General features: G+C 36.2%; 3 protein-coding genes and 3 long non-coding RNA genes across 9 annotated transcripts; 5 read left to right on the top strand and 1 right to left on the bottom strand.

Moving 5' to 3' along the window:
• The first annotated feature begins 697 nt into the window (after positions 1-697).
• Positions 698-3,323, top strand: SDD1 (Subtilase family protein). The gene has a single exon (XM_086604244.1). The coding sequence runs from the start codon at positions 713-715 to the stop codon at positions 3,017-3,019; it is 2,307 nt and encodes a 768-aa protein (XP_086460370.1). The 5' UTR covers positions 698-712; the 3' UTR covers positions 3,020-3,323.
• Positions 3,324-3,707: 384 nt separating this feature from the next.
• PSB28 (photosystem II reaction center PSB28 protein) lies at positions 3,708-6,175 on the bottom strand. The gene is made up of 2 exons (XM_086558545.1): positions 5,968-6,175; positions 3,708-4,459 (listed from the first exon to the last, which is right to left on the bottom strand). The coding sequence occupies exons 1-2, from the start codon at positions 6,038-6,040 to the stop codon at positions 3,984-3,986; spliced, it is 549 nt and encodes a 182-aa protein (XP_086414671.1). The 5' UTR covers positions 6,041-6,175; the 3' UTR covers positions 3,708-3,983.
• A 3,738-nt stretch (positions 6,176-9,913) lies between these two features.
• LOC147506368 (uncharacterized) lies at positions 9,914-14,377 on the top strand. Its single transcript, XR_015193705.1, has 4 exons — positions 9,914-10,739; positions 10,826-12,576; positions 13,663-13,975; positions 14,085-14,377. It is a non-coding gene; the product is annotated as an uncharacterized LOC147506368 (long non-coding RNA).
• A 2,742-nt stretch (positions 14,378-17,119) lies between these two features.
• On the top strand, positions 17,120-20,643 carry LOC147506367 (uncharacterized). The gene is made up of 3 exons (XR_015193704.1): positions 17,120-17,795; positions 18,502-18,626; positions 20,437-20,643. It is a non-coding gene; the product is annotated as an uncharacterized LOC147506367 (long non-coding RNA).
• A 450-nt stretch (positions 20,644-21,093) lies between these two features.
• On the top strand, positions 21,094-27,044 carry LOC147506366 (uncharacterized). 2 transcript variants are annotated; one of them, XR_015193703.1, is made up of 6 exons: positions 21,094-21,295; positions 21,702-21,780; positions 21,954-22,305; positions 25,328-25,770; positions 26,106-26,168; positions 26,253-27,044. It is a non-coding gene; the product is annotated as an uncharacterized LOC147506366 (long non-coding RNA). The 2 variants fall into 2 exon arrangements; XR_015193702.1 differs by lacking the exons at positions 21,094-21,295; positions 21,702-21,780; positions 21,954-22,305 and having other exon boundaries at positions 22,316-25,770.
• A 5,844-nt stretch (positions 27,045-32,888) lies between these two features.
• LOC147506365 (SPX domain-containing membrane protein At4g22990-like) lies at positions 32,889-35,062 on the top strand. 3 transcript variants are annotated; one of them, XM_086604243.1, is made up of 3 exons: positions 32,889-33,149; positions 33,408-33,512; positions 34,588-35,062. In XM_086604243.1, exons 1-3 carry the CDS (start codon positions 33,075-33,077, stop codon positions 34,648-34,650), a joined length of 243 nt encoding a protein of 80 aa, XP_086460369.1. In that variant the 5' UTR covers positions 32,889-33,074; the 3' UTR covers positions 34,651-35,062. The 3 variants fall into 3 exon arrangements, with proteins under 3 accessions (XP_086460369.1, XP_086460368.1, XP_086460367.1); XM_086604242.1 differs by having other exon boundaries at positions 32,889-33,203; XM_086604241.1 differs by lacking the exon at positions 34,588-35,062 and adding an exon at positions 33,596-34,578.
• The last annotated feature ends 25,886 nt before the right edge of the window (positions 35,063-60,948 follow it).

Raw genomic sequence — 60,948 nt, 5'->3', positions numbered from 1 at the left:
TCCGATATATCGCGAGATATCCGAGATATATCGGTGAGATATCCAATATTTTAGAAACTTTGGACTGGTTACCAAAAAAACCGAGATATCCGATATATCCGATATATCTCGGTTTTTGGGTACACCGATATATTAACCGATATCGAAATTTTGGGCCTTGTTTAGAATAGATTCAAAGTATTCCAGCCAAAAAAAAAGAGAATAAATTCGAAGGTAGATTCAAAGTATGGTACTATGTTTATTAATTCTCTCAGAGTTCATGTAATTTTAGGAGTGTTTTTGGTTTTATTGAACAGAGTACAAGTGTACAACCAAAATGTTGAACATGAAGTACTTTTGTTTATAGATTCCATATGGGGCCTGTTGCTGTTTGAAGAATGAAGAGCTGAATACAGCACAGCACTATAAACTAACTAGAAAAACTGACAAAAGGAAGAACAACGGTTCATACATTTTGAATACCCAAAGTAGAAAGTGTAATAATTCCAACCAATTTGTCTCGTGAAGGCTTGACCACTCTTGAGCTCCAAACGATCTCAGCTCTCATAATAAAGAATCCTCGTGATAAAGAGCTCTTAAACATCACGAGTTTCAACTCTAAATAGAAATGCTTCTCATATCCATTTTCAAATTCTCAACACCTTCAAATACCCCCAGAAGTCAATCAACACAGTATGCTATCCTACTCAACTTTACAATATTTACCTGTTCAATGGAACCCAAACTATACTATTCTCTTACCATTTTTTTCAACTTGGTTTGTCCACTCTTTGCCTCCAACTTGCAAACATACATTGTCCAGTTACACCCTCAAGGTATGACTAAATCCTCCTTCACTAGAAGACTTGACTGGCATCTTTCGTTTCTTGAACAAAACATTGCGTCTGAAGAAGACCCGCTTTCACGGTTTCTTTACTCTTATAGTGCTAGCATGGAAGGTTTCGCAGCGCGGCTCTCAGAAGATGAATTGAAGGCATTGCAAAGCATGCAAGATGTCATTGCAATTAGACCTGATCGGCTCCTCCAGATACATACGACTTATTCTTACAAGTTCTTAGGACTTAGCTCTGCCCCGGAGAGTGCTTGGTCCCAGTCTCGGTATGGTCAAGGAACAATTATTGGAGTACTTGACACTGGAGTCTGGCCTGAGAGCCCAAGCTTTAATGACAAACATATGCCTGCGTTGCCAAAGAGGTGGAAAGGAATTTGCCAGGAGGGAGAGAGATTCGGCTCTTCACTTTGTAATCGCAAGCTCATTGGAGCGCGGTTCTATACTAAAGGCCATCAGGCATCTTGGACCTCATCAACATCAACTTCCACTGTGGAGTATGCGTCTCCACGTGATGCACATGGTCATGGGACTCACACATCATCCACAGCTGCAGGAGCTTCTGTCCCCATGGCAAGTGTTTTGGGAAATGGGCTCGGTGTAGCTCGAGGGATGGCGCCAGGGGCACATGTTGCAATGTACAAAGTGTGCTGGTTCAGTGGCTGTTACAGCTCTGACATCCTAGCAGGAATGGATGATGCCATCAAGGATGGAGTGGATATCCTTTCGCTCTCGTTAGGCGGTTTTCCTATACCACTGTATGATGACAGCATCGCCATGGGAAGTTTTCGAGCTATGGAACAAGGCGTCTTGGTCATTTGTGCAGCAGGTAATAATGGCCCAATCCCAAGCTCGGTTGCTAATGAGGCTCCTTGGATAACTACTGTGGGTGCCAGCACTATTGATCGAAAGTTTCCTGCCATTGTGCGTCTAGGAGATGGTCAAATGTTGTATGGACAGTCCATGTACCCAGGAAATCGACCATCAAAAGGGGGGAAGGAGCTCGAGTTGGCCTACTTAACTAGTGGGAACAAGCTGTGGAGTGAATTGTGCCTCAAAGGCTCTCTTCCAACAGCTAAAGTCAGAGCAAAAATTGTAGTCTGTGATCGAGGTGTCAATGGAAGATCAGAAAAGGGGGAAGTTGTAAAGGAATCTGGGGGAGCTGAGATGATTCTAGCAAACACCGAGGTTACTCTGGAGGAAGATTCCATTGATGTTCATGTCTTACCTGCCACACTCATAGGCTATTCAGAATCTATTCGCTTAAAAAACTACATAAAGTCTACTCACAGACCAAGAGCTAGAATCATCTTCGGAGGAACGGTCACTGGGAAATCTAGAGCTCCAGCAGTTGCTTTGTTTTCTGCAAGAGGACCAAGTTTAACCAATCCCTCAATACTCAAGCCAGATCTTGTTGCTCCTGGGGTGAACATTATTGCTGCCTGGCCTCAAAACTTAGGTCCCAGTGGACTGCCACAAGATACCAGAAGAGTGAACTTCACTGTATTATCAGGAACCTCCATGGCGTGTCCCCATGTCAGTGGTATTGCTGCTCTGGTACAATCTGCTCACCCTACCTGGAGTCCAGCTGCAGTTAAATCTGCGATAATGACAACAACTGATGTCAAGGATCATTTTGGTGCGCCAATCATGGACGGCTCAAAACCCGCGGAAGTCTTTGCAATGGGAGCTGGTCATGTTCAACCTGAAAGGGCAATTAACCCAGGATTGGTCTACAATATTATGCCAGATGAGTATGTCACTCATCTCTGCACCCTGGGATACACAAAGTCACAGATTTTCGCTATTACTCACAGAAGTGTGAATTGCCATGAAATTTTGGCAAAGAACAAGGGTTTCAGCCTTAATTACCCTTCCATTACTGTAACTTTCAAACGCGGTAGGATGAGTAAGATGATTAGAAGGCGGCTAACTAATGTTGGCCTACTTAATTCCACATACTCAGTGGAGGTAAATACTCCTGAGGGGGTTACAGTAAGAGTCAAACCTCAGCGTCTAACATTCAGTCATCTCTACCAAACTATGACTTACAGGGTGTGGTTGACATCAAGCAAAAGGAAAGGTCTACAGAAGGTTACCCATGCTCAAGGACATTTGACATGGATACATGATCACCATAGTCACTACAGGGTCAGGAGCCCTGTATCTGTCACTTGGGCAGAAGAGTAATTTAGCAGTAGTGACAAAATTTTCAGCATTGTTTCCCTAAACTATTTTCTCAAAAGTTCGTTCAACACTCTGATCATCATTTTTAATTTTAGGCTCTTAGAGAAAGCTAAGCAGGTGGAAGAAGCTCGTGTGAAGCATCTTTATCATTCGATAAAGACCCGCGCAATTGTTATTATGATATATCAAGTTCTCCTAGAACTGTACCGAAGTCGCAGTTCCTTTGAACTCAATATACATTTCCCTGTCAAAGATTTCTCATTAAGCAAAGAGAAATGCATGAATTGTATGAATGTAACTCATAAATTAATTAATTACATAAATTGATCCTAAAACATAAATGTCCTCCAAACTTCCGCAGCCAATAAGGTATGCAATCATGATCAACAATGAAAACGAGGAATGGTTATGTGTCAACATGCCAAAGGGTTAGTAATACTGGCACAGTAGCGCCTTCGGACAAGGCTGGCATGTCAAATTTATTATAATTTTAGCAAAACAGATAATAATGTTTGATGTAAAATGAACTCTAAACAAACTGATATTTACGTATGTTAAAAAACAAAAATGTTCAACATAACATGTGAATGTCCTTCAAACAACTTCATTTCCATAACCTGCAAATATGGATTCTTGTTTTTGATTGGCGAACCAGAGTCAACTCCAGTGCTAGTCAGATATCAGGCACATGTACTGTTTAAAAACTTTGTTTCACAAAAAATAGTGAGAGTACAACTTCAAAGTGAGAAGTGATGAATCATGAATCATGATCTATCCGCTCCATAATTTACAGATCTCTATCCCAAGTGAATTTAACATCCAAAAAGTGGGAAATTAGGAAGTCCATAAAAAAAGGAGATGCAAATATGCAATGGCCAATGAGCATCAACCAAGCTTCTATGTAACAAAAATAACCTACATTGTAACACATCCAAGTGGAACAAAGAAAAGGAAGATTTACAGTGCCTCATTTTTTAATGAATTGCAAGCCATTGGCATCCGAGTATCGTTCCATGAACCTCATGAATCTGTCCCAGTCTCGTGGAGTCCGCATTATGTACTTGGCTTCTATTTTCGAGGGCTTTCCATTAATGAATTTAGCATTGACGTCAACCGACTGAAGAACCCCTTCCTCATCAATCATGTAAAATCCCGTGATTTCACCAAGTTCACCAGTTGAGTCAAAAACAGAGGGTTCCTCAAAGGTGAATATCGCCACACCATTTGTACCATCTCTAGATTTGGTTAGCCTCACGTCTGGTATTGTCTGTTCATCAGTTCCTTGGATGAACTGGATCACTGGTTTGGCCATCATCTTTATCGCTCCAGACATTTTGGAACTCCCTCTTAACAATACCCGTCGTGGATTTGGTAACTGCAATAATTGGCCATTGAATGAAGACTGTGCACTTTGACAAATAAGCCAAGAAGAAGATATAAGGCCTGCAAAACAACAATAACAAGAATACATATGCAAATAAAGTTAGCATGTAGAGAACTAGGAAATTTTCTTTGCAACTAAAGTTAGCATATGCTACTACATATGCTGGAGATTTCATGAGATGTTGCATATAGCTACAGAGCTACTGCAGAATGTATCTTATTTCATGTGATGGAATAAAACATCCTAATTGACCCAAAACATAACTTCAGAAATAGTTACCCTACAAAACCATGTCCAAAGAAAAAAGAGAAAAAGGTTAGTACTTCAATCATAAATGAGCGAACAAAATGTACAATCTGTCGGCACCATCAGGCAAAAATCTGTTTCCCCATTTGGCAAAATCCATATACTTTATCAAGGCATGTTGCCATCACATCTTAATGATTGCTGACCAATTAATCTTGTTTAGGTGGACATTCATCACGGAACATACCACTGTACATTGTAGAATGCTCATCAGTTATTCTCAGTGAAAAAGTTTAGCTCTGGCTTTCTTTCGTGAGAGATAGATTAGATACTGCTTCTATTGTGATTGGAAGGTAAAAGTCCTCCACCCCATCATTCTTACCATACTGCTCTTTGAAACTCTTGTGCATACTTAACCAATTATATACTTAAAGGTTTGCTTATCTACCACTCTACGTATGTGACTAATCTGGATATATTACACTTTTTATCTCATACAAGGGCGCTGAAATCCAGTTTGGAAATATTACGCCTCAAAGGATACTGTTTACTTGTGCTACAAAAATGGAGAAAAGGGATTTCAACTCCGCAATAAGAACGGTAAACATGTATGTCAATCAGATGGCAGGCATCTGCTAATACCAAAGCTTTTGCAGGAGTGTATGTTGGCTCAAAGTCATTAAACAAACAATCAACACTGAAGTGGGTTAGTTCGTATTAAAATGCTACTGCAACGGGAGAAGAACATTTCTTTTAGATTTGAAACAGCGGATTAAACCAGGAAAATGGAATGTTTGAATTGGTCTATATGACGATGCCATCCACTTTAACAAAGACTAGGTATGTAGTATGTACTTATCAACTGACATGATGAGTTAATTTATCAAATTCGATCCTTCACTTCTTCTTCTTCGTTGATTTTATACCAAATTCCCCTCTGCCAGATGGTGTCTCAGGCAGTTCAGGTTGGTCGCACAACATGTCAATCTTGATTCTTGACATGGTCTGGCAATATCACGCCATTCATTTTGAATCAAAATCCAGTGCTCCTATCTAGCCATTCCTTAGAGTTGTCAAAGATGAATCTTTGAACACATAATTTGGGAGCTCTAGTTCTCAAAGTAAATGAAAGTTGAACAAAACTAAAACTGGGACACCCCTACCATCAAACAGGTAGAACTATCTCTACCCAGCTGAGTACGTACTCATTCAACACAAACTTAAACGTGTGCTTTCATAAACATATAGAAAACAAATGAGTAATGCATATACAATGTAGTGACGCTATGAGAGTATAAGTATAGTAAGTTTAGAAAGAGACCTGTATGAGAGCGTTGCTGACGTGGTCGATGAGAAACTGGAGAAGAGAATCCAAGAGACTGCATTGTCGCCATAAGAAAGAGATAGAAAAATGGGGAAGAACAAAAACGTCTGATGTGGAAGGAGTCTGGTAAGATAGATAGTATATAGGAAGAGGATAGTTGAGTGGTGTGTACTAAAGACAACCATTCACTTCTTTCTGCTGCACACACTACGACAGTAGTGTACTAGTGTGGAATTGTGGATAGAAGTCTGATCTTCATACCACAAGTCGTACAAGTTAAACCTTGTGGTAACTACATGAGGATGCGTTATTTCTAATCTCGGGGTGTTATTTCTAATCTCGGGTGAGTGTGTGTTTGTTGTACCCAAGGCCCTCGAGATATATCGGATATATCGGATATCTTCGTTTTGGTGACCCGTCCAAAGTTTCTAAAAATCGGATAAGATATATTTTGGATATTTTGGATATCTCGCCAATATATCTTGGGATATATTGGAAATTTCAATAAATAATTGGTCAAAAAGTCAACCGATATATATCGATTATAATAAATATCGATTATATCGGGCGATAAAATTTTCATATCGGAAATTCGATATATCCCGAAAAAAGGGGTTCAATATTAGGTGGATATATTTAAAAAACGGATATCTCGGCGATATTTTGGGCCATGGTTGTACCTCCTGAAATTAGAAAAACTCCACCACCACATAATTAATTGCCTAGAAAAATTTTCAAACTATAAAACCAAGACACCCCCATTAAAAAGTAAACTTCTCACCAAGAATCTAGTAATTGGAAACTATACAAAAAGAAATACACATTAACTTAGAAACTAAATATACAGAGATATTCTAATAGCTTCTCACGTGAAATCTCTTTGTTATATTTAAAAACACTTTTACAACACAAAAAGTTCTGTAACATGCGTCTTTTGAATTGTGAAATAGTTGCGTTCATACCACATTCGAGAGCAACAATTTTTCTTGGAAAATAGTTATCTCGAAACAAGAAGTTATCAATATTTTGAGAAAATAGTAGTCAGGAGCTCTATGCTCAACAATCTTTATCTCCTTGATCATTTCCTCCATCATCTTCTTTGCTCATTAATCCTTTCTTTTCTTACTTAGCCATCCATTTCTCTGTCGTTTCTTTCCTTGCCAGTTGCCACATTATTGTAGTCATCCTTCTCACCTTCAAAATCACTAACAACTACCCAAAAAAAGTCTCAGTTACATACAACAAATTACATAAGATGTCTAGGAAATTAGAAATACAAGAATGAAAGTCTCAATTACATTAATTTTTCTATTTTCAAACCATTCCATCTAAGGGAAGGAGTGCCTAGCGGGACCCACAAAGATGCTGCAAATGTGGGTTGAGCAACAACAAAATACCCTGAAATGGCGATATCGGCTGTAAACACGAATGCAAGTACAACAAACGAAATCCAATCATGATGAGAAATCACAAAACCCATATACAGACCAATGTTATTGGAAAGTGCCAATCCGAAGTGGATATATATATATCCCTTAAAAAATAAATAACCTAACGCAAAAACAACTGAAATATGTGCAGAGATGATATATATCACCAATGTACTTCCCAAGTCCAGTTTGGCTTTACTCCGGTTCTCCACAAGAGTTTTCAAGGCGACCGTAAAGGCAAAATCAACACACGCCTTGACGAGAGAATGCACTATAGTCGTCCACAGAGGATTATTCCCGAATCTATTAAGGAGCGTTTTGGGAACAAATCAATAAAGTTTTGCCTCAACATAAAACACAGCAATTAGTGTAACTAGGATAATGCAGACAACAAGGAGAATAGTGAATCCATTAACATTTTGGTTCCAAAAGCCGTCCGTGTTGATAAAATAAATGATCATTAAACTTACGAATCCAACCAAATTAAATACATGAAAACCCTACCAAGTCATCATCCAATTACGACGAAAAGCTATAGCTTCAGTAGTAATCCATTTGCGAAAATATTCCACGTTCTTTACCGTCCACGTACGTAGCGCGAGATAATGTCCTTGAAAAGCAACCGACCAGTCGTGAAAAACGTTATCTAACACATTTGCTCTTGCCTTCCTCTACACACACCTTTTCATAATGTGTTTTCATAGCGTCACCAGGGACGGAGCCAGGATTCTAAGCCAAGGAGTGCGAGATTCAACAAATTGTTAAAGAGACAATTCAATAAATTGTTAACTTCCTATAATGTTATAAGTCTATATAACATTATATAGACATATAATGTTATATGTAACATTATAATATTATATATAATGTATAATATTATATAGACTTATAAAAGATTAACATTGAAAATAAAAAATTACCCTGTTTTGGTTTTTTTTAAGTGGAAATTTTATTGATAATGATAATGAGTTTTACAAATAATTAGGACAAGCGTGCAACAAGCTGCGCCGCAAGTCCTCTTTCTAAATTTGTGTTTTTTGTTTTTTGTTTTTTGTGTTTTGTTTTTTTGGGTTGAGGTCTGACCGTTTGTTTAAGAATTGAGAGTGAAATAACATTATAACATTATGTATAATGTATAATGTCATATAGACTTGCAAAAGATTAATATTGAAAATAAAAAATTACTTTGTTTTGTTTTGTTTTGTTTTTTTTACGTGAAAATTTTATTGATATTGATAATGATAATGAGTTTTACAAATAATTAGGACAAGCGTGCAACAAGCTGCGCCGCAAGTCCTTTATGAATTTGTGTTTTTTTGTTTTTTGTTTTTTGTTTTTGTTTTTTTGTTTTGTTTTTGGGGTTGAGATTTAACCATTTGTTTAAGAATTGAGAGTGAAAGAAAGAAAGGAGAGCATACGAGTTTGTTATGGGATATTAGAATTACAAAATTTGTCGGTTAGACTTTGGGCCTTTGTGCATACGAGGATGATTTGAAGAATATTTTAGGTCTTGCCATGCAGTTTCACGGTGTGCCAATTGTGCTTCTTGCTGATGTCTATTGCAAGGCTCAAAATATCGAATTCGGTGAATATTTCGGTGTACTCAAAAACCGATATATATTAGATATATCGAAAATATCGGATATATCTATTTTTTTTGTGACCAGTCCAAACTATCTAAAATATCGGAAATATAAGAAATATCGGTAAAAAAAAGGATACATTCTACTATCTAGGACATGGTTGAATTTGATATTGTACCTGGAAAGGGAAACAATAGAAGGAGGAAGGTAATCAATGTGAAGCTGATTTTCTAAACTTCAAGAGAGATTGTAAAATTTTTTGTTCTAGTTGAGTTTGAAAGCTATACATGTGAAGTTGGGCTTTCTAAACTTCAGGAGAGATTTTGTAGAGATCTTTTTTCTAGATATGTTTGTTGTTCTAATTTCGAGGGATTGTAAGTGTAACTAAAAAATCGTAATATCTTATATTTTCAATGAAATGTCCGGTATTGATGCGAAATTTCCGCTATTGATAATTTGGGTTTCAAATATAAGTATATTTTCTTCTCCAAAACGTTAGGGCTTACAAAAATTTGAGGCATGTTTGGTTAGGTTGATATTCCAGATATTCTAGTTCTATTGCTCTATAAATATTGACATGTTGTGTTCGATCTAGTTCCTTGGCAAATGTGTTTTTCATCGTTTTGTTGGGTAATAAGTCTTTTTTCTATATACTCCCTATCATCCAATTTATGTCTTTTGAAAAGTATTCAGACGTCCAAGTTCCAACATACTTCATATACTGCATTATGTTTGGAAGCCGTGTGGGAGTTTGGAAAATTAGTACTCTATTTGTATCGCCTAAATGCGGGTTATAGTAAATGTATGTAAGTTTGGTCAGTTTAGCAGGGAAACATCAATGTAATAAGTAGAGACTGTTTTCCCTGGATTCTGAGAATGTAGGTGTTTATATTTTCATGGTTAAATTTTTTGGCATATCTAGTATAATATGAGAGAAAGTTTGTAAGTCTTTAATGGAGTCCTCTCCATAGTTGTAGAAATAAAAACTTATTATTCTTCTTCTCAACCTGATTTTATTCTTCTTTTTTAGTTCATGCATCAAAGGATCATGAGCTAAAACCCTCTATTATTGAGGGTTAATGATGCTAATGTGAGGAGAAACTCCATTAATGGAGTCTTTCATTGCTTAGTTTTTCACAAGTTTGTTTTCAACATTAACTCCAAAATAGTTGATGTTGATAACAAGCTAGGACTTGTTAGGGTCTTCTAGAGATGGAATACCATATCAAGTCCTCATGATAGTAGGTTGTCTTAGAGATAAGATAAATCCACTAGGGATCAAACTTTAGTCTTATTCTTGAGTTTGTCTATGAACCTAAAAATGATTATAGTTTTTGTAATGAATTGATTAAAAATGGTAGTTATCCTTGCATGAACGGAGTTAACTCTTCACATTTTTTTTTCTCTATCTCTATTTCTCTTTATGTAAGTAGGTAAAAATCAAGTTTACGTAAATTGTAAGTTAGAATAAAAGTAATCCTTTGCTCATTAAGGTTTCTTGTGGTTATTTGAGTAAAGTTGTGAATAAGTGTTTCAATGTTAGGCATGAGACAAACCCTTACTCGAAGCTAATTTAAACACGAATCTAGAGTAAAGTACTTGATATAAGTATGAGTTGGAGTAACATCTAATTTATGTTTATTAGTTACAGTGCCTATAGCTGCTCCTAGTTTTGGTTTTGGTTTTGCTGGTGGATTTGATCGACCAATGGTTCCTGGATTCGGTGCTTCACAGAAAACTCATCCTCCTTCTACAGGTAATTAACTCAATTTCAATTAATATTCGTTTATTTATTGTTTATTGAAGTCAATTTATTCATTTATTTTCAATTTGAATGTGTAGTTATAGTGCCTATGGCTGCTCATCCATTTGGTTTTGCTGGTGCATTTGATCGGCCTATGATTCGTGGATTCCCTAGTTTTGCTCGGCCTTCACAGCTTGCTTGGCCTCATGCTCAACGGCCTCCTCCTCCTACTATACCACCACCGATGATGATTGGGAGAGTTATGTGGTACAATAACTATATATACTGATTCCAACCACGGCTTTATTGCACCTGAGGATGGCTCGAAAGGTATTTTTGTAGGGGGAGGGCTAAATCTAAAGTCGGGAGATGCCGTTGAGTTTCATGTTATACCAGGGAATCCAAGTCGTAGAGTAATAAATGTTAGGAGATTATAGTTCTTCTAACTAGTTAGGAGATTATACTTCACATTTCTATAGCTTTTATTGTTGTTGCTGTTGTTGTTCTAGTTCTAGTTGAGAGATTGTAAAGCGAAAATTTCATAGGATATTGTGTGAAATTTATAAAGTTTCATAGGAAATTTGTTGTTCCGCGAAATATCAAATTTTGAAATATATGTTAGGGTTACAAACCCATTCATTTTTCTGGTCCTTTCATCTGGCTTTTGATTGAAAGCACACTTCACTCATGTTTCCAAGTTTAAATCTAAAGGAATTCTTTGTGGCATCTAGTTAACATTTCTCACATGACTGTAGATTTTCTTTGTTTTCGGCTTCCAAATATGGTGGAGAACAACTCAATATTTACCATAATTCCTAATATTTCTGTGTTTATATTGGGAGCTGGTCTTTTCACTATGGGATCTACCAGCGGGCACTCCCCGTGGTTTGTAGCAGTTCCCTATTTGTTGGGGTCTAATGACTCTCAGATAAGATCCCATGTATTTTTCTGCACATCTCGAAGAACTCTGTGGCCCATATAACTTCTGCACTGGTTTGACATTGATCAAAAGTTGTGTACTTCAGGACATGGATTGTTGTGGTAATCTTTGCTTGCAAAGTTTGTTTTGAACGTTCTGATTGTAATGGTGTCCAAAAGATGAATATATTTCCCAAGGTAACATAAAAGAACTAATATATATATATATAAGTTCAGTTTTTGAGCGTCCCTCGTGGTCTTCGTGCAAAGGTGTACTGGTACAGGGGCACACCTTTAGTATTGCTAGGATGAAAGTGAAGCTAAGGATCTTGAATTAATTACTATAGGTATTATTACTAGATATGATGACTTTTTATTGTATTTGTTTGTATGATCTCCTCTAAACGATGCATGTATCAACAATGGTAGATGCTTTGGTGATGATTTATACACGATAGCATTCAGGCAGGTTCCTTAGCCGGCATGGTTAGGATGTACGCCACGTTATAAAAATTCTTTTTTTGTGATCTAACAATGCAATAATGCTGTAAGCCTGTAATTGATATGGTCACGGGTCACCTGTTAAAATTGTATCTGTATTTGAAACATAAGGTTTTGACTTTTCTTCGTTTTGTTGGGTAAAGTCTTTTTTCTTTCTACTCCCTGATTCAAAAACTTTGGCTTTTGAACTGTATGCATACTTACTTCACACACGGCATTGCTTTGGAAGCTGTGTGGGAGTTCGTGAAAGTAACTTACTTTCTCATAATTTTGCTCTGAGAATTGGATGTTGAGGACCATTGGACTCATTGAATTGCATGTTTTGCGGTGCTCCAAAGATGTGGTAAGGTGTCCCCATGGAAGATGCCCAGAAGTTGGAGGCTGCTATGAAACAGCATTTATCAGATTTATTTAGGTGCTTGACACGCTTGTGAGTACTACTCTCTGTGTGTCATCGTAATTAACAAGAAACATACATTTTAGGGAGTTTGCTATGGGCATGGATGTGTTCAACTGCTGTTGCTTAACCCTTTTGTGAATTTACTGGTGTTCTATGTGTTAATAGTATATCAGAATTTCATGCTAATGGAGCAAGAGTTAATTTTCCTTAATGATGCTCGTTTGGACCATAAGACAGTAAATCAATAGGGCGCCACTCATTTTTTTTCACCAATAAAGCATAATCTTTGTTTCTTATAATTGAATGAATTGATCCATATTCTCTTGGACTTTTATTTCTGGATTTGTTCAATTTTAATAGTAAAAGTTGAGATATTATTATCAGTGTTATAACATCGGCCTAGGCGGCAACCTAGATGAAGGTCTGTAGGCGATGCTTGGCTGACTTGCCTAACTAGTCAACAAATTGGTTGGGCCGACTAGGCAGTCTAGGACTCTAGGTGGATCAGGGGAAAAAAAAAGACATACCAACTAAAAGTGTAGTGCTAATGTCAATTAGTTGAAGTGGGAGATTTCTTTCTGTCAGACTGGCAGAACTGAGGTTAGAGATTATAAAGGAAACAGTATACACAGTAACTTTGCTAATTGAAACTTAGTCTAAGCAGGGAGTGCTGGCTAAATAACTAGAAAGCGAAAATTGATTCAGTTGATTTACAAGTCGAACGTTTGGAGTGATTCTTTTGTACTTCAAATTACTTTTAAGTACTAGGTATACACGAGCAGTATTTTGATTTAGTGAGAAGGGCTACAAAGGGAGTCGTCGGTATTTTGACCAATTTTACGGGGGTGAAATTTTGCTTATACCGTGTTTGATGTGAGAAGTTAAACCTCTTTGTTGAATGATAGGATAGCTATGCATGGTAGGATGACTCTGCAGATTAGGGATTCAATTAAGTCATTAAGATGCAAGCGTTGCCTCCTCTATGGCTCTATATATATGAGTAGGTTGGTGGGGTGTGTGCTTGTAATTTGCATGTATATTTAAAACTGTCGTTTTTGCTTACTACCCAGTCCCACTGATTAACAATGTGATGAACTCGTTTCGTCGTTGGCACAGGTAACACAGCTCACATTCCACTTTAACTTTGAAAGTATACCTATCCATCGTTCTGCTCAGAGTCCCAAGGAATTTGTTATCACGTTCCCTCATAGGCTGTAATTGTGGCTCCTCTTGATTGGTTGCGTTATGGGCAGCGTACTGTGGATCTTTATCGTGTGCAGTTTCGTAAACCGTTTCCAGCGATAAAATCTTATTTGGAGCAGCAAGGAAGTAGTGAGGGCAACTTCAAGTACCTGGAAAGAAAACTGTGGATAATTTACGTTGGAAAGAGTTCTGAAGGAACGAAGTTGTCCTAGCAAACACACTCAAGGTAATGTTATATTTTAGGTTTGATATAAATCTGTTCAAAATATATTGTTGTAGTGGAAAATAAGCATGTATTGCGGATATTTCAGTTTGTGTGTTCCAACATTGTGTAGTGACGCGTTGAGATGGAGTACACAAGGAGAGGAAATACTTATGCTCTTCATTGTCAGTGAAGATGGACAAGAGCTTCCATACAGCCAAGGGAAGGGAATGCTTTGTACGTCTGTGATCTTTATCTTTTTTTTTCTGGGTTCTGTATGATCTTTATCTCTCTGCAGTAAATTGTCAGTGTTGTCCATAAAAATTCGCATGCTGCAAAGCAGCTGTGTGCATCATGTTCTCTTAGTGAGAGAACTTTCTATTAGAGAAATCTTAACAATGTAATAGAGAAATCTTAACAATGTAATACTTTCCTCTTCCGTGACTTGAATATTCTTGTTGAGGCTTTGGAAGGGAAATTAAGTGCAATACAAAGCTGGGTGAAGCTAGATCTTGGACTTGCTTTGTGTACCAGTGTACCTTCTTTTCCAAAGACGAATCACAATCCCCAGGACAAGATTATAAACAATTTTGTTTTTTGAAGAAACAAAGATGGAGGATAGGTTACTTGATGCAATAACTTCTCGCAGGATACCCAGTAGTTCCACGTTATGTCAAGAACTCAGGGCACCTTCAGTCCATGTAGAAGAATTTACAAGACCAAACATGGTTAGTTTCTGCACTTAGCTTCAGCAAAGCACATCTTACGAAACAAAATCTATGTGTGATCTATTGGTTGAATTAGTGAGAAACTGTAAACAAATGTTTAGTGTCAGGAACACCAATAATGTTCATACTTCTTAGTTCGGAGCTCTCCTTGTAAAGAAACTGGGGACTCTTCAGAGCTCAGGAATCAGTCTGACAGTCAATGAAAAATCAGGTTCTGAATGCGCATGAACCACTGATAGAGTGATAAGTGGAGGAATACCAGTTTAATAAATGAGGTGGGAATGGTGGCTCACTCCTATTTGGCAAATCTAAGAGTTGACCCTGGGAATGTAAATAAGCTCATGGACCACAGCTCCATGTTACCAAGCAGGTCCAAGGTGCAATCCCTCCCCTATAATTCCTATTACAATTTAGAATCTTCAGGGCCGGATACTATGAAAGATATATTTTAATCTTCTCTGAAGGAGATCCTGGTGTTTTTTTTTTTTTTTTTTTGAATGATGGGGTTAGGCGGACCCCGACCTGCATTCCTTAATCAAAATCTTACATAGATTGTTCCTCTTGTATCCTCCTCAATGATTTTAGTCAATTGTTCATCTAGAGGGGGTATAAAATACAAAAGAGTCTCGAGAGAGTCTTTTACACACTTAGCTAATAAATCTGCAGCCTTGTTGGTCTCCCTATAGCAATTTTTTTTTTTTTTTTTTTTTTTTTTTTTTTTTTTTTTTTTTTTTTTTTTTTTTTTTTTTGAAAAAGTAAGCTGGGGTTAAGGTATACCCCCACCTGATCTTATTGCAAAAGGTTAAACCTTACAAGCTAAGCCTCCCTAAGAGTTAGATCATTGAAAGGAGGAGCACAAAGACACTATATTGACAGACTTCAAACCTAACATACATAAGATAACATATTAGTCATCCTACAATCGAACTTAAGAAAGTAGAGATGATAATCCTACTTTCTAGTCATGATTTCTTTAACAATCTTAGAATGATCCTTTCTAAGATGAGTCTGTGCTTTCTCATAGTTGCAAAAGAAACCTTCGCAAACACAACACACATAAGTAAGTCCCAAAGTATCATCCCAAAACTCTTTGGTGTAGTCTTCAAGCTTTCTCATCTTCTTGTTTTTCATTAGCGAGAAGAGAATCCAAGAGACTGCATTGTCGCCATAGGAAAGAGATAGAAAAATGAGGAAGAACAAAAACGTCTGATGTGGAAGGAGTCTGGTAAGATAGATAGTTGAGTGGTGTGTACTAAAGACAGCCATTCACTTCTTTCTGCTGCACACACTACGACAGTAGTGTACTAGTGTGGATAGAAGTGTACTAGTGTGGATAGAAGTTCGATCCTCATACCACAAGTCGTACAAGTTAAACCTTGTGGTAACTAAGTTATTTCTAATATCGGGTGCGTGTGTTCACTGTGTTGGTTGCAACCTGAAATTTAAAAAACTAAAAAATATTTCAATAAACTAATATTTTTTTTTTACTTTTTTTTTTGTTCTTACAAAATTATTATTTATCATTTATTTTGAGTCCAAACAAATAGCCAAAAGCCTAAAGCCCAATCGGTCAGTTTGTATAATTCTAATCATGTATAACAAACCTGTAAGCTCTCCTCAGTTCTTTCACTCTCAATTCTTAAACAAACCTTAAACCTCACCCAAAATAAAAAACAAAAAACAAATTCAGAAAGAACTTATGGTGCAGCTTGTTGCACGTTTGTCCTAATTATTTGTAAAACTTGTTATTATTATCAATAAAATTTCTACTTTAAAAAAAAAAAAAAAAAGATAATTTTTTACTTTCAATGTTAATCTTTTATAGTTTTTCTCTATGATAGTAGGGTTATATAAACTTATAACATTATAGTAAGTTAACAATTTGTTGAATTGTTGTAAAATTGTGGACTAGATTATGTAGATATATATAGACATAGTAGTAACAATTAATGGCTTAAGTGCTCAAGTAGTTAACTTCATCACTCTATATTAAATTCTTAGTAGTCAACGCACTATAGTTTTGTAAATTGAAATAAATACATAATTTTGTTGATATTTATTGTTTAGATCTTCTGTATTTTTATTTTATTTTTTTGTGGGTGGTGTACACATAATCTCGCACCCCATTACTTAGAATTCTAACTCCGTCCTCAGTGGCAAACGAATGTTGTATAAAGATGTGGTTTGTTTTGTTTAGATAGGAGTAGGGGTGTCTTTTTTTGCCGAATTTCCGATTTTTCCGAAATCCGACCCGAAATTGGTCTGGCTCTGGGTGTAGTTTTCATGGGCCAATTTTCCGATTTCCGAAAATTCCGAAAAAAAATTGGATCGGATTTGGATATAATTCTAAAATCCGATCCGATCCGAAAATTTCGAAATTTCCGATATTATTGCCATATACTTCTCTCACTATCCACTTGATTAGATCTCGACCGTTTATTCATTTTCTAGTTTTTTACTTCCAAAAACAAAACAAAAACATAACTTAGCCGCTACTTCCCCACTTGAATTAGACCACTCTACTGTCATTACACCGTTTGCCATAACAACAATGATATGAAAAAAAAATGTCATTGAGTCATACAATGACTTCCAGACCAAGTCAAAAGCCAAATTCCAATAGATAGAATATTATGTAAAGCTATTTAGAGTCTAAGACCATAATCCATTATTTATGCAGACACTTCACGCTTCAATTTCCACACACGAAAAAAGATTGAAACATTATAAATACCCATACCTCAACAGAATGCAATGCTTGCTATTGGTGGCTGCAGGTTTTTTTTATCGTTTTTTCTTGGATCACTTGTTTGAATGAAAATGGGTTTTCTCAGTAAACAAGTGCGTATTGTTGTTGGTACATTGGTGTTGTGGACATGGTTTTCTCTCCCTACAATGAACATTGGCGTATGATATTTCAAAAATAATTGAAAGTAAAGAGATCTTTGAAAATTTACTAAGTATTCTGAAATTTCCGACAGTTCCGAAATTGAAAATATATTTTGAATCCGAAATTGGCTAGCATATTAGGTTCCGAAAAAAATTTGGAAAAAGAGAGAGAATGTTTAGTTTGTAAGAGTTGGAGTGTTTTTGGTAAATGAGCTAAGACTCTACAGGTTCACTTCCTTCACTTTCTAACTTCCCACTGTTGCAATTATATATAGCTCCACCCTAGGATTTTCTATAGCTCCCCCCGAAGGGCGATGGCACTTCCTGCTCTGTTGAGTTTAGTTGTTTTTTGAGTTTGCTGTGATGTTGAGTTTTGGTATATGTGGCAAACGAATGTTGTATAATGTTTTGTTTACTTTTACTCATGGCCCAAAATATCGCCGAGATATCCGATATCTCGCCGATATATTTCGGTAAATTGGTACACCAATATCGATATTTCCGACATATATCCACCGAATATTGAATCCCTTTTTTTCCGAGATATATCGGAATTTCCGATATGAAAGTTTATATCGCCCGATATAATCGATATTTCGAGATAATCGAATTTGACTTTTTGACCAATTGTTAATAACTTAATATTGAAATTTCCGAAATATCCGATATATCCGAGATATATCGCGAGATATCCGAGATATATCGGTGAGATATCCAATATTTTAGAAACTTTGGACTGGTTACCAAAAAAACCGAGATATCCGATATATCCGATATATCTTGGTTTTTGGGTACACCGATATATTAACCGATATCGAAATTTTGGGCCTTGCTTTTACTTAGGAGAGTTTTTGGTAAAAATTTGTGTAGTCGCTGTAACAATTTGTTGGTGGTTCAATGATTATCTCTTCTTTCATTGTGAATGGATTAAAGCTCTACAGGTGCTGCTGTAAAATTTGAAGCTCATTCCTTTCTCAACTGTAGACAATGGATTAAATTGTTTGAAGGCAGCTTTAGTAATGACGTCATTGAATTGGCACCAGCAAAAGTACCAGAATGTGAGTTTTCTATTTCGTGTTGGATATGTGACACTTGGTATGTGTGGTGTAGGTTTTTCTTGATTACAACTATTTTCTATGTTTTGTTAAGAAAAATAGGTGTCAGCTATGTGCCACGTTTTCTGTTGAAACTGATTTTTTGTGTGTGCCGGGTAGTAAACTAGTTTTAAACTAATCTTGGCCATAAGTATTTACGTTGCCAGAATGAGTGCTGATCTTAGTTAATTTGTCTTATAATTGGAGCTCAGTTATTATTAGGTATGGCTTATATGTAATGAACCACCTGCAGTGAGATTAGGTTGGGCTTTGGGTTGGTTAGTTGGGCCGAAATGTTTTAGTTTTGGTTGGGGCCTAACTTGTTTAGTTGGTTGGGCCGAAATCCAATTTTTGTTTTGGGCCGATATTAATCTTTTAAGCTTTGGACCAGTTTAATTAAGTTTTGTTTGGGCTAGACTAATTTGGCTTAGTCTATGGGACAATTCAGTTGATGTTGGGCCCGATTTTGTTTTAAATTTGTGGACCAGTTTAATTTAAAATTTTTGGCCGGTTTAAGTTAATTTTTTGGACCGAACCACTTAACTGTTTTGGGCGGTTTAATATTATTTGGGTCGGTCCAGGACTTAAAATAGATCTAATTGGGTCTTTAAATGTTTTAGACTTAGGGTTAAGGTTTGGGGGCATTTAATTCGTCGAGACCAACCATTATCTTACCAAATCGTACGATACGCTTTGACCTTAGCCATGAGTATGGGTATGACCTGAACCTGTTGAATATAGAAACGATAGTTTGACTTTGACAATGAGGTGTTGACTTTGACCAGAGTTGACTGTTGACCAGGATTGACTTTGACCAATTGACCCAATTTGACTTTTTAACTCGGATTATGATTTGGGCTATTAGGATAGGTCTAGGGCTTTTTGCATGCTTGGCTTTAGGCTAAGACCTTTATATATACGTGTGTATGTGTATTAACTACTATGTGTTTTTGTGGTATTTTATGATATGTAACGTTATGACACTTAGACATCCATATAATTAATAACGCGTAAACAAAAAAATACAAGAAATCAAGATACTCCTTTGTTCTCTGAAATGATATATGTAATAACGTTCAATAATGCGTAAACAAATTTACCGCACTATTTTAGAACTCTCCACGCCTCATGTTTTGGAATTGAGTTTTATGACTGTTGATGTCATATGTAAGGTGGGCATTTATTGAATGTGCCATAAATGACCCGTTAGCGTTATCTATGGGTATTCATTGAATGTGTCATGAATGACCCGGGTATTCATTGAATGTGCCATGAATGACTAGATTGTTTGGACTACCCTAGAGAGGAACTAAGGTGTTCGCCTTGCGGGTTAGTTGTATTCTTTGATTATGCGAGTGTTTGAGTTTACGTTTGAATACCTAATATAATATATACATATGGTATATAGAAGTTCTAACTTTTAACTGCGGGAGGGTAGGACTTAATAACATTTTGTGCAGGGACGCGGTCCTACCCTTATACAGCGGTGGATATCGGTAAGTTTTAATTCAATGATTTAGATATTAAAATGAGTTATTAAAATGAGTTAAGATAATGGAAGTTTTTCTTGGGAAGAACTATGTCGGTTGAGATGACTGAAACCACCGCCTTCCAGTTTTGAGAATGATTAGGTTATGATAGAGTTAAAGTGTTAGTGGGATAAGAAAAGTTTTGAATGTTTATATGTGGTTAGTCTACTCATACCAACAAATTCCATTTTGCTGACCCATGTTTGCTTTGTTTTGGCAACGTGGGTGTGTTCTTGAAAACATAGGTGGAAGGCAGTGGAACCGCGGCGTGTGATTGGGATTCTCGCCTGGAGCAGTCTCGGAGTTTAGTTTATTAGGTCTGATCCTTTGGAAGGATGTAATAACGTAGGTTACATTTTTATATGACATGAGAATACGATGTTGGAAATTGTTATTCTTAAAGTTTGTTTATGTTTGTATTGGGATGGAAGAAAGTTTTTAATAAAATGATAGTTGAGAAATTTGGAGATTTTTGTTGTTAAGTTGATCCTATTGTGATGTGGGTTAGGTTTAAATAGGTATAAGTTTTTTGTCAGGTTTAAAATCACAATAAAGGGGCGTGGTGTCTAGTAGTAAAATAGATAAAGCTACTCTATAGGTGGTAAACATTCAATGTGTCATGATGTTCTGTTTGCTTGCTCACTTGGTTGCATTGTTTTAACTTTTAAGTATACTGATCTGCTGACCAAGTCTGTCTTCGAGTCTAATAAGTATTTATGTACTGGGTTTATAAGAGCAGTGTTCATTCAGTCAGTGAATCACCTGCAGGCTGCAGTACAATTGGGGTCAATTTATAGAATATCAAAAGGCCTTCTCTTGTTTTTGGGCTTTTTGTGCCTAGGCTAGACTAGACCACATACTTTGGGCCCTTAGGGAAGCTCACTAAGTCCTCTTCCCCTCCCCTTGGATTTTCATCATTATGGCTTAATCATAGTTTATGATTTCAACCAGAATCTCAGAATTCCGTCAAATATTTCGGTTTTAAAAAAGAAAATTAAAACGGTATCGAAATAACAATATAGGTTCGAATAATGGAAATTCCACTTAGTCGGAATACGTTAGAATTCCGGCACTTCTGAAATCCTGAACTATGGACTTACTCAGGTAATTTCCATTATTTGATGTCTTATTTCTTTTGTAGATGTGATCCCAGTGGTGGTTGAAACTAGTAGTGTTTACGACAAGCAATATATTTGATACTGAAAGGCGTGCCTATTCCACATTGGTTTCTCGCCAATGGATGAGTGACATCTCCATACTCTGGAAGAGAATGTTGCATTTCCATTTTGATTACTTTCATGGAACCACGAGATGTTTCAGTATTTTTTAGGCCATGGGCCGGGAAAACACATTGAGCCTGATTATTTCTATGCCCATAAAGTTAGTAGTACATTATGCAATGACTGGCCTTAGATGACATGTTCAATCTGACGAACTTTGAATATTGCATCAGCCAAACTGAAGAGCAAAACATACATTCATCACCGTTCATATGATTAACTATTTGCAGGCAGTCGAAGCTGGAAGAAGTAAAGCGATTCAGTGCAGTCTTTCACTTGACAACCAATATTTCAAGGGGATAAGGGAATGTAAGTTCTAAAAAAGAAGAAGAAACAACCAACAATATCTGCATTAATTAGCTCATGCAGTCATGCGTGTTGGCTTATGATATGGGATTGTTAGAAAGATCTTATTACCTGATTTGGTCACTATGTTGAGTTTATAGCTAAATCTGCTTCTGTTTTTCTTGCATTTTCTACAGGTTGCAGGATTCAGTAGCAATGCAGACTCAGCTTGACGGAGGCTTCTATTTTATCATCATTACTTGATAGACACAAGTGTTGATTTTCAGTGGTACAATAGCTTATTGTACATTAGGCACTTGGTCTTTGTTCCATTGCGGAAGTTTCCTTACTTAAAGCAATGGGAAGTATTTACAGGCATTTTAGCTACTGAACATACACATTATTTTAGTGAAATCATCAAATGCAAAAGATGCAAAATCATGACAAACGGCCAAGTGAAAGATAAACAAAAGTCAAGAAAGTGATCGTCTCTTATTTGCACCCAGAGTTTCTCGACTTCTTTTTCTATTATCTCCTCGGTAACGCCAGGTATGTGTCCAAGCCTCCAAGCTTAGGTTTATTTTTCTTGTTTTTTGTACTTATATTAAAGAATTAAAATCATACGCATGTACTTATTACTTCCATGGCATGATATATATCTACTTAGCTTCCAATCAATATTAAGCATGCACGGACATTCAAATTTTCCCAAGCTCATAAGTATCTATATATAGGCTTTTATGTCTATATATAGTAGGCACCTAAATGTTCAATTAGATTTGCCAATGTCTGATTGCATTTTCCAGAATTTGGAAATTAAGCTTGGCAAATTTACCCATTGTGGCTATAGGTCGTTAGTTTTCCCTGAATAACTAAGCATGCAAAATATAATTTCTTGGTTTCTGAATCTACTTACTGAAAAAAAAAAATGAGTTGATTTTTTTTTTAATATGATGGGATAGCCTGGATAAGCATATTGCAGTCTCCAATATTTAGTTTAGTCAATCTAATCATGTATAAACTAAACCCTATAATTTTCCTTTCAATATTATGATATACCATGTACTGTTGTGATAATCACTCACACACACAAGGAGAACAAAATCAGTATGGAACTTTTCAGACACTCTCTTATATATGAAACTTCACAATGACTAGATTACATGACTTATATAGTTATATAGCAACTCATGAACACCAAGTCACCTAGCTACATGCATAGAATATAGTATTTGACTCTTTGGATACCTACACATTTGTACTTTTAACTAGATACATACATAGTATATAGTACTTGACTCTTAGGATACATGAATTCTAAAAACATTTTGGTTTAATTTCCAACATTTCAATGCTATGTTTGTTATTGCTATTAGTTTTGCAATTTTTTGTAAGGTCCTATAAAAAAAATATGCAGGGGCGGCTTTGAGATTTACAGGGTCCTGTGCATACCGTCGAAATAGGGCCCTTAAGGCCTCAACCATAAAAGCAAAGTAACCACAACGACAAACTTTTTTTTTGTCGACGTTATAGAAAAAGAAATTGTAAACTGATATATAACATACATACATACTATTTTTTTTTTAGATTGAAAGAAAAAAAACAGAGAAGAAGATGGATAGTTTTTTCCCCCCCTTTTTCTTGGTTTTCTTGTAGCCGTAAGCCGATGTCTACATTAATTAATTGTAGAATTAAGTTTTAATTTGGAAAAATAACTTAATTAGTTAGTTATATAAATATTTCCATTCCGATTTTAATGGAGAGAATATAGAAATTTTCTTAGTTTAGAGAATAATTGTAGTGAGAATTTCAGATTAATTAGATCTATTAGATATTTTTTTTTGGGAATTTTCACCTACGTGTCAGCCCTTTATAAGTGAGTTTGGAGCCCTCAAGATTCGGGGCCATGTGCGGTCGCACACCTTGCACATGCTCAGCGTCGCCCCTGCATTAACCATTACATAATTACACCTACTAACAATACTAATACTTAAACACTATTTACCACGATGGAAGAAAGCATTGAGGTTTTCTCTTAAATTCATCAAATACTGCCTCGAGTAATGAATCTCTTGTTCAATTGTCTCTCCCAGTTGAGTTGCTCTTGGTGGAACCATCAGGCCATTCTGCAAATAAAGTTGAGAAACCATAGAAATGTCTCTGTGTAGTCTATCATATTCGAGACTTAGGCTGTGTTTGATAGTTCTATTTGCCATGGCAAATGCAAATAAATATCACTATTCATTTGTTTCCCACTGTTTGATGTGTTTTTTGACCCATTGCAAATAATTTTTGGATTTACCACAAGTTGTGATTTGCCATGATTTTGATGGCAAAATTTACTCTCGGGGGAGGTATGTAAATTTTGCCACGACAAATTAACACACAAATTTGCCATAGATTTGCCACCAACCAAAAAACAAAAAACAAAATCCCGAGAACATCTCACCGTCTCTCCCTTTGCTCTTTCATATCTTGGTGAAGAACAACAATGGAGTCGCCCCCAACCTGGTTTGCCAGTCTCTCTCCTTCTCTTCTTCTCATTCTCCTACACTGATTTGGAGTTGGTAATTATCCAATCAGTGAGACTTGATAATTTGAAGAGCGGTATAGAGAATACGTTGGTGATCTTGTTGCTCCAATTGACACTCTTGGTCATGACCAAGTGATAAAACAAAAATACTCTTTCGAGTTTTCTTACTTCAGTTGTTTCTAACGATATTTCTTTGTTGGTAATATAACAACATACCCCTTTGATTGAATTTCATCATATTAGTATTCATATAAGTATTGGTAGTTTTGGTAAGAATGGAGTTTCTGTTTTCTTGGTATCGAATTATTTCTTTTGGGTTAAATTACATAACATAGAAATTTGAGAATAGTTTTTAGCTTCTTTGTAGGTTGTGGGTATATCTGTTGCCGTATTGATTGGGTTTGAACATATTCTTAATTAATCTAAATATAGTGGGATTCTTAGATCAGAATAAGGATATATGAACAATGTCACCACTTGTGGTTTTCTTTGATTTTTTTTTTTTTTATTAGATGAGCTGTAAGAGTTCAACAAGTGAAATAGTATACCCACGAATGTAGATATGTGATCTCTTCATTCAGATTAAACTAGGAATTGTAGTGATTAGTAACATTTCTTTGTTATTGATGGAAATTTGGTTGTGTGTGAGTGTGGTGGTGCTGCTGGTAGTGTGCTGTGGTAGTGTGGACTGGTGCTGCAGGTAGTGCTGCTGCTGGTGGTTCTAGGTGGTGGTGGTGGTGGCGGCTTCTGCTGCTGCTGCCTCTGCTACTGCCTCTGCTGTCATGTATACGATTTTGCTTTTGTGCTTCTTAGTAATTTACTCACAACTTGCTTTACATGTCGCATCATATCTTGCATTTTGAATCCCCAAGTATGGATTTTCAAATTTAATTTTTTGCTCCATCACTTAAAGTTGGTTCCCTTAAAAGTTTGTCAGAACTTAAAACCAAAACTTAATTAGCACTAAAATCAGATAGTGTAGTTTTGACCTCCCAATAGCTGGTCGTCTTATTATGGGCCATTGTTTAACTGGAGCAGCAGCACTTCATTCAGTGAGCAGAGTGCTCATGTGACTTCTGTTAACAGTGTTAAGAACATTCTTGAAAGCCATGCTAGCTATTTGATGTCGGGGAAAGAACTTTCCAAGCTAGTTGCATTCGTAAAAGAACTTTCCAAGCAATAGACAAGTGTACAAACAAAAATGGCAGACATCTTTATTTGGAAGAAGCTGGCAAAAGTACGAGACACTGCTAGTAGAAACTAGGAGCTCCAGGAGCAGAAGATAGAAGCTAAAAGCAAAACTAGTTGACTTGATTGAAGATTTTGTATGGCTTGCTGGTAATTACACTTTCCTGTGTTTGCAGCTTCAAATGGATACTTTGCAGAGCTGACTTGACGCTGAATTTCTTCTGTCTCATATGTGCTCTGTCAAATTCAAAGAGTGGATAGTTGTTCTCACAACTTTGTTAAGACGTTCAGAGGTACTGCTGACTTCCTTACCCAAATGTGTTTCATTTTTCTTCTGCTTCCTATATACCTTCTTTTGGACATGTAAGTTGGTGATTATTGTAGAATTTTTAGATATTCTTTTGATTTGAGATTCAGAATTGAACACCTTTCAATTTGCGTTGGTTTATAAACATGAAATTGCATGTACACAACAACAAATGTCCATCAAAAAGAAAATGAATCAAACCTAAAGATTTGTATTTGGCAGTTATACTAGCAAACACATCAAACAAAGGAAACCAAATATCTTACTAGACACCCATTCTATTGACCAGAGCATTTTAAGAAAATGGTTTGTTTCTCGCAGGTTCTTTTTGATCTTTTTCGACATGATATGCGACTTTGGAAAGCATATAGCATGACTCTGCAGGTGCTTCTTTACTTCAGAACTATCATGATAATTTTACTACTACTGCTTTAAGAATCATTTCTCATTCTTTTGTGTTATTTTCAGTCGCAACCTGCATTTTCTGAGTACAGTGATTTGTTAAAAGTGTCGGAAGAGCAACTTTCAACGGTAGGAAGTTCGGAAGAGAGATGAGCCAAGTTGAAAAAATAGAGGGCTGGGAACCTCATCTTCTGTCAATGAATCCCAAGTTCAGGTTGCACATTGGATTCTCCAACACCAGAGCGCATTGGATTCACCAACACCAGAGCACATTGGAATATACATCTACAGATTTACTTCCAATAGATGTGATAGTACATTTCCAGATCCACCATAACCCAGATGATGTTATACATTCCATGGATGCAGTGCTCGCCCTGATTTTGCAATTATTGGTGATGATAGGATCCTTGGACGTCCTACAGATATCGTAGGTCCTAGTCTGCCTTGTAAATAGCCACCTGAACATGTACCTTCACCAAATCTTGTAAAGGCATGATAGTAAATTATGAAGGAGATGTCTTTGTTTGATTATTTTTGTTCTCACTGTAGATTGAGGTCAGGATGAGGGTTAATTATTGGTTGGTTGTCACATACTCACATGTCCATTGTAAGATTTGATGACTGACTCCCAGTCATTTGTAATACAAAATTTTCTTAACTTAGATGCACTCCGAGTCCTAAAACTGTGTGGTGGTGAAAGATTGCTTAGCAATATATGGTCTGAAAGTTGTACAGTGAGTTTGGTTGTTTGTCCATATGTTGTAAAATTGCCTAAGCTACCCGAAAGTGGCAGGAGAAGGGCTGATAGAAAACTTTTCAATAACAATAATGTTGGCTATACTTGTTTTAGTTGTAGTCTGGAAGCTTAACGGGTTTCTTCCAATATCAAAAGAGCGTGCAAGAGAAACACTCCAAAACACATTTACATTTGGTATCAACTTGACTATTAGTCATGTAATTCAGTGAGTGAAGACCTTACGATGGATAGCACGTGATATTGCTATGCAATAAGGGTTTGAATGGAGTTATAAATAACAGAAAATCATAGCTAGCAATGAGATTTGGGATCAAGCCATAACACGTGATCGAGTATGGAAAAATATAGAAATAGAATTTATCCAAGGCACAATGACATTTTATATGTGTTTGGATAACAATGGTTGTTAATGTCTATTGCACTTTGACTTTATTTTATGGTTGTTTCAAAAGACATACTATTACTATTAATGTTGAATTGTATTGTCTTTCATTTTCTTTATTTTGTATTTTATTTTTTTTTTTTGCTTTTTTTATATTTCATTACTATTTCTATTTTTTGCTTTTTTTTATACTCTTTTTTAGTGTGATATAGGTGAAACCATATACAAATAAAATAAATTTACAAATAAGAATAACTATAATTTTTAAATTTTAAATATTTTAAAAGCACAAAAAATGAAAAAATAAAATATTTGTCGCGGCAAATTTGGACAATCAATTGCAAATCAGGGCAAATAATATTTACCACAGTATCATTAAACAGTGGCAAATTAAATATGCCGCAAGTTATTTGCAATTGTCACATAGCAAATTTGCCAGTGGCAAATGGTTACAAAATGCCACAGCTCCTTATCAAACACAGACTGTGTTTGATAACACCATTTGTCCACCGCAAATTGTGGCAAATGCAAACAATTACCCATTTGCCGTTGTTTTATTCGTTTTTCACTCGGGGGCGAATTTTATCAAAATTTGCCATATTCCTTGATTTTCCACCATTTTCATGGCAAAATTTGCTTTGGGGAGGTATGTAAATTTTGCCACGCCAAAACAACACACAAATTTGCCACCAACAGAAAAAAGAAAACCAAAAATAGTCCGATAACATATTTCCAAAACCTAACCCACATTCGCCAGTTCGCTTGTCTTCAACATCAAACCATTGAGCTGCAATTCTCTCACGATGAGGAAATCTCCTCGTCTCCTTTAACAGGTTCGTTCCTCGATTTCTTCTCATATCTTCTTGTATATAATTTTCTAATAATAATTAAAAGTAAGAGTGGGGTTATGTGTTTCATCAAATTTCATTGTGTCACAACTGACTTGGAAGTTTAACATCACCCCATTTCAAAATTTGATATGTTTAGGGTTAGGGATTATCCAATTTGTTGAAATTGGGCTTTTAAATTTGTTGACTTTTAAAATTTGAAACCATTGTAGGTTTCTTAGTTTACTTTTCTCGCCTTTGGTTTTAATTTGTCGGTGTCTTTGCGAAGTGAAAATATCAGCGATGAGTGGGTTTTCTTCTACTTGTACAATTAGGAGATAACTCAAATTTGTCGATTGAGTGCCGCTTTCTTTGTGTTTCATTTCTTTCTTTGGATGCCAAACCCTACTCTCTCTTTGGCCTTTCAAAGATTTTCTCGCTGCTTCCAATGAGGTAAAACAATTGATATAAATTTCTTTGTTTGCTGTATTATCACTCAATTTCTCTGTGCCATGTGGTCTATCATCATTTGAGAATTTCAATCTTGAAACAATGGGTGAAGTAGTTTATTAAAATTCAAGCTGCTTATGAGTTACTTATAGATGGGGAAAAATGAAGGCAATACGATAATGAGCACCGTGTCAACCCAATGAAGGTAAATATTGTATATAGTTGCTGTCATAATTAAATTGTTAAATTTTTTGTAAGTACTGTTACTTTCTAGTGTTGGACCTTTGTTTCCTGATTGATATATATATTATATGGATCGATTAGTTACTTAGCTAGTGAAGGACTCGTCAGACTTTTAATAAGTTATGAATAGAAAACTTGTTGCCTTGTTGGGCAGCATATTCAGGGAAAAAAAGTGAAGGGTTATGGTTTGTATATATGTTAAGGTGAGTTCTAGGTGGAGTGAAGGGTTATCCTCATCTCTAGGCTTGTGCATCCTACCTAGTATATGAACACAGTATATAAACCTGACCTTATCAGTTTAAGGAATAAAGTAGTTCCCCCTACCAATCACTACCAGATAATTTTCTGCAACAAATATTGATGAGTATGTACTATATCTAACACCTGGGCTTAATTTGTTTTTCTGTCATAGTCTACCGGATAATTGTAGAAGTCAGGGAGACAGCGGAAATTTGGTTGAGAGGATCACTCAGTACACCTCCTCTCAGTTGCACTTCTTGTAGTTATTTATATGTTGTATTTCTATCTTCATGTGTGCAGCGTCTACAAAATGACTTTGCCAAGACATATCTAAAAGAAGGGGTTCAGCATCTCACAATTGAAACTTCAGATGGGCGGACATGGCCTATCATGTCCTCCAAAAAATACGGAAGTAGGCTAATCAAGGGCTGGAAGGAATTTGTTTTAGATAATCACTTGGAAGAAGACGATAAATGCATCTTTGAGCTTGTTGACAAGACACATAAGATTCTAAAAGTTTTTATTGATTGAGTATCTCGGAATCCCAAACAGAGTAAAAGAATTTCAGCTGACTCAAAAAGTCAAAGCTGCAAGTCTAGCTCTCTTGTTACAAACAAAGGGAAGCAAAATGATGATGTTGGAAAGAAAAGAAGCCTATTTGACTCTAAGAAAAAAATGGCGCATGATTGAAAATGGAGAAGTTGATGATAAAGTTGGTTTGCCCAGTTCTGGTTGTCATTGCACACATATTGCCCAGAAGTTCACATCTGAATGGGTTGACGAGGAATACTGGAATAGGGACAACATAATCGACAAGGAACAAGAAGTTGATCCACGTTTTTATGACAGGAAACGGGTAACAGAGTGTGGTGAGGACCAGAGGAAGGGCAAGCATTGTACTAAAGGATTGAAACTGCATTATTCACTTCACTCCACTCCAAGAAAGCAAAGAAGGAGAAAATTTCTGATTCTGCCTTCGGATATAACAAACGGAGAAAAAGGAATTTATCTCCATCTAAGAGACCAAGCAGTCCTGTGAGAAACACAACGAAGCATGATAATCACACTGGGAAAAGTAGGAAGGTGTATGATGGTAATGAAAAAAATGAAAATGAACGAGCGAATAAAGTCACTTGATGTTTGATAAGAATGCTAAAGAGGGTTCAACAGTTTGCTTGAAGCAACGAGCTGAGCTTGGTAATTATATTTCCCGATCTTGTGCTTTTATGATCCATCAATCACATTTCTTTGTAAAAGGAATTGTGTTATCGTGATTGACACCAGTAGTTGTTTGCATCCCACAGAGTCTATGACTAGAAGATCAGTCTCATTCCGCGAAAAAGAAAGAGACATTTTAAAGGCCACAAATTTCACATCTAAAAACCCCTGCTGGGTTATAATGCGGCCTTCATATGTCCGTGGGTGGCTTAAGCCTGGTGAGCTCCAGTAAAATCAAATCTTGATTGAGTCCTCGCTGTTGAGGCGGCCCCCACTTGACCAAATTGACGCAAAGCCGGGTTCATAAAATTTGGCAGAATTCAACCAGAAGCTCGAGCTCAAATTTCTCGATTTCGAAATTTGAAGCTCAAATTAGTGTGGATGTTCATAGTGCACTCAACTTTGCACTATCGGGCTAGTGGTAGTCATGTTACACCTTCCCGGGCGGTTTTATTTTATTTTTACGTGTTTTAGTTTTTTCTGCATTTGAACTACAATGGTTCTTCCGACTCTTGAACCGAAAACCGAGTCTTTTCTTCTTTCATTGATGTGAGGGCTATGTATTTTCTTACTTTTTTTTAGATTTGTCATACCTGATTTTGAAAATAAATACCTAAAAATGTGGGACTCGGTAGCATTTCTTTCATGTTCGGCTTGTCTTAATTAAAAGTATTATGTTCTAGGAATGAGCTTGTTTCAGTGAACGCACATTTGAGTATGTCCCCATGAATACGGTTCGATTCGTGTCCCATTTGAGGTTAAGCGTCTTCAAATTGCGAGAGAAAAAGGCGGTTATCATGGCAACATTTTATCATCCGCTGGGATTTATATGCCATTCATTAAACAACTTTCCAAAGAAACAAAACAAGCTAGCAAAGTTATGATTTGTATGTTAGGGTGAGTTCTAGGTGAATGTGAACAGATAGTATGGCAAGAATTGAGTATATATCTCTTCTTATCTGCTATTACTGCTATTCCTAAGACTATTAATAAGCGTATGGATTCTATGTATCAGAATAGATCTGGACTTAAATGTGTTGCCCATATAGCAGTCTTTTTTTTTAAAGGTTGATGCTCTTGAGATGTATCAGAATATATTTGCTGCACTGCTTGCATTATATCCCCTGCTCCAATTAAAGTGTGAACCTCCTCTATGAATAGGATTATAGCACCATTGCTTTCTCTGACTTCATCCACAAAACATTAACCTTTCCTCAAAGTCTCCACGATAATTTGTACCCACAAGGAGACGTCCCATATCTATAGAAAAAACCTGAAATGCAGTAGCTATTAGAGTAATAACTTTTGAACCTGATGCTTCAGTCTCCAGTTGTATTTCAAGCTTAAGGTTCTCAAGGCAAAGATGTTTTGCTTCAAGACGCAGAAATTCCTCTAGACTCTCAATTAATAATTTCTCGAACAGGAAAACTTCTCTTTCAATGCATCCTTGTAACCATAGGACCCTCAACTCGAAAGTTCAACTCATTTACAACACATGAGATTTGAATTTGGTGAAGTCAGGAGAGTGACTATAATTTTTAAATCTTAAATATTTTAAAAGTAAAAATAAAAATAAAAAATGAAATATTTACCTCAGCAAATTTGGACAATCAAACATGGTTGCAAATCAAGACAAATTATATTTACCACAGTATCATCAAACAGTGGCCATAAATTATTTGCAATTGTTACATAGCAAATGGGTGATCTTGGACATACCCAACAAAACATTCCTATACCCCATAACTAACATAAATTTTTGTCATACCCCAATAACTGTCTAAATCCAATAATATCTCCCATATATTTTTAGGGTGATCTTGGATATACCCATAAAAATACTCCCGTACCCCATAACTAACTAAGTTTTTGTCATACCCCAATAACCGCTTCAATCCAATAATATCTCCCAAATTAATTTGAGATATTTCCAATAGGGATAAAGAAAGAGAAAAAACAAAAAGACGAGAGACTCATTCCAAAAGGAAACAATAAATATAAAAAATTGAAAATAATACTCTTGACCTTGAAGAATCTTTGTGTTACTACAGCACACTGCACAATAAGAGAACTTCTAATAAAGGTAAAAGAATGTTCAAAAAACAAATTGTCTTTTTCATTTTCTAGAAGTTGCTTTTCTCAAGCGGTAAATGAGAAAGACAACAATGAGAAAAAAAATACATTAATGGCTGATGAGTGAGAGGAGGAGGAAGACTAAATTCTACAATTTAATCTTTTTCTAATTCCTTTAGTAAAAGAGAAAAAAAATGACAAAAAAAAAAAGAAAAATAAGTGCTAAGATTTGTGTTTGCTGGAAGGATAAACACTTGTTCTGTTTTGTCTTGGATATACTTAATAAAAGAAAGGGTAATTTAGGAACTTAAATGTGTCTTAAACAATTTTATTTATTTATTTCAAAGTTGGGGTACGAGAGTGTTTTTATGGGTGTGTCCAAGATCACCATATTTTTAGGGTATTTTCCATAATGGCAAAAGAATTAAAAAAAACAAAAACAAAATAACTACACGTCTATTTGTACCCTTTTAGTAGTGAAAGTTTTTTTTCCCATTCTTCTTCATCCTTCGCGTATCTTCTACACAAAGTGAAAAACGAAAAAGAAAAGAAAAACTTTCCAACCCTTGCAAAAAGGAATTGGGTCTGTTGTATACCGAGCTTTTGCAGTAGCCAGATATATCCCAAATCTCTGAACTCCGTGAAGCATATAGAGCAGCTGGACAAGATCTTTAAAGCTTCTATATTTTGTAGAGATGAATGCTATTGGTCTACGTAAGGTCCTGAAGAAATTTGATAAACGCTTTGGGTACAAATTTACAGATTACTATGTCAGTTCTCGTGCAAACCATTCTTACTCTCAGCTACAAGTTTTTAAGCATGTGGTAATTATATATCCAGATCCGAGCTAAAGATATTGTTATTACATCTTTCAAGTGTATCCATCGAAATAATAGCTCTTGATAATGACTTTCTGCAATAGTCGACATGCTACGAAGAGTGTAGTCATGCAATACAGGGTTACACTTACAGTAATAGTCTTCTCTACAAATACAAGAACTCAATATTCACAAATCTGTAACATGCAGGGTATTGGGGCTGTGGTTGGGGCCTTATCTCGTAACCTTGCCGAGCTTCAGGACGGTATAGGAAGCTACTTATCAATCTATGACCATCCCTATGCACCGTTACAGGTTTTCTCTATTTTCTTTGTTGTCCGTTTGGTTGAAGAATTTTGCTTATACGTAGAGATGGTGTATAAAAATGGCACTTGCAGGATCCAGTCGTTGATCTAGTCATTGATTCAATCAAAGCAGCTGTAGATAGGTTAACGCACTCGACAACCTTCCTCGACTTTTTAGGGCAACATGCACTTATTATGCAAGAAGAGATACCTCGACCAATTGATGACATTGTCAATGACCAGAGATATCATTTAATGTCTCTTCTCTTGAACTTAGCGAACACCTTCCTGTATATGGTTAACACATATATAATTGTCCCAACAGCTGACAATTACTCCTTGAGTCTTGGAGCAGCAGCAGCAGTTTGTGGTGTCGTGATCCGATCAATGGCTGTTGCACAAATTTTCTCTTCGGTGTATTTTAGTGCGTGGTCGAATAAGTCATACTTCAGACCTCTTGTCTTTAGCAGTATTGTTCTTCTCATGGGAAATATTTTGTATGCATTAGCATATGATCTTAATTCCTTAGCGGTTCTTCCGATTTGCCGTTTGTTATGTGGGTAAGTAATTACAATAATTTCCCCATCTTTTTTATTCGATTATAATGGCTGTGTAATGACAACACATTTCTTTTCTTGAACGATAGCTATGGGTTAGGCAGACCCTTAGCTGCATTCCTTAATCAAAATCTAACATAGATTGTTCCTCTTATACTTTCTCAATGGTATTAGACAATTGTTCATCTAGAGGCGGTGTAATATACAAAAGTCTCCAGAGAGTCTTTTACACATATAGCTAATAAATCTGCAGTCATGTTGGCCTCCCTACAGCAGTGGTTGCACTACTATAACTAAGTTTCTTCCGTTTGCTCCCTATAGTACAAGTTTCTGAGAATACTATGGGGTGTAGTCAGGCACTCAAGCCATTAGCTATACTCACAACATTTCTATTTAACTCTAAGCAGGTTCTTTCATGATTCAATTATTTGGCTGACAGTGTCTTTGTACAAGTTTTCACCTTTGAATATTTCACTGTTTATTTAATATTGTAAAGTTAACTGTTAAATTGTTTACATGACTTTTCAGAGTATTTTTTCTCGATGCTTGGCTGCTTACTTTTCAGCGTTCATCAGTGCTGAATATCGATAATTTAGCATTCAGGAATCTTTTTGTGTCGCATTAAGCATTCAACATTTTAGTACCAAATTTACTGCTGAATGCTGAAATTCGAAGTACTCTTTATTTATCAAAGTGCTGAAAATTAAACCCATTTACTGCTGAATGCTGAAATTCGAAGTACTCTTTATTTATCAAAGTGCTGAAAATTAAACCCTCTCAATATATACTTCTATAATGTAAGACACAAAATCAAGAGAGGATATATTAATATATATATGTATGTGGTACAGTTGATATGAAAGAGTGCATGACACGTAAAAATATACAAACGTTGCCGTATGTATGTGATGGAAGGGTGATCAAAATGTTGTGTATGGTTATCCATTCACAAGCCCATTGTAAAAGTTCCGTCTGTATTCATTTACATAACCAGGTCTTAACATTTCTGTAATTGTTTGGTATCCATGTCCTCTTTATTTTGGTTATTTGCCAAATGCGTATGTACTTTGACATGATTAGGTTTATGATCGTTTCAGATTTGGTTCTGCAAGAGCTGTTAATCGGCGCTATATCAGTGACTGTGTACCTCTTAAAACACGAATGCAAAGTATAATAGTTTTCTGCGTTCTCCCATTCGTCAAAATTTGATTTTGAATTTTTTTCTTCATCCTCATTCGGTTGGTGTTCATTTTCATTACTTTGGTATAATTGATTCAAATCAAAAGTGAGTGTTTGTATGTTTATTGATGAGATAAAAAAATAAAAGATTATTGGGGAAAACAAAAATGCGTTTTTTTTCTGAATCACGTAGAGTAAATAACTTGTTTTAATCAATAAATATTGTCTAATAAAAAATAAAAATAATTTAGAAATCTAAATATGTCTAAAATTATTTTTTTTATTTTTATTTTAAATTTGGGGTATAGAAGTGTTTTGTTGGGCATGTCCAAAATTATCCTAGCAAATTTATGGCAAATGATGGGACAAAATTTGCATTTGCAACAGGGGTTAGTTGATCAGGTGACCAAATTTGACCGTATTCGTGCACTTTCAAAATACATTGACTATTCTCACACATTGTGCACGCACACCCAAAAAACTCAAATTTTTATTTCAATTTACTTGACACGTGCTGTAATCTAGCTCCCTAATCCAACGGCTGGTGTCCAAAAAAGTTAAAAAAAAAAATAATGAGGAAAGAGAAAGAAACGGATGGTGAAGTTGTAGTCATGGAGAAGACTAATCTTTCTAAGTTCAACGTCCTGAAACATTTCCTTAACAGCAACAAGCTCTTTCTTCTTCTCCTCAAACTCATTTGACAATTTACAACATCTTTTTTCAGCCTCTTCCTTCTCCACTTTCATCTTCTTCTCTCTCATTTGCAAAATTTGAGCAACCTCCTCAAACTCCTTAAACTGGAAAGCAGTTTTCAATGAAAAAACCAGTTTCTGAAATGGTATATTTAATATTTGTCTCTGTTCTCAATCTCAGAATCCCTGAATCCATGTAATTGAACATTTTTACTCAAGTAATTTCAACCAAAATAAGCAAAAGAAACAGATACAAGTAAAAGCTATAGATATCAAGGTAAACAACATGGCTCATCATTAAAGCATATGACGATGAATGCAGAAGCAGAGTTCAGCAAGGGTCAAGAAGTTGAAGTTTCAAGCAATGAAGAAAGATTCCAAGGATCATGGTTTACAGCAAGTATAATAAGCCCACCATACTTTTCTTTTCTAGCTAGCCACAAAGTTCCAATGTTGCGATGGTATAGCAAGACCAGCATTGATTAAACATCACAATAGACCCCAAGGATGTTTAGTTGAATCAGTACGTTGCCGGGGCCTGGTAAACTTTTTGGTGTAAATGAAGTCAGAATTCCTGCATAACCAGCTATTGCGATCTCTAGTAATCTTCGACAAGAATCGGACAAACAAGAATTAATGGAGAAACCAACATCCGTATCGAATTCCCCACCAATTGCAGTACTACCTCAAAACCCAACTCCCACCAATATCGTAATCATGATTGTTAATTGTAATTTAAACCGACCAATTAGATTGAGCAGCGGAATTAATTTGGTTTTGGGTTTTGAAATTTGATTCGGAAGAAGTTGAGTTTGTATTGAATCGGCGTCGGAATTGATCTGAAGTTGGGGTTGGAATTAATTTGGTTTGGGTTATGGACTTTATCATCATAGTTTTGGTTGTTTATTTTCAATTAAATGGTGGTGGTGGCGGCTGGAAATTGCTATATGATCTTAATATATGATGATCTTAATATATACATTTTCGTTGTGGTGGATTTAACACTTGAGTGGATTCTGTGAATTTGGATAAGAGTGGTGGTGTGAACTGATGAACATGAGGAAGAAATATTGAGAGGAAGAAGATGACTCGAGCATGAGAAGAACACAATTTTGACATTCCAATTTAAGCCCCGTGACATTTTAAAGTTCTTGTTTTTGTTTTATCTAAGCAATTTTATTTTGTTTTTTGTGTGGGACGTGCAAACCATGTGAGGGGTAATTAGGGTATTTTGAAAATGCACGACACCAAACACACCACAACATACTGTTAAATTTGGTCAATGACAGTCAATGCAGTCAACTATGGTAAGGAGAAGTGGAGAACCTAAAACTAATAAACTAGTATACTGCATTGCACTGGGAATGAGCGTAGTATATTATTTATTTGGCTCTCTTTTTTTATATATAACAATAATTAAATTTATTTATTTATTTCTACAGCTTGCCCCTCGATTTCTATCTATCTCGCACTAATAAGCGGAGTTGTATTCTTATATACATTCCCACGTCAGCCTCACTAACAATTTCGTTAATCTGTGAAACAACACTGTGGGTTGTGTGTGACTTCATTTTTTACTTGTGCAAGATTAATATAGTTTCCTACGACTTCCAGGAAATGGTAAGAAAATGTTACAACTGAAGATGGTCTTAGGAAATAACAACTTTTAAAACCATAGAATGACTAATGCACTATTCCAGCTAAGCAATAGGGTCTGCAGTCTATGCCCAGAAAGACATATCAAGCACCTCTAGCTAGTACATAGTTGCAAAGGAAAAAAAACATGTTGCAAGTACAACCATTTCCACAGATTGAAGAAGAAAGTTCAATAAAAGGTTTACTTCAGAGTGTACATACGCATGAATGTTTATGGATCATAATCAATATCAAAGCCGAAAACCAAACACAATATTGAGACAATTTTATTGATAGATAAAGCTCAGTCAAAGAAATCCATGATCAACAACTTCTGAAGATCCAATAATACATCAAAGACAATTAAAACACTCAACATTGAACTACAAATATAAGTGTCGTACAAAATTGAGCATCAAAGAGGCCAAAACGATGCCGACGCTAACTAAGTTTGACATTACAACTTAAGGAAAACAAACTCTTCAATGAAAATTTCGACAGAGCCTCTTTTGTATTTTCACATAAAAAACCTGTCATATCTAGAATTCATTAAACCTGTCATATGACCAGAAGAACCAAAATAACAATATCCCAAAGGTTCTAAACTACTATACATATAACAAGTTGCACAGTTATTTATTTTACAAACTGCTCAACTCAACTCAAAAGACACAGAGAGGGGGGCTAGCAAAAGTCCAAACAACTATAATATAAAAGGCAGTAGTTGAAGTGACAAAATCCATCTGCAGCAACAATAAAAAAATGTCATCCTATACATTACTTGTGGAAGAACCTACATAAATACAAACAACAAAATTAAGCATGATAACGACAGTAGATATTCATTTATGATAAATATATAATATCTTGATGAAGTGAATTTGCAAAAAATATAAATAGAAATAAAGGTAGAAAGATGAATACTACATACCGAGATAAAAACAAGAAAATAACATTTCAACTATAAGATTTTCCTAGAACATCAAATGGTTGAAGCAGACAAGTGCAACAAACGATTCTCCTCTTGCAATCGGCCTCTAAGACCAACACATTTTCCAATCTTTTGAAGTCTTTCCAAAGAGAACACAGGGCAAAATGCCAGATCACACAACTTTCTTGTGCGAGACAAAGCAACAAAAGTCAAACCGAGGCTTTCCCTTTCACCAATATCTACCACAGCCCGATCAAGAGTGAGGCCTTGACTTTTGTGAATTGTTATTGCCCAACATAGTACTAGGGGAACCTGAATGCGCTGGCATGAAGCATTACCTGACTTCCAATTTGATGTCTATGGAGTAATAGGTATTGTATTAGAATCTAGACGGAACCTAGCACCACGATAGTGGTCGAAGTCAACCATAACAACAAGAGATATATCTTCTGGTGATTTGCAGCCATTTCCGTAAACAATATCTACAACAGTTTCCATTGCACCATTAACCAACCCATTTGTGGTGGCAATGTTTGAACGAAGCATAACACGTGCACCAAGTGATAGACACAGAACTTTCTCCAAGCCTTTTGCATCATCTGACGTAGCCTTGGTAGCGGTCTCACAATTATTTATTGAAACAATTCGAGCAACTGGTTTACCAAGCTCAATCAGTCGGGTGAGATTATAATCATGTGCAGGCTGTTTGGTAGGAAAAAGACGCAAAGCATCTTTGAAGGTGTTAACCTCATCCATATTGAGCGAGGAAATATCCCAAGTTAGAAATAATTGTCAATCACTGACGGTTGAAGTTCCATTACTTAGTCTGAACAGTGTTTCTCGAAATGATGCTTGGTCATCCCCTGCTTGTCGAAATATATGTGATAACCGAACACATTTATCGAAACTAGAATACACAATTCCACCATGTTGTTTTTGAATAGACCCACCTTGGACATATAATGCCTTCATCACACGGGGAGGTAATTGACGCATATCACCAACGAGGATAATAGATACATCACCAAATGGCTCGTTCTTTGCGAAAATATCTCGACAACGCCGGTCAATATTTACAAGCATACTTCTTCCGATCATGCTGTACTCATCGATAATGATAAGTTTGGTGTCTTTAAAGTCTTCTTGCATACGTCGACATTGATTACCTTCAATCTTTTTGGAAGTTTCTTTCACACCTTTCTATTCCACAGTGAAAGATAGTTCATGATGGATGGTTGCACCTCCAATATTAAAAGCGACAACTCCAGTAGGAGCCATGACATGCACTGCTTTGTTTGTTCTGAAAATTGCAGTAACTGAATACACAATTGCATTTATGAGTGTGGACTTGCCTGTGCCTGCTCCCCCACAAACAATTAACCGAATACATGCTCCAGCTTGTAGTGCTCTAACTACCATATCATGAGCCAGTCTTTGTTCATTAGATAAATCATGATCTGGTACAACGGTTTGAGGTTCATGATTTAGTTCATTGCCACCACGCAGAGCATGGACAAATTTTCTATCAAATTCTATATTTGGATATCGATGTAAACCTTCAGCCCAATTGTGTGAAATGTCGAAGTCTCTTCTTCCTAATTCCACAGTTTCCCCAGGGACAAACATGGGCCCCATTGCTGCTGCCATCATCCACTCATCCCGAAGTAAGTCTTCAGTACCAAGTACCTCAATACCATCTTCAAGCTCTTCATCTATCGGTTCTGGAAGAATAATCCCATGAGTGATTTTGAAACCCAAGTCATAGTATCTTTCAGACCACAAGGGAAATTCTCCCCGAGCTTCTTCGAGAGTTCGATAATGGTGATGAATTAAGACTTGTTGACGACAAAATGATTCCCATTTTTCAGTGTTTGGTAGGATGTCACCATCTAGCTCCGGAACCAAACGCACAACTGCGTCAACTCGAGAAGTGTGCCAAACATGCTGCTTGAAATAATGTCTTTTTGCCATATTCAGGAGGGAAATATTTTCATAACAAAAAGGTTGTTGCAGATATCTTCCTACAAAGGTTGGATATGTTCTAACAATTTCATCCTCGTCGGCCACTCTTCAACGGCGTACAATTGATGCTAGCATGCTCTTTTCGCTAACATTTAAGAGTACAAACTTTTTGGATGATCGGGCCAATGGGTACCCCATTAGCAAGTGACATACTTCCTGGGCAGAAATATCTCTTCTTTCAGAGACACTTTTCATAAGTAGCCGCTTGAAAGCAGATCTTGCATTTTGACAGGGTCGATGAAAATCTTCAACAATATCTTGAAGAGTATCTCTGAAACTTTTTGAAGCTGGTTCAGATTTAGCGGTGTATTTAGCAATGTAATTGACAACAGACAGACCGAAAGGATGAGCGACCAATCAATGTTTGCACGCCAGGTCTGCAAAATCTTTCGATTGTGGGAACAGACTAGTTCATCATTTCGACGGCCGAGGAAACGATACATGTTACTGGTGGGAGGCTCTTCTACAATCTTCGACTGACCAATTACATAAAATGGGTATCTAAAATGACATACCATTTGTTTGGTTGCTTTGTGTAAGCGCAAACAATGACTCCCACATATAGAGTGTCGCATGACCCAATTGACCAACGAAACATAGTCATCTTCGTTTGTATCAAGTTGTAAATCGAGTGGCAAAATGCATGCACAAGGATGTTCTTGGAGATTTCTAGACATGCTTGGGTCTGGGTTAACAGTGCAAACAAGTCTATCAAAATAATCAATAACATTAGATCTATCGATAGCACTTGTAGCAATCTTAGTAACATCTGGAGCATCTGCTAGCCAAAGAAATCCATGAACATGACCACTACCACGATTTTGCCACTCAAACCGGTATCAATGATCAACCACAGAGAACTCATATCGTAAGTAATCCCGAAAGAAGAATTCCACTCTTGCCTGAAATAACCAAGCGACAACATTTGGGTTATAATTAATTAACTTTGCGTGTCCCATTCTTTTATCTAAAGGAGACATCCTTTCAAGATCATTAGAAGGATCTAAAATACGAAACAGTTCTGGCCATTGCATGTCAGCAGCGCTGAGTGTGAAGAAGATGGTTGGTGCACCTAACTATTTAACCATGGCAGTCAGCTCTTTCAATCTTGTATACCAATAAGACCGGGTACCACGAATGTTGTTAGCAAAGTAAGAGACACGATTAGCTAATTGCTTGTCACCGGACGAAATCATATTTCGAATTTCCTCAATTGACAACTCAGCATCCCTTGGATTCTTCCTCACAAAAACATCACCTAAAGAAAGTGCCTGCCACCTTGAAAGAGAGTTCCAAGCAAAGTAGCGGAATCTCGTATCTCTAGCAAATCGGCCATCATGATATTTCATCAAAAACTGGAAGTACGGCAATGGATTGACTTTCCGCTAGCGAGCTTGTCATAGATCAGCATCACCGTAAGGAAACAAAGTTGGAAATGCCATAACAATATATCCAGGGGTTGAAAACTCATCAATGATGTGAGTTGTTAAAGGCATATGAACATTAGTTTGATCTACATTTGGTACCATAAATGCTCTCTGGAGACGTGCTTGTTGATTGGGTTGTGCCGCAATAGAAATAGTTCCAACAGATGAAACTCATCAATGTGCAAATCCTGGTTATACAAGTCAGGTGGCCCGTCATCGTCATCGGCTTCCCTAGGTATGGCAGAAACTTCGTTGTCGATATCTTCCACCGATCGGGACATATGTGGTAGGTCATCAGGTTGTCCATCTACAGGTAGTCCTTCGATAGTTCCATCATCAATAATTATATCATTATAGTACCGATGATAAGTTTTCAACCAAACCCAAGTGGCGCACAAATTTCGCCCGAACACAGAATTCCTTGCTTGCATGTGGCCCCCCTCTATTAACGACAAGAATTGTAGACAAATCAGCGGGCATGAATGGAAGAACAGTGGCAATCAGATTGACATCTTGGGAAAAATTTATCACATTACCACTGTACTTGTATTGTTGACTCCTAACACGATACACAGACATCATGGGGTGCACCCTGGCAATGAGAATTCTTTCTAGATTGGACAAACGAGACAGTTCTAGAGGTACAATGCCCGGATCCATTGAATTGTTAACACTGAACATGCCAGCGTTAGTGTTGTCTCGGTTATCCAACTTGCAAGAGGTACAAATACCTGCATCAATTCTTGTTATAAGCGAGGTTCTCACTTAGTACAAACATATTCTAAGAAAATATAAAAAGAAAAGCAAATACCTGCAGAAATCTTTAGGTCGGGAAATTTTCTTTTGCATAGAGGACAACTGACCCATGAAATATCATTGCAGGATTTTCTAAATACTTGTGCGTTAGAGAGTGGTATGTAGTCGTCTATAGTAGGTGGCAGATCAGGGTTTTCACGGAAATTGTCTTCACACACCATAAGTTGAACACCAGGAAGTCTTTGATGAACAACGTTCTGTGAAATAACTCTTTGACGAGCAATAACAACTCTTTGACGGGCAATTGTTTGACGTGCAAGTCTTTGCCTAACAACTCTGCTACGAAACGCATTAAGGGCATTTTGAAAAACCCTTTCAACAGGGTTTTGCCTTACAAATGCTAATCTTCTACGAGCTTGTCTAGAATTTTGTACTCCATCCATGTGCAATCCACGAGCCAAACCTTTACGAGCAGTGCCTAGGCGACGATGAGCATCTCGGTGCTTGGAGGTTTCGCCAATGCGTGCATCTTTTCTTATAGCACTATTAATTGACTGTGTTGATGCATGTTGTGAACTTGTCTGTTTTGCACGAGTTCTCTTCTTTTTTGCAGTATTTGTAGACCTACCATGCTCTACACTTTACCTTCTGAGGGAATGTCGTACTGCATCCATTTGCAATCCACGAGCCAAACCTCTACGAGTAGTGTCTAGGCGACGATGAGCTTCTTTTTGCTCGAAGGTTTGGCAAATGCATGCAACTTTTCTTCTAGCACTATTAATTGACTGCGTCGATGCATGCTGCTCACTTGTCTGTTTTGCACGGGCTCTCTTCTTTTTTATAGTATTTTTTGCCCTTTTCTGCTCCACCCGTTGCATTTTCTGGGAAATGTTGTTATTATCAACTGGGCATGCAACCTTTAGATTACGTAGCCACTGAATGAGCGGGCAATTGTCTGCTAAATCAAAATCAGATACACTATCTAGTTGCAAAGATTTATCTACTTGACTTCCAACCTTGTCATAACCTCTTGAAGTCTCTGCTGGATATGGTAGATTGTCAACCCTTTGAATACGGGGTACATTTTCTGGTAAATCAGATATAGTCTCCTTTACCAAAGAATTTGGTGCAGGAATTCCAACCGTACGAACCCAATTAATGAGCGGGCAATTTTCATCTAGATCATCGACCCTCTCCCTTGCTGAAGATATTTCTGCATAGTTTCTAACCATGTGATTACTAATAGAGGATTCTGGGTGATCAGGTCTCCTATGAATATGCATTGAACTCTCAGGTTGAGATGCCACCGCCATAATAAGAAGAAAAATGCGCCGGAAATAATTGTGCGTCTTCGAGTAGTTGGATATGCAATTTCTGGTAGGTAGTCTAATCTCCTGATGTATGCTGAAATTTGGGCGAAAGAGTTACGGGGCCGACGATTATGAAGACGCAGCCGAGTAGTAGTTGGTAGGTTAGTATGTCGATTCCGACAACTATAAAATCTACCAAAGAACCTATCAATTTGGTGTAGTGCTACTGGAAAACCTTCCACAGCTGCATCCATTATGCATTAAAACACTGAGAGTGGAAAAGTAGGGACGAGAGGGAAGTCTTCTTATGTCGTGTCAATTGAAATTCCTACATGGTGGGCAAACTGGAGCATTAAATAGTTGAAAGTTTTGCTTAGGAAAGTTGTTTCTTTTCTCTAACGGGAAGTTAAGCCAAGAAAAGTTTAATAAACGGATAAAAACTATAAAGTCCAACTACTTCAAACTTATTATTTCAACCGTGGTTGTCATAAATGTGAAAAACTTGAAATATATATGAAATATAAATATTACCACTAACTTTGTTATATATAAATGAAATAATGAAATTTGGGCCATTATTACTCAATACTCACCTATTAAATGCACCCAAAGTAACTAATGTATTAGGAGATATTAAGAATATTAAGCGTAAGAGAAATGCATGAATATTAACGAGGATTGCACGACTTATATGAGACCGTCTCCACCAATTACATTACCATGTAAATCGTAGTTTCAAGGTGAAAACAAATTAAAACAAGGAGTAAAGCAAATGCGAATGAATACATACCAATTTGTTTGACAAAAATATCTCCAAGAAACATAAATACTCGGAACGAAAACAAAACCAAAAGAACTGGGCCTGCAAGGACAAAACAAATAGTGGTTAGCTTTGGAAATATATTGTAATGAAAACGGGTAGTTAGAGGCCAAGAAAATATTAGTTGTAGGATTAGGAATACTACAAATCTGAATGAAAACATACCGCTTACTTTTTTCAATATTTTCCACAAGAACAGAAATACCTAGAACCAAAAAAGTGCAGCTGTAAAAACAGGAGAAAATGGTTAGCTACATGGGAATATAGATATTCAATAAAGTAAATCTACATAACGATTTGGTTGCTTTTATATGTTGAATTGTTTGAAAATGCAAATGTAAAGTTGTATCTTATTTCTTGTTATTCCTTTTGGATAATATTTCTAACAAAATTAAAGCATAAATACACTTTCAAATTTAAAATTGAACTTACATGCAGTTGACATAAACAAACAAAAATTCTCAATCATGATTTAAACATATATATAATTGGGTTATTCATCTAATAAGGCTTGGTTCCACATCTCCAAACCTCCCCAAAAGTGTAAACGCTAATGGATCTTTAGTTGGTGATGTGGTTGGGGCTTTCAACACCGACACCAGTGGTGTAACCCACTAGCCGTAAGCCTACTTGCATCCCTTCTATTGGGTTATTGGGACATGACATGGTAGAATATGCATGAATGATATATATAAAGAAATACACATGGAAAATAGCGCAAAGGAAGTACAATTAATAAATGTGTTGTTCTAGGACAGAAGCATACAACTAATCATATTTGGCAAGAGTAAAGGGTAACACCGAATACGTCAAATATTGCACAGTGAGTAAAGGGTAATAAATCTTTTTTTTTTCTTGGAATTGTTTGAAAATGATAGAGTAAAGTTGTATCTAATTTATTGTTATTCGTTTTGGATAAATTTGTTCATTAATTTAAAGTTAAAATACATTGCCAAATAAATAAAATACATTGCCAAATAAATAAAACAATATAATTTAAAATATTGGACTTACATGCATTGGTGGAGGTTGATGTATATTGCGATCATGACAGAGATTAAATCCCCTCTCTTCTTGCATGATTACAAGTGGACATCTTGTTATTTGGGTTTTCTTGATCTCCATCAAATTCTCTGCTACGCTTTGGAGCAAGGTGATTTATTTCACTTATGGTAGAGGTATTGTTTTGAAGAAACGAAAAAAACAGATTGACGACTCTGGTCCCATGTCTTGACATATATAATTTATTTTTTCATGGAGTAAGAAGTAAAATCAACACGGTCATTTTCAAGATCAGCGGTGGTAGGATTGAATGGAACACAACCAAACTGTCATAGTACTCGAAGTGGCACATACGGAGTGGAACCATGAAGGCCAACAAGTACAATACTTTGTCGACCTGGAATATGCAGATAAATATCTCTATGACACAAGAGCCAATCACATTTCCACTTGATGTCCTCCGTCTTCAAAGAATTTAAGTTGGTGTACCATGCGTTAGCATCCTTAGGAATTGTACAAGGACGCTTGCTAATGCTTGTTTTGACAAGATTATATCTGCCATCTCCAACACTTTTCATTTTCACCAAGGAATTTGATAAGTGCTCATATGCCCAAACTTGAAGAAGTGGAATGCATCCTGAAAGTTTGGTATGTCTATTTATGACACAATTGGTCAAACCTATAAGAAGTTCTGCTAATATCATTGGTACGATAGTAATGCTCCCAGCTCTAACTTCTTGAATAATTTTGCATAAAGAGGCATCAATTTTGTTTGTGTTATTCGGAAGAAGAACATGTCCCACAATTGCTAAGTCTATTGAATTTGCACGCCCTAACAAATTTTTTTTTATCGGTTGGATCACCAACATTCAAGTGTCTAGCGACAAGAAAATCAAGAGAGCAAGTTTTCACTTGACCATTTGTGTCTTTTTCAAGAGTTTTTTTGGAGATACGCAGGAAATCGACAAGTTCCTTTATATAGCTATCTTTTAGGTGGGGAAAAGCAGGGCTTCCTTCAAGAGACATGCCAAGAAGATGAGAACATTCTTCTAGTGTAGGACAAAGTTGATGAGGGCCAAATTTGAAAACCATGTCATTTGGCTCCCAACATCTAACAAGTGCTTCTATGAAAGCCCAATTGATTTTGAGTTTAGCTAAAGTTAGTGTGTTTCCCATACCACTCTTTTGCCTCCAATTGATCCAATCACCACTATTCCAATCATTGTTAATGATTTCCAATAGGGTTTTATTAGGCACTTTGGTATTCATTATCAAGTTCTCCACTCCCTCCTATAGAAATTAAATAGTTCAATTAGAATACGAGAAAAATTTATCTGTCTATGTAGATTATACTGAATACATCTAGTAAGGCTTGGTTCCACATCTTCAAACCTCCCCATAAGTGTAAACGCTAATGGATCTCTAGTTGGTGATGTGGTTGGGGCTTTCAACACCGACACTAGTGGTGTAACCCACTAGCCGTAAGTCTACTTACATCCTTTCTATTGGGTTATTGGGACATGACATGGTAGAACATGCATGAATGATATATATAAAGAAATACACATGGAAAATAGGCAGAGGAAGGACAAAGCAATGAAAACAACCAAATTTTGAAATTTCATCAATAATTGAAGAAGAATGATACCAAGAACAAGAAGCCTAGGTACTTCACAGTTCACACACAAAACACATACATCTAATCTAATAGCAACAATCTCTCTCCAGTTTACCATTATGGGGAGTTATTGAAAATTAGTGGTATATAAAAAATAGATCGAGCAAGGTGTAACAGAACGAGTGATGCCAACCAAAGGTTTTAAGTATTGAATAGTTTGGTTTTCTATGAAAAATCTTTTCCCAAGGTGAGACAAAAGACAAAGAAAGAGAAGGAAGTCTGTTGATAAGGTAGACTGCAGTAGAGAAAAGATCTACCCAGTATTTTGAATGAATACCAGACTGCGACATTAAAGTTCTAGACATATCCAAAATATGCCTGTGTTTTCTTTCCACAACTCCATTTTGCTCTGGAGTATGTGGACAAGTGAATTGATGAGCAATGCCTGAGGTATATAGAAAATTTTCAAGTTGGCCACTCACAATTCTCCTCCATTATCAGATCTGACAATTTTGACTTTATGAGAAAGAAAGTTCTCTATAAAGGATTTAAAAGATTCAAACACAGAACAGAACTAAGATTTATATTGTAAAGGAAAAATCCAACAATACTTGGAATAATCATCAACAATAGTGGCAAAAAATCTATTACCATTGACTGAAATTACTGGAGATGGACCCCAAAGATCCATATGTAACAATTGCAAGGGAATAGTAGATTTACAAACTGAAGATACAAAAGGTTGTTTTGTAATCTTTCCTACAGCACAATCATTACAAAAAGAAAATTTACTAGACTGACTTTGAACATCTATGCACTTTGTTTGAGCAAGCTTGTGAAGAATAGGAGATGGAGGATGTCCAAGTCTACTATGCCAAGTTGAACTTGATGCTTTATTTGAAAAGCGGTTGGAGACTGAATGAACGATGAGATGCGGATGATGATTGCAAAGGATAAAGACCATTCTTAGTTTGTCCTTGGAAAAGAATCCTCCCCGATGCCATGTCCTTGACAAAAAATGCATTGGGAGTAAAAATAAGCATACAATGATTGTCAGAGACAAATTTATGTACACTAAGGAGATTGTGTTTTATAGTAGGAACATGCAAAATATTTTTAAGATGAAAGACATGTTTAGAACTGGAAGTATGAAAAGAAGTAGAACCAGTATGAAGAATTGGCGCACCTTGTCCATTACCAACCAGCACTTTATCTTTGCCTTGATAATCTGAATGAGAAGCCAGATTGTTAAGATCCGCAGTAAGGTGATTAGATACTCCGGTATCAGCATACCAAAATGAATCATTTTTCTGTGAAGTGGAAGCTTGATGTGAAGGTATGAAGTCATGCTGGGATGAATCATTATGCTGATAAGAACCAACTTGATTAGTATTGTAAAACTGAGAATCTTGATGAGCACTGTGATACTGAGAATCATTGAACTGAGGTTCAATATCATTGAAACTTGCAAGCATGGCAAGTTTGGCAGGTGGTATTCTACCAATGAAGCTGTGATTCATTCGATTGTGACAATCCAAAGCTATATGACCAAATTTATTACAGATCTGACATTGTGGTCTTGAGGACCCAGAAGTTGGTGCAGAACCTTTGTTATAGCCTCCTCCACTTCCATTATTATATCCATTATATCCATTAGTATATCCTCCTCCATTTTGATAACTTGAATTGTTTCCAATATTATTGGAATAACCTCTGCCTCTATATTGACCATTGCCATAACCTCTGCCATTTCCATAACCTCTACCATTTCCAGTTCTACCAATTCCTCTATTTGAATTATAAGCTCCTTTGTTTGACACATTGAAAGCTGCAAAGGCTTGATGTATCTGCTCAGCATTGATAAATCCTCTAGTTCTTTGTAGAATTGCAATTTCCTCATTTAGAAGTAACCCATGTAACTCCTCGGGCTGAACTCGATCATTGTTTGATCTAGTTCTAATAGATGTGGTAAATGAATTGTATTCATCAGGTAATCCTCTCAAAGTATGATATATCAAGTCAGAATCTACCACAGGTGATCCTGATGTTGCTAAACTATCAGTGATAATCTTTATCTTTTGAAGATACTCAGCCATGGATGATTCTCCTTTCTTTAAATCTTGTAACTGATTCTTTAATTACATAACATGTGCTACAGAAATTGTACTGAGTCATTTTTCTAATGTAATCCATAAATCTCTAGCAGTTGGTAACCCCACAACATAAGGCAAAATTTCCTCAGACAATGTAGCATTGATCCAAATTAACAGCATTTGATCTCTTTTAATCCAAGCAACATAATTGGAATTAACAATATTCATAATATTTCCATTATTATTTGTAAGAAATTTGAGTGGACAGAGATCAGTACCATCAATGAGACCCATAAGATCATAAGTGTTCAATACTGGTAAGAATAACTGCTTCCACATCAAATAATTCTCACGTTTGAGCTTGAGAGGAACCATGTTTGCGATGTTTTGAAATGAATAAGAGCTCGTTGACGGTGGAACAGCAATTGGAGCATTGAATCCTGTGAAATTAGAGCTTTGATTTGAAATTGAACCATAATAACCATGATGTTGATTGAATTGTGAAGAATCTTGATGTTGTTGATGATGAAATAAACCCTTGATTCAGATTGAAATTCAAGTGAGAATTCTGTTCTTGATGATGATTTTGAAGAAATGGTGCAGTAACATTGAAATTATTCATAGAATCTTGATTTCGATTAGAAGAAGCCGGATTGAGAGCATCGGCATCGATTTGAGGATTGACTTCATTAACTTGATCATTGATTTGAGGAATTGGTTGATTTTCAACTCCATTGATTGCTAAATTGGGATTTGATGAAGGTAAATTGGTTTGATTTGTTCTTGTCATCTTGATTGATTGAAATTGAAAAATGAGAATTGAGTTTACGTCGTGAGGCGATTTTTAGCTCCGATACCAAAATGAAATAAAAAACACAATGGAAAAATGATTTTGATTTCTCAAGAAGATGAATCTGTTACATTCTCTGTTTATATACTAATCCTAATTCAGTTACAAAATCAGTTGCAGAATCTGCTGAGCTGTCTAAGTTGTTACTTGTCTTGACTTCATTCTCTTGACTCATCTTGACTTTGCTTCTCTGCAGATGCCTTAATAATGCCAACTGTAAATCAAAGAAAAGAAGCAACACGACTTGAAACACTCATTAGTATTAACGTATTAAGGTCGAAGGCACAATTGAAATAAACAAATAAGTAATCTAAGAAAAGGCGGCAGAATATGATACCTTTTCCATTTAAAAATGAATTTTTTGGGGTGAAAATCTAGAATAAAACAACAGCATTCATTGATTGGAACTGTAATGTAAACAGGAAAAAATCGAAATAGAGATCCTTCAAAACCTACAACGATTAAGGAATAAAAAATGCGAAAACAGTTTTCGAAATATGTACCGTTAAAATAGGGATAGGAAGAAGGTTCAAAACCAAAGTTTAAATAGAACTAACCTTTTGTATGGCAGCTTCATTAATCAGTGGACCACGAAAAAGAAGACATTTGAAATCGATTAAAGCAGATTATCACCATTTAAAAGCGTACAAATGGTTACACTGGGGACCGGCTCAACAAAATGATTTTTTGGGGTTTTCAATGTAAATATTAATTACCGGAAAATAGTACTGCCATGATCTCTGAAAATGAAGGCCTCAACTTTGGGTCTCTACAATTTTCCAGCAAAGCAGATTAAAAGTATGTGATTCCATCTAAGTTCACTAAAAGAAAGCATTATGAATTACGAACTGCATATAAGAAAACCGTTTTAAATGAGAACGAGTTAGGTATCCTAGAAACATACGTTTCTAATCTCTTTTGAGAATTGAAACAACATATAACCGAATGTGAATTCTAAGGAGAGATAAATAAAGAACTGGCCCTAAGTTTAACACTATTTTGTTTTCACAAAAAAAATGTAACACGAATGAAACATTTAAATCTTACGTTTGCCACCAGAAAATAGAGAGAGAGAACGAATATACTTAAATCTCTTACCTACTGAAAATAGAGAGAGAGAGCCGCGAATCCGAGAGCGAGAATAGAGGAAAAATTGGAGGATTGAATACCTGCGTCACACCATCTGTAAAGCCATTTCCAACTTGCAGATTTTTAGGCGAATCCGAGAGCGAGAATAGAGAGACGATTGGAAGGTGAAGATAGGGGAAAATAAGAAAAAGAGGGGGGGATGCACGGTCAGACAAAAAAGAAGTGTTCTTTGGGGGTACGGTCAGACACAGGAGAGGTTGACACGTAGCAAGTGGTTTTTTAGGTGACTTGAGAAAAGCGAGCTCAAGAATTCGCTACGCTCACGGATAAAAAACTTTGGATCGAACATAAATACACTTATTATTGGTAGGACCTAAAGCTAAATCACTTTTATAATAATCATAAAATCATAGCTAAAACTTTGAATAAAAACCAATGTCCAAACCCATAAACCACGAGACGAAGACATTGGTTTCATACTTTTATAGTTGTCAATTAAATATTCTGTTTAAAATTGTGGTATTTGATTACTTTGAATAAAAACCAGTGTCAAAAACAGGATTAACATTTCTGCTATTTGATTATTCTAGTTGATTCTAGTCATTTTCACTAAAACTATCGTTAGGTATGTTGCGTGGAATGTCAAATCTGTGTTGACTGTTGGATTATTAGGAATTCAGGATGGTGCTAAAAATTTTAAATTTTGCTTCGCGTATTCATATATTGAGATGGTATATTTGTATGTTAAGAGGGCGTTTGGCAACATGTCTAAAAGCCACTTTGTGGCTTTCTAAGAGGATAAAAGCCAAAAATTTGTTTGGTAATATCCCAAAATCAAGAAATCATAAAGTTAAAAAGACAAAAATATAGCTTTTTGAGAGGACCAATAATTGTTTTTTTTTTTGTTTTTTTTTTCGTTAATACCTTATATATATATATCATCAAACTTAAACCGAAACAGGCAAAACATTGTGAGTCAGGAGGCACTGTGGAAGCTGACACACTTGCTGCTGGTGGTGTGCCCATTTTGCCAACAAGTGTGCCTCTCCATTGTCTTTCCTATTTAACCACTTAAATTTACAAAAAGTTAAGGGAGAGCTTAATCTAATCACATAATCTCTCAAGCTCTCATACTACCAAGAACAATCTTGCCTATTAAGAGCCTTGATGCTTTCTAAACAGTCTCCCTCTACCAAAAGCTCAGTCCATCCTAATGTTAGCACCAACCCTACAGCTATCTCAGCTGTCACCATCTCAGCTTCCTTTGCTGATCTGGCTTGGTATCTTCTAGTGCCAGCCCCCACTATCTTCCCTTCATTGTTCCAAGCAATTGCCCCAGCTGCTGCCCTTCCTGTTGCTACTTTGTATAGTCTGCCACAGCAATTATTGGTGGCAGCTACCTCAGCTGCCACCAATAATTGCTTTCTATGTAGCATTTTTTTTTAGGCTTTTTCTTTTGGGTTTTGTGATTTTTTATTGTGAAATTGGGTCTACACACAAGTGTTATTGTCTACCCGTGGATCAACCAGCCGTTCCGCCTCACTTAGGTCACATGTTTGACACCTCTAACAAGTTTCTTTTATTTATTTTTTTCCTAAATTCTCACATGATTAAATATGATATAAAAATATTAAATTGAGCATAGCTAAGTTTCAAACCCGGGACCAACACTGAACCTGGCGCCGAAACTACTGGCTTGTCTCCACCAAGGCCCAAAATATCGATATCGATCAATATATCGGTGTACCCAAAAACCGATATATATCGAATATATAAGATATATATTATTTTGGTGACCATTCCAAACTATTTAAAATATCGGAAATATCAGATATATCGGACATATAATATCAGAAATATCGGAAATATATTGGAAATATCGGATTTATATTAAAAAATGGTCAAAAAGTCAACCAATATATATCGTAAATACCGGATATATCGATTATATCAGCGATATAAAGTTTTATATTGGAAATTCCGATATATATCGGAAAAAAAGGGTTCTATATTCGGTGGATATATGTCGGAAATATCGATGTCGGTGTACCAAAATACCGATATATATTGGCGATATATCGGATATTTCGACGATATTTTGGTCCATGGTCTCCACTGTACTCCTTTACTTAATCTGTTAGTATTGAGAACTGGCTCATCTCCACTGTACTCATTTACTTAATCTGTTAGTATTGAGATATTATATTATCTATAAATTGGGTAAAGACAAACGATATTCATATAAAAAAAATGCTGATTTGGAAGCATTTTGAAATTTTGTTTACGCTAAACAAACTTTTAACTTTTTGGTTTTTCAATTTCATCTTTTTGGCTTTAGAAATTGTGTTTTTGACAAACGTGCTTATACTTTACCCTACTTTATATTAAGTGAAAAATCAAATAAAGACTTTTTAGCTTGGTAGCTTATGACTTTTTATTAGTTGCCAAACACCCCCCAAGATCTTGGAGGTTTGGAAGCCCTACATTGTACACCCTATTATGAAAAGTTGTTGAGAGCATTCCCAATGCAAGTCAAAATAATCTCCCCCTTATAACCTCCACGTAGGCAGTTATTCTTCTTCTTTTCACCGTTTTGGTGAAAAACAAGGTGAAGCTGTGCAATGCAAATGTGAAAAAATATCTCGGATGGGATGTTGGAATCCGTCTGGACGTAAAAATCGAAAAAACACTCCGGACGGAATGAAATATCCTGTCTAAAATTTAAAAAAAAAAAAAAAAAAAAAATTGAAAAATCATGTGAGACGGAATCCAACATCCCGACAGAAAAAAAAAACCCCATTTTAAAAAAAAAATATAACGAGACAGAATCCAACATCCCGTCCGAAATTAACAAGTCAGCCATTATCTCAATGATGAGTTTCACCTTGAAATCAACTTGGCAAAATATTCACCAAATAATCACCTCTGCATTGTAGAGCAATTTTCCCCCAAAACTGGTGACTATAGTTGTAAGACCCCTATTTTATATTTACATTATTTGCGTAACAATATTTAATATTTTCTGTATTTGACTGTATTTTTCTGGTCAACGTACTAGCATGTGGAATACCAAATAGTAATTTCGAATAATGTTAATATAGGAAACTAGTATTTGAATTTTGAATGTGGGTAGATTATCTTTAATTTTTAGAAAGCTTTAAATAAAAAGGAAACAAGATATTAACCTAAGGAACATAATATATATAATACTTTTAATAGAAATAATATTTCCATAGTTATGATATAAGAATATTTAGTAATTTGGAAGTTAATGAGAATATAGGGTGTCTAATTTTTCCGGAAAAACCACAAACAACACACACAAGCCAAAAACGGAGAAGAACGCGGATTTCGCGAGCTAGCTGGGATTGTTTCTCTCATTTTTTCTTCGATATTTTCTGTTGCTGATAACACAGGAGACGAGTAGTTTATTTTCCGTATTTTTTCCCGTATATAGACACAGTTAGCTGTACGTCCAAAACCATGTTCTGTTCATCTTGCATTTTCTGCTATTTTCTGTTCAAAGAGTTTTCTTATTGTGAATGTTTAAAAATTGGTAGATTTGTTAGGACTGTCAACACCATTAGGTGGTGGTAAAGGGAGGCGCGAGCCCCAAATCTCCTCCCCTGTAAAGAACGCCATTACTGCCATTACTGTGATACTGAGGGATTTGATCTTTGTTTTTATTTTCGTGTTTAAACTGCTATTTTGGTATTGTGGGTTGGTGGTTTGATGTATGGTGGTAGTGGGGAGTTTGTGGGGGTTTGAAAGCTCCAAGAACATTAATGGCGGTCGGATCTAAGATTTTAGAGGTGATTTTTCTAACTGGAAATCGGGGGTTGCTTGGTGAATTAAAGCTTTGGGGTTTTTCACCCTAACCAATTTCGGTTGGTTAGTTTAGGGTGGTGTGTGAGGGTTGGGTGGCCGGAATTTGGGGTTGGAGCGTTGGAGAAGATGAAGGTATCGGCCACTGTTCCTGATGTTTTGTTTGGGTACTTTTTAGTTGGGCCGGACCGCATTAGTTGGGTTACCTTTGGGCCGGACCACATCAGTTTCGTTTTGGGCCAATTCTTTTAGTCTTTTATTTTTAGGCCAGTTTAATATGTTTATCAGTTTTTGGGGGCCGGACCACATCTTTGGCTCGTTTTCGTTTTGGGCAATTCTTTTAGTCTTTTAATTTTAGGCCAAAGCATATTTTAATAAAATGTTTATCAGTTTATGTGGGCTGGTTCCTAAAATATTGAATTGGATCGAGCTCAATTGGGATCTAGTTTAGTCGAGCGAAGTTAAAGCTCGGCTTGTTTCAAAGTTGGGTAATTTTGGTTCCTAAAATTTCAGTTTATCTAGTTTAGGGTTAAACGGTTTATGGGCGGGTTAAAACCGGTCAGTTTAGCTAGTTGCTTAGGACCGGGTTTGAACTTTTTAAATATGGGTTTGGGTGAGGACGGGTGGAATGACCAGGTTAGAGGGCCGTCATTATTGACCCGTTGATTTGTTGACTTTTTCCAAAAATGTTATAGATTGAATTTATGGACCAATCCGATGATAGGATGTGGGTGACACTTGTATAAACTTGTTTGTCGAAGATCTAATATAGATTTGACGTCGATCTTGTGTAAATTTGGACACGTGAAGATAGAGAAATTTTAAGATGCATAGATATATACATTTGAATAATAAATTACGTAACGAAAATCCTAGAACCTAGCTACCACAACTCATGTGATTTGCTCTGTGTGGGTGTGTGCAATTTGATTGGCTCTTTTGGCGTTTCAGTAAATCTTAATGGCCTTCGGGCGTAAGTAATGTGATTGGCCCTTCCCGGCGTTTCGCTTCAAAAATTTGAATGGCCCTTATAAAATAACCGAATAGTGGCTTGATTATTCCGTTTGCAAAATAGAACGAGACGCGCGATATTTTATGCCGAATAGTGGCATTACTTACATAATGACTTTCGTGTGAGGGTTACCTGGTGTGCGACATCCCGCTCAGGGTAGTTACGCACGGAGTGGTACATTATGTAAGGGGAGACATGTGGATGTACATGTTCGGCGTTGGGTAGCGATTGTGGTAGCCAGGAAAACTAGGTAAAACATAGAGACGACGGGTTACTAGGGACACTTGATAAATGTTACTGCCATGATATTTTCCTCAGGTGTGGTTATTGATTTAAGACTTTCAAGTTAAGTTTCATTTTTGTTATGATTATTACAAATTGCTTGCAGGAGAGTGGGTTAAACTAATTATTCCTGCAGAGAGGACCCACTCTGCGATAGAGCATGCATAAAGGTAAGTACTAGGCTGACATAAGTTATTTACTCTTAGTTAGAAGTTAAGGTGTCTTTATGAAGGAACTAAGCGCCTTTAAGCTTTAGCCTCGATGGAGGAACTACCGCCATGTAAAGAATGAAATATTATGTATGTCTAAATGGTTTTACTAAGGCTACTCATACCAAAGATTATTTATAATCTCGACCCGATTTGCATGTTTGCTAATCGGGTGTGTTCTTATATAAACATAGTCGATCGACTGGGCGGGGTTAGGCGATGTTCGAGAAGGTGGCGTGCTGCTCGTGATTGATGTTAGCATTTATTTTTAATAAGATGTCGTTTCATTTTTCCTCAGAGATGTAGTGGAATTTGTTGGGGACATGTTTAATTTATTTTTTTCCGAATTCTTAAGTGAAAAAGTTTGTAACTTAATTTTTGATCACAAGTTTTCTTAATGATGAGTGGATTGTTTTGAGTATTTTATTGTTTAGTTTTTCCGCATGTGGTATTATTCATTAGGGTTATGATATAGATTGGGTTGTGAGGTTGTTGTCACATCTCGGATATCGAGGAGTCGGATATCATTATTATTATCTGATTTATCGAAATTCGGGGTGTGACAATAGTCACAAACCCCTTGAAATCCCCTGCATTGGGAATACTCTGATAGTGTCATTTTTAGCTTACTAGGTATTAAAAGTGTATCTTATGATGTTCCAGGATCACTGCTTCCAAATTCTCCCAACCTTCCAGTGTCGACTCAATAAAATTGGTGTCTCCATCTCTAAATAGAAGCAAAATTGAATAGGAAAACTGTTTTGTTCTAGTGTTCCTAGTATTAAGCAAGGACCAAAATATCGCCGATATATTCGATATGTTGTCAATATATATCGGTATTTTGGTATACCGACATCGATATTTTTTACATATATCCACCGAATATAGAACATTTTTCCCGATATATATCGGAATTTTCGATATAAAACTTTATATCGCCGATATAATCGATATATCCAATATATATCGGTTGACTTTTTGACCATTTTTTAATATAAATATGATATTTCCAATATATTTCCGATATTTCTAATATTTCCAATATATTATGATATTTCTGATATATACGATATTTCCGATATTTTAAATAGTTTGGACTAGTTACAAAAAAAATAGATATATCCGATATATATCGGTTTTTGGGTACACCGATATATTGATAGATATCGATATTTTGGGCCTTGGTATTAAGTATAGCACATTGTTCAAAAGATTGTTCAAAAGAGGCATACCGATGGAATAATATTAGGTCTCAATGACTAAATCGTTAGATCTCCTATGGTTTCAAACTTTTCGTACGTATATGCCATTGGCTAGGGCCCAGCCAATTCTGGTTTACAAATTTTACATTATACAATTTGGATACCATCTCTATTAGTAAAGTACACCATAATTAACCTGGCCTTTTAAATTAGACCAGCCTTTTTACTACCACCAAATACCCCTAATGAAATATAAATAAAAATTATTCAATGTCTTTAAAAAGGACTATTTCGTCATTTACATTTTTATTTCTATTTATACCCTTCAGTTACAACACACTCACAAAGGAGTTTTATGTAAATTCAGGTCGAAAACCAAATCCACGCCTATATTGCCATATTGAAATGTACGCGGGTAGTTTTACCATTAATACCCACTTAAATGCCATTAATACGGGGTCTTAAAAACAATCCAAATTTTTTTGTTCTTTCAACTTCCCCTCCTTTCTTCCAATGTTTGGTTTTTCAGATCTTGAGAAAGACTCATTTGTATTTGTATGTAGAAAGATGACACAGTAAGGTACCATTTTTTTTCCCACTCCTCATTTCTCGACCCCAAACACTCTTCTCTCAAATTCCCACCACGAATCACTCTCCTCAAAACTTCATTTCACATCAACACACCAACTCATTACTCACCTTTAACTTTTCTCCTCTCACTCTCCACGACACATTTTAAAGGACTTGATTCTGACCCCAAAGAAACATTATTTTCATGGAACCAAGCACCAGTAACAGTCAATAATGGAAATGTAGCTGTTTTTAAGGAAAAGGGGAGTGTATTGGCGGTGGTGATGTTGGGTTGGTTAGGAGCTGATCAAAAAGTCATATGAAGTCGTAACAGTACTGATTTTTGTTTTATTCTTCCAATTCTTGTTAGATCGAACAGAACTAAATAACGACTTCTGTCAAATTTCGCCGTTATGCATGCTGGTTTCTAGCGTGGTCGTCGACATGGGAGGAAGGAACCCATCAAAACTATATAGGAGCTGAACCAGTAATTGGAGTCGTTGCCACTTTGTACCACCCCCAGGTTTGGTTCCATTATTGTTTTTTCAGACTTTTTGTCTTTGAATTATATAAAGAAATATTTTTCAAGTTTTCTATTTGATTTGGCCATTCACTTCTTATTTCTTACTTGTAAATTATTTTTTCTAGCCATGGAATATGATTGTTGTTGTCTGCGTTCTTGATTTTTGCCCCATACATGCAAAGTCAATTGCTAATCTGTAATGATTATGCTTGCTAAGCAAGAGGTGTTTTGGTCCTAGCCTCTAGACATTAGGCCATTTCCAGCACCCGAAGTTCGATTACCTTCGTAGCATTGCGGGTGCAAGCAAAAAATCATGTTGCGCCTATGCCCTATCCAACTCCTCCAGAAACAATTAGTTGAAGTCTTAAAGTATACTTTTTTAATTCTTATGAAAAAGATAACAAAGGCATCTAATTGAGTTAATCCCCTTCTTCACTATCCATGCAACATTTAGCTATTGAAGGGTTTCGGTTAGGTTCAATTGAGTTATTTGGTGTTGATTGGTTTGGAGTTAAAAATATGTCGAATCGGTTTGTGTTTAGGTGGGTTTTGAATTAGAAGTGAATCGGTTTGTGTTTTGTATAGTTTTGAGTTTAACCGAACCTTATATGGAGAATTTTGAAATATTCAGTTAGACACGTATGGCTTACGTAAAATGATTAGCTATCATTATTTCACCGTTGTTAACTATTACCAGTTTGAGAAGCTATCTTGGTGTTGCTCCTTTATTATGTTTCTTTTTTGCTTCGTTTGGTAGTTTTTAATTGAAATCACCAATTTAGTTGTGTGGTTTGAAGTGATCCATATCTCTTTTTATTCAGCTTTCATATTATTTATTGTTGCTGCTAAAAGTTCCAGTTAGACGTGTTATTCTATTGATTTACTTCCGGGCATTACTCTGCAGGGATATTCTCTTAGACTATTCCCAAGTTGAGACGGCAAAATTCTGAGACCTTTCGAGCTCAAGATATCAATAACAAAGAACTCAGGCAGGCTTCTTCATCATCTGTTGTAAAACTGTGCCTTTTGACACTATATTGGAATCTTTTCTTTTAATTTGTTTTCCCCTTAATCAACAGCGCATATAGTGTTAAAAATATGTCGAATCGGTTTGTGTTTAGGTGGGTTTTGAATTAGAAGTGAATCGGTTTGTGTTTTGTATAGTTTTGAGTTTAACAGAACCTTATATGGAGAATTTTGAAATATTCAGTTAGTCACATATGGCTTACGTAAAATGATTGGCTATCATTATTTCACCGTTGTTAACTATTACCAGTTTGAGAAGCTATCTTGGTGTTGCTCCTTTATTATGTTTCTTTTTTGCTTCGTTTGGTAGTTTTTAATTGAAAACACCAATTTAGTTGTGTAGTTTGAAGTGATCCATATCTCTTTTTATTCAGCTTTCATATTATTTATTTTTGCTGCTAAAAGTTCCAGTTAGACGTGTTATTCTATTGATTTACTTCCGGGCATTACTCTGCAGGGATATCCAAGTTGAGACGGCAAAATTCTGAGACCTTTCGAGCTCAAGATATCAATAACAAAGAACTCAGGCAGGCTTCTTTATCCTCTGTTGTAAAACTGTGCCTTTTGACACTATATTGGAATCTTTGCTTTTAATGTGTTTTCCCCTTAATCAACAGCGCATATAGTGTTTTCTTTCACGCGACATTAAAGAAAACAAATAAGCATAAATATGCATCCCAAAGTCTGGATTTGAGTACTAAAATAAGCATATAGTGTCATATTTTTCACGCTGGTGCCCTTTCACCTTATAGTACTATAATTGATTGCCTAAATTGTTCTCTTCATTTCCAGCCTTCGAAATGGAAATTCTTTCAT

Source organism: Coptis chinensis, chromosome 4, assembly GCF_015680905.1.
Source record: "Coptis chinensis isolate HL-2020 chromosome 4, ASM1568090v1, whole genome shotgun sequence".
NCBI lineage: Eukaryota > Viridiplantae > Streptophyta > Magnoliopsida > Ranunculales > Ranunculaceae > Coptis > Coptis chinensis.
Note: the sequence above shows the minus strand (reverse complement) of the source record. Positions and strands in the feature narration are given on the sequence as shown.

Coding starts and splice junctions, on each gene's coding strand:
- SDD1 (XM_086604244.1), top strand. CDS start 713: ATGGAACCCAAACTATACTATTCTCTTACCATTTTTTTCAACTTGGTT.
- PSB28 (XM_086558545.1), bottom strand. CDS start 6,040: ATGGCGACAATGCAGTCTCTTGGATTCTCTTCTCCAGTTTCTCATCGA. Junction 4,460..5,967: donor TCAGCAACGCTCTCATACAG/GTCTCTTTCTAA, acceptor GTTGTTTTGCAG/GCCTTATATCTTCTTCTTGG.
- LOC147506365 (XM_086604241.1), top strand. CDS start 33,075: ATGAATGCTATTGGTCTACGTAAGGTCCTGAAGAAATTTGATAAACGC. Junction 33,150..33,407: donor ACAAATTTACAGATTACTAT/GTCAGTTCTCGT, acceptor TGTAACATGCAG/GGTATTGGGGCTGTGGTTGG. Junction 33,513..33,595: donor ATCCCTATGCACCGTTACAG/GTTTTCTCTATT, acceptor TGGCACTTGCAG/GATCCAGTCGTTGATCTAGT.